This window comes from Saccostrea cucullata, unplaced genomic scaffold (genome assembly GCF_032062105.1).
Source record: "Saccostrea cucullata isolate Sc308-1 unplaced genomic scaffold, CSIRO_AGI_Scuc_v1 ctg2202, whole genome shotgun sequence".
NCBI classification, from domain to species: domain Eukaryota; kingdom Metazoa; phylum Mollusca; class Bivalvia; order Ostreida; family Ostreidae; genus Saccostrea; species Saccostrea cuccullata.
In genome coordinates, this window is record NW_026939795.1 from 17,514 (window position 1) to 89,602 (window position 72,089).

The 72,089-nt window shown below is 32.4% G+C and overlaps 1 protein-coding gene and 1 long non-coding RNA gene across 5 annotated transcripts; both read right to left on the minus strand.

The window, feature by feature from the left end:
- Positions 1-27,833: 27,833 nt before the first annotated feature.
- On the minus strand, positions 27,834-29,264 carry LOC134253994 (uncharacterized). The gene is made up of 2 exons (XM_062736568.1): positions 29,140-29,264; positions 27,834-28,934 (listed from the first exon to the last, which is right to left on the minus strand). The coding sequence occupies exons 1-2, from the start codon at positions 29,171-29,173 to the stop codon at positions 28,186-28,188; spliced, it is 783 nt and encodes a 260-aa protein (XP_062592552.1). The 5' UTR covers positions 29,174-29,264; the 3' UTR covers positions 27,834-28,185.
- A 3,112-nt stretch (positions 29,265-32,376) lies between these two features.
- LOC134253992 (uncharacterized) lies at positions 32,377-48,615 on the minus strand. Of its 4 annotated transcripts, none has more exons than XR_009989217.1 (7): positions 46,738-48,615; positions 44,470-45,045; positions 41,687-44,005; positions 39,249-39,390; positions 36,810-38,102; positions 34,367-34,508; positions 32,377-33,193 (listed from the first exon to the last, which is right to left on the minus strand). It is a non-coding gene; the product is annotated as an uncharacterized LOC134253992 (long non-coding RNA). The 4 variants fall into 4 exon arrangements; XR_009989216.1 differs by lacking the exon at positions 46,738-48,615 and having other exon boundaries at positions 36,810-37,731; positions 38,025-38,075; positions 44,470-45,799; XR_009989215.1 differs by lacking the exon at positions 46,738-48,615 and having other exon boundaries at positions 36,810-37,731; positions 44,470-45,799.
- Between the last annotated feature and the right edge of the window lie 23,474 nt (positions 48,616-72,089).

The following is a 72,089-nucleotide window of genomic DNA, read 5'->3' on the forward strand; positions in this document are numbered from 1 at the left end:
TGTAAAATATGAAAGTCATAGCTCAACTATGGGCAAGGTTAAAGTTTTTGCGGACAAACAGACAGACAGACAGACGGACGGACATGACAAAAACCAAAAACTATACCCCCGAACCTTCGATTACGGGGGCATAAAAAAATAGCAAACAACCAAAATCCGGGAAAGGTATATCCCAACATGCGGGGTGTATACTATGTTGTGCGCAGGGTGTAGGCTTTCGAAGCGTGAGAAAGGGGGTCGAGGTACGTTTTTTGTCCACTTTTCTCAACTTACGGATCTCAATCGCCAAAAAGAATGTGCCTACGGAAGGAAACATTATCTAAGGAGTATATGATACCTATAAATCCACTGGAAACTTTCTAGTTTTATCAAACACCTCAACACAATTCCGAGGATCAGAACAAGATTGACGCTATACTGTGTTTATGATCAAATATCAGAACAAAGCTTTGCTTTATCATCACTTTTACATTACTGTTAAAAACATTTTATCTACGAGGGGTGATCAAAAAGTTCGCGAACTATCTCTATATCTACAAAACCACAATTCAGATTTAGAATGAAATTCGGTACACACATAGCCGTACACAAGGTCTATAAATAGCATATGCTGAATCAAGTTTTGCTCCTTGTTTGTGACGTCACAATGTGAAAATGACGTCACTATGTTGGTCACTTGTGACGAAAAATGGTTGTCTCAGTCGAACTCGTTCAACAAACGACTGTACAATTTATTGTATATCTTAGAAATCCCTCTGCAGTATCATAATTCCCAATCTTTATCGTTATTATTGCATGACGTCACGGCGTCAGGCACTACTAAGGATCAATATTTCCTAGGTGCGAAGCTAAGAGGTCACAGTTAGCCAGCAAAATTTTGTGCATGCTGATTATCATCGGATTTTGTTACCTGCGTTTCAACAACAACAGTTAGCAGAAAAATAACCATATTACTGATACAATATATTGATGTATTTACTTCCTTTAGTTTTGTGCATGCAGCTATTTATTCCATACGAGTTCCTATAGAACATTTTCGGAATCTCAGACACCTGACAACGTACAGCGGACTGCGGACTTTTCACTTTAGGGAACGTGTCAAAAAACTTATTTTCATTTGCACGAGTAACAACAGTATATACATTGTATGGAATGAGAGGGCTACCCTTCCCCTTTCCTTTTTTTTTCTACGAATACCTTTATTGCTCCCCCTTCCGATAGCTTGTTCCATTTACATGTAATTAATTAATAACACCAAGTAATAGCTATAAAAAAAATCTGACTAAGGCCAAGAAAAATTAATCAATAGTTTCTCGGGCCCAAAAATCAAAATTCAATGCGGCTGGCAGGCTTTTTTTTCTAAGGTTGACAGGTTTTACGCCCTTTTAAAGCCATTTGTTCAATAAAATGATAATATCTGCTAATTCTTAATTTTTGTTCTCTGAAATTATAATTAGTTATAATATGTATTCAACTTTAAATAATGCTATTCCAAATTTTTATTTTAAAGTTAATTCATTAAATACTGAAAATTTTGAAGAAATAAATTGTTTTTCTAATAAAAACGTCCATCTTAGCATTTTTGAAAAGGGGAATAACTCGATTTTCTTTTTCAACTTGGAAAAATGGAAAATTGAATTATTTCCGTTTTCAATATATATCAATAAAATTGATCAATACAGCCTTTTTTGAACTGATGCGGCGGTGCCTGAGAAACTATTGATTAATTTGTTTTGGCCTAAGCAATCAATATTTACAGAACATGTTTTTACATTTATCAGTACGATAATGATATGATCTGTTCTTTTTTTTTTTTGGTGGGGGGGGGGGGTGATATTTCATAGCCTTACAAATTAAATAGTTTATGCAAAAGACCAGGAAAGAAACTTGGTTTTAAGATGGGGAGTACACTGTCAGTGTGATTAATTATTTTGATCTTAGCGACTCTATTTTATTTTGTCTTAATATATTTCCTTCTCATTAGAAAAAAGGAAATTTATTTAGGAACATTTAGGTAGATATTTATTGTACCTCAAACTAAAGAAATGCAAGTAGAATGAACGTGCCATTGGCGTATTCAGAGTGTGTGTGTGTGTGGCGGGGGGGGGGGGGGTCCGGCGGTGGGAACCCTCCTTTATTTTTGTACACACACACACACACACACACACACACACACACACACACACACACACACACTATCTCACACATGTACAGAGAGAGGGAGAGAGAGAGAGAGAGAGAATTTTTTTCCTGCAATATAGATATTTATACGTCTTGAAAGTATCTGTCCTTTCTGCTCGATAGATTTTCACGTATTTGCTTTCATTTATTCATACAAGTTGAGTTTGTAAACAAAAAAGACCTCTTTTTTTAAAAAAAAACACTATTTTGTTAAAGTTTATTACCTCTGTCTGAAAGTTAATGTGCTTAGTGAGGTCGAATTTCTCCGCATATAGATGGAAGTACTTGAGGACATATTTGTTGTGCATAAAGATCGGGTACTCCTTATGAAGAGGATTCGTCTCTAAATACTTATGGGGAAGGACAAAATTTTATCTCACCACACCTTTCTGAGAAACTATATGATATTTGCAGGTATGCAACTAATCAAAAGTTTACAAAGATGAAAAAACAATCGTTGCTTTAGTGTTACCTGTCCATATTGATACATCACTTCTTTTGTTTTTCAATATAAAGATTCTAGAGTTTGAGAATCAGGTTAAAAAACGAATAAGTTAACTGTTTTATCAAATTCATTGAAATCTAATTGTTTTCAGTCATTAAATTAAAATCGTTTAATATATCAATTTAACGAAGAAAGCTGAGTGAATCGACTCGTGACTTTGGCGCAAAATGATTGCGTCACCCCTTTCCTTGAAGACAAGTCTACTAGCAGTGTAAAATCGTACAAACGAGAATTCTCTGTACTGCACACATGCTTTAAAATGTATTTCTACACACTCCCCGAAAGTCGCCTATTGTTTGCAGTCCGCTGTCCGCAGTACGATGTCAGGTGTCAGAGATTCCGAAAATGTTCATTCGGACATGTCCGTTTGACCTTTTTTCTGCATTTCTATACTACTGGATTAGTCCATTTGTCTTCTCGATAAGGGGTGATACAATCATTTCGTGCCAAAATGTCACGTGTAAGTTTTTGCGCCCTTTTCCTGGACTATTCTATTGAATGGAAATGAAAACTGTGTATGAATTATATAAAGTCTGTTCTTTTTTGTCGGAATCTTGATCGAGCTTTGGAAAAAAAACAAATCGGTGATATTGTGAAGTGAGTTAGAAGTTACATCATTTAAAGTAATAAAAACGAAACGAAGAAAAACTTTTAAAGAGGATGAACTGGCCAAATACATCTGATCCCCTCTCTCCAGGGGCTTTCCTCCTACAAAAACAGAATATAGACCTAAGAAAGTGCCCCGTCACATTTCAAGATTGAGGAAGTTTATTACTTTTTTTGCTCATACAAATATTTTTTTATGTGGACCCCTCATCCCTGGGAAAAACTTCCTGTATCCGCGCCTATCGCCATTCATATATCACCGTCAAAATTGTTAGGTCATTCATGCATAACGGGCTTTATTTATCCCTCGTTTCTAACAATCGTTGATGCTCTGGCATGCCCAAGAAACTATTAAACATATTCTGCATGTCAGTCATAACCGGTATGATTCCCAATTTCTTGTAGTAATCATGATTTCAGATGTCTTCCTCAAAGCCTACGCTATATGCAGTTGAAGCTAATTTATGTAAGCTTTAATTAGCCACGACTTTCCAGCATAAATCAATTACATTAGTTTATTTCCCTTATTTACTTCATCCTCTAAAACCATTTTAGACTTGCGGAGTGAGGTGTTCATATTTACGTCGGGGGTCGAATCCAAAACGGGGACATATATTATTTGAGATACAAGCAATATATATATATTTATATAAATTTTGTTCTTTTTCTATTGCTCTGATGAATAGCATACACCTTAAAATTAATGTATGATGTTTTGTGCAACATCTTCATAATTTACTCTAGTGAAATAATTTAACCCCCCCCCCAATTGTAAACGTTTATAACTTATCAAGCTTATAGGTTCTATGGATATTGATGACATTAGTCAGGCAAGCTGTTTGAAAAGCTGTTACTTGTCATATCAAAAAGCGTGTGTTATGGCGAATTTATTTTAACAATTTATTTTGATTAATGTAAAAATGTCCAACAAAAATAATATCTAATATAGAACGAAAAGTTACTTTAGTACTCCTGATACGCTGAACACGTTTGAGAGAAGAACGAACGACAACTCTGTATGTCTAAAACATAAACAAATTGGGTTCAACATTTGATTAGCACAGGGTCCTGAAGCGATCTTTATAAGTTACGAGGGACAAGAACACTTCTAGTATGCCGGTCCCCAAAATATGGCGCTAAAATATATGCCGCCGAAGGCCGTGTAGTATATAGTAAACGATCGCGTGAGCGATCGGTTAAATCGCTAAAACGGCCAAAAAAAATGCAAAAATAAGCCAAAATTTGAGTTCTTCGTGAAAAATGAAGTTTAAAAAACTGTGTTTTTAAACACAAGTTTTTTAAATTAAAGCTGACATGAATTCTTAAAAACGCAACATTTTCATCTATGTACGACTTATTTCATACTAACTATAGCCGTATTCCGCCATATTTCTTTCAGATACATTGTCTCATTGTAACGATATATACCCCAATTCGCTCGTTACACTTGAATGATTTTTTGGTTTGGGTATCGACTTGTGCACATCTCCGATGGTAAAGCATATGAGAACACATGCATGAGGTGATCAAGACATTTCAAAACCACAATAAACAACATAATAATCATATTTTTGAATAATTATTGATTAGAATCGAAAGAAAAAAATGCAAGTTTGGAAGAGAAATTTAGATGCACGAGTACGTATTTTTACAGTGCGCCAATTTATGCAGAATAAACTTGAAATAAAAAGCAAGAAAATCTGCAAACACATTTTGAAATTATATCATTTGAATGGAACAAAACAACCAACGTCTTTGATTTGCAGCTCCTGTGCAATTGATGCATATCGAGAAAACGCACTGTAAACGAACACTGGTAAACGTACCAAGTGATATACATACCATTTATTGAAATATGGTAATAAGGTTACTTTGCATACATGGTCAAATTGAACATAAAATGTGCACAAGTCAAGTGATATACACCCTGAATTCCATTTATTGAAATATGCATCACATTTATCAAAATGTGAAATATTTTAACTCCGAAAAAAGCATTGAAAATACAACCCGATTAATTTGTCAATGCCTATCTCCCCCCCCCACACACACACACACTCTCTCACTCTCACATTTTTTTAAAAATAGAAGATGGCAAAGTTATGTTAAAAAACACACTGCTACATTCAACTCACCCATTACAGACTAGCACGTCAGCAAAGGTTTACAAGATTATTTAGCACATGTATGCTGATGATGCAGTGTGGTCAGTTAAAATCATTTGTGTTTTAATTGGATTATATGGATTATATTTCATGAATCACAAGTGGAAAGAGAAGTTGAAAATTTGATATTTGCGAGGACAAATTTCACATTGTCAAGTTATCTCCCGTTGCGGACATTCAGTATATACAGGGGTGGGGAAAGGGGGGGGGGGGGGGGAGAAGCAAATAAAAAATAATAATAAAAACAATGATGGTGGACTGTTTTCATAAGTCTATAATTGTGATTCCAGGGGGGGTGTTGTCTATCTATATGACAAGTTCTAATATAGAAAAATTTTTTTCATTTGACTATATATTCTATACAAAGTCATGTATATAGCTTCAATATTGCATAGGTAAAGTTGGTTTGCTTGATCTCTTGACCTTGGAGCAAAATTCATTTGTCAATTATATTGTGAACTGATTATTTTAGTACCCAATTTAATCTAAACCAAGTAATTTGTTGACCCTTTGACGGTAATTATTTACTTCAAATCTTAAAAGCAATTAACCAGAATACAAATTTTTATGTGTACATCTCTGCGGATGAATTAGATATACGATTCTTTAACACACAAACACACGGAGAAAGGCAAACTTTTCACATCCCCTGTTCAATTTACATTTAAATATGACATTTAGGCAAAAACATTTGATTTTTTTTCATTTGTTTGTCAATCTGCCCATCAGTCACAATAAATTTAACCTTGCAATTGGTCATCATGGTCGTATATTTTGAATGGAAGGGGACTTTTATATTAAACATGTGTATTAGTATTAAAAAATAACTGACATGACCCCTTAATTTCATAAACAAATTAATTGCTTTGAATTAATCATTTTGAAAGATAAATGAAAGGGCATTCATATTACCTGTGATAAGACCTTTCCAAATGTATCACATTTCTGACCTTGAAGAATTCAATTTTGAGATTTGACTTTTTTCAAGTAACAATGTCACCCTTGACCTTGATGTTTTAACAAAATTTTAAAAAGTATGTGCATTTTAAAACGAAAAAGGAGAGGAATGTAAAAAACTGTTTTATGGGCAAAATCAAAATTCCAAAACCTAACTGCACATCTACATGACCCCACAACCATCTCCCAAAAGATATAGGCTGCTGAATAAAATGTAAGAGGAGTTCAGTGAAGACGGGGCTTTTAGCATAAAAAACGTCATTTTACGACCTCCATTTGACCCCCTGGGGCAAAATCAAAATTCAGAAACCTTATCCCATGACCCCACCAACCATCTCCCAAAAGATGATTAGGCTCTAGCATTAAAAAAGTCATTTTTTTTATATAAAAATAATGACCCCACCAACCATCTCCCAAAAGCTGGTTAGGCTGCTGAGTAAAATGTAGAAGGAGTTCAGGGAAGACGGGGCTTCTTGCATAAAAAACGTCATTTTTCGACCCCCATTTGACCCTCCGGGGCAAAATCAAAATTTTCTCCCAAAAGATGATTAAGCTACTGTGTAAAATGTAGGAGGAGTTCAGGGAAGAAAAGTGTGACAGACGGACGGACGGACGGACGGACGGACGGACATGAGTAACAACAATATACCCGAACTTTCTTTAGAAAGTGCGGGTATAATAAACTCCGTAAAAGCTCAATAGTAAACACTCTGCCATAACTCCGTACAGACTAGCACGTCGATACAAGTCCGTGCTGACCAGATTTTGGTCAGGGAAAATATCACAAGTGGAAAGAGAAGTTATTTGATATTTGCGAGGCTGAAAGGGGTGGGGTTGGGGGGGGGGGGTATTATAACTACTGTTCATAATTTTGTGAATTGTCTACTAATATACATTCTATACTGGTTTGTATCATTGTCAATTATAACTGATTCTCTCTCTCTCTCTCTCTCTCTCTCTCTCTCTCTCTCTCTCTCTCTCTCTCTATGTGTACATCTATACGTTCTTTAACACACAAACACACGGAGAAAGGCCATTCCTGTCCATATTGACATTTAGGCATTTGATTTTTTTTTAGGGCAATAATGACAGACCCTTATTTAAATATAAGACAGACATTTCTCGAATTCAATTTTGAGATTTTTTTAAAAATGTACACACAAAGTATGTGCATTTTGAGGAATGTAACTGTTTTATAAAATTTATGTTGTTATATAGAGTCTTTCGAGATTTCAGTATCCCTGCCTGATAGTCTAGCCATTTTTTTTATATAAAAATAATTTCCTTAGAACACTGGTTGAATCGGATAATTTTTATTTACTCTTTTGTATATTGACTCTCTCTCTCTCTCTCTCTCTCTCTCTCTCTCTCTCTCTCTCTCTCTCTCTTTTTTTCGTTAGGGCAATAATAGGTATAAGGTCCTACACACTTTGTGCTGTACCATTTATTAAGGGATCAAGGATCAAAACTTCATAAATTGAATAATAATTTTAATTTGGACAAGAAGTTAACCCAAACGCCCAAATTGAAAGAGAAACTAGAGGTATTGTGAGCAATGAGCTCACTAAATGATACCCCGCCTCCCATATGGTTATAATGGCAAAGTCCATATTTTGCTGTTGTCGCTAAACCCAAAATACGATTCGGATCAAAAAGTAAAATAGGAGGTGCACAATGGTAATATGTAATAAACCTAAGATTCTGTGAAAGTTTCATTAAATTTCACTAAGTGGTATAAGAGGATTTGCGGATAAGAGATGGGTACCCCAAAGCGTAACAGACAGACGGACATACATAACGATTACTATATACCCTCCCACTTTTCAAGCGGCGGATATAATAAACGTAAAATATACATCACAGGAATAGGAACATTGGGAACTATCTTCTCAAACGCATTGGCGTCGGAAGCAGATCGAAAGTGGGGGGGGGGATAAGTGCAAAGAATTTTTTTCTTATACATTCGAAAAAATCTGACAAGCTAAAAAAAAAAACCAACAGAATGTCCTTTTCCAAAACATGAATGGAAGGGTGGGTGGGTGAACTTCAGTAACTGCGACTTGTCTGTGGAAAGTGGGGGGGGGGGGGGGCTAAACCTACGCAGCAATGTTCAATGTCTATACTAAGTATTTATTTGTAAAAAAAAAAAAAAAAAAAAAAAAAAAAGCCACACACCCCCGGTTCCGACGCCTATGCTCAAACGTACTTGTCGAACCTGGACCTTGACAACAGACAAGAGAATTTTTAAAAAGATAATTGTATGTAGAATGATGAATTCTCACGGGGGATTTGCTCTCTCTCTCTCTCTCTCTCTATATATATATATATATATATATGTTTTTTCTAATAATCATTAATTATTTATGTCTAGAAATTTAATTCACATTAAATTCTATTTTATTTATCATTGTACCACAGAATCAAACTTGCAACAAGTTGCGTGAGGTATAATGTTTTTCATCCGTCAGTCAATCCCTTATTTTTTTGGTCAGCGCAACTTCTCATAAACCACTGCACAGAGTTTTGTCGAACTTTGCAGATATTTATAGGAGACAATGTGTGTTTAGATTTGCACATCACTAGGAAATTCCGAATTCTTTACTTTTTCGGAAATTTCTGCAATTTTACATTTAGATTTTGGTCATATCTTGAATAGAGATGAGCAGTTTGTCAGCGCAATTCCTCATAAACCGCTGCACACAATTTCGTCAAACTTTGCAGATATTTAGGACACAATGTGTATACGAGATGTGCATATTACAAGGAAATTACGATTCCTTTATTTTTTCTGGGAATTTCAGCACTTCGACTTTTGGGGGAGCGTGGGGTATGTGAACTTGCTCACTTTTTCTTTCATTGTGCATAAAATTATAAATAACTTTTAATCAAATTATATTAGGTCTAATAAAGCCAAGAGAGTGTTAATATGCATGTTTTATTACACCCCCACCTCCTATCACAGGAAAATATCTTCAAAAAGTTAATGATTCGTAATAATGATGCCTTATTATAAATTTAATGAAGCTAAACCATGTAATCATAAATATTATTTACAACATTTACAGACAAGAGTAATGTTTATTTTTGAAAAAAAAAAATTACTTGCATTTTTTTTTCAATCAACCCCACTGAGCTTTCAAATTTTGATATTTTCCCTGACCAAATAAAATGATCGGCATGGGCCACGTGTGTCCAAGCATCTTTTACTGTTGAGTTAGCAATGGATTACATGACTTCTGAGATGCATTTTTCAATAAAAGTAAAATAGGATAATTCTTTCGACACGTGCACATCCCTGTAACGATAGCAGTATTCAGGTAAATGTTTTATTACTGCGTTTGACGCGTTTTCTCGACCTGCATGGATTTTTGCTGTACATGAATGTATTCTGTGTTAGTGTATTTTCTATATTGCAGCAAAATGCATTCAAAAACAATTTAATTCTCGGTATACTTCTATTTTTTTTTTTGTTGAATTCTCACTTTTCAAACGTGTATTTGGTCAGTTTATGGACTTCTACAAACAATGCTATCGGAGATGTGTACATGTCGACAGCCAGGCTAGAAAATCACTCGAGCGAAACAATTCTACAAGGCTATATATTGCAGGTACAGCTAGGTGGCCAAAAATCTTTGATTAAATATGGCGGAATTGAAGAAACACGGCGGACAAGGGCGTACAGGAATGTATTAAGTCGTACAAAGATGAAAACTGATGCCTTTTTAAGAGTTCATGTCAGCTTTAAAAATAAAACCAAAACAAAATCTGTAGCGTTTTAGTTGTTCATTTAGACTCGCGTTCGTTGTTCAGGAATTGTTTCACATGACTTCATGAATATTAATGAAATACGTCAGCTTTGCTGTGACGTCAAAAAATCAGCTGTGTTTGTAAACATGCCATTGAAATTGAAAGATATTTATATGAAATGTTTTGATCTGACAACTTTGATTCGCTGGTTGATTGAATTGTGTGTTCTAATTGATCTGGAAGGACTTATTTGTGGTAAGTGTGGATCGGGAAAATTTGGACTAAGGAAAGATTTAAGTTATTCGAGTGATCAACATGTGTGGAGATGTTCCAACAAACAGTGCCACAAAAAGGTATCTATAAGAATAGGAAGCTGGTTTGAAAATCACAAATTAACATTGGAAAAAGTAGTTCTAATTACATACTTTTGGGTATACAAGGCCAGCGAATCTTTCGTCCGTCATGAGTTAGACATAGCGTGTCAGACTGTCGTAGACTGGTTTAACTATTCACGGGAAGTGTGTACCTGCATATTAGAGAAGGATTCAGAGAAAATAGGAGGCCCAGGAAAAGTTGTAGAAATTGACGAATCAAAATTTGGGAAACGGAAGTTCCATAAGGGAAGAAGAGTTGACGGTGTCTGGGTTTTTGAGGGCATAGAAAGAGAAACTAAGCGTTGCTTTTTTACAACAGTTGCAGACAGGACAAGAGACACCCTTTTAGAAATTATTAAAAGTAACATTTTACCAGGAACAACTATAATAAGTGACTGTTGGAAAGCCTATGACATCTTGGATAAGGAGGGTTACGAACGTTTAAAAGTAAATCACTCCCTTAATTTTGTCGATCCGGTTACAGGGGCACATACCAATACTATAGAATCTACCTGGAGGGCACTCAAAAAATCTCTGCCAGTAAGTGGAACGACAAAATCTTAATATGATACGTACTTCAGCCAATATTGTATACGAAAGAAATATCTCAACGACTCTGCCGATCCATTTCTGAAGTTTTTTGACCTTGTAAGAACAGTCTACAATCCTAATCTGCTCGTCCTACAATTAACTACAGCCAACAATCAACCCAAATCCCCCAAAAGACAACGGATTACCCTCCAGACGATCGACTTAAACAACAGTCTAGATGATTTCGTTTTGTAAGGTAAGTGAAACAATTTATTTACTCTCATACTTAGAGAACTTTCCTATCTCAGCATCCGAAGCAAACATCAAAATGGCGGTTGTTTACACTCTGCTTAACATCAAAATGGCGGTTGTTTACACTCTGCTTAGCAAGGTCAAGGGAAATAACTGCTCATGCGCAATCGCGTGCTTCTGGGGACCGGCATACTAGAAACTTCCCCGTCTCTTTTTGAGTAGGTTTAACTTTTGCTCGAAACAAACAGACTTCAGCGTCTCCACATTTATTGAAAGTCAAACTCTCTACGAGTCCGTCTATAAATAACCTGTTATCTTCGCATAATTTAATTACAAGCCCATAACTTTTTTATCATTATGATAGTTTGATGTTTTGTGTAAAAGGTAAATAAAAATGTCAAATAAAGTAAAATTGGTTAATATCTTATTCTCTGTGAAATCGTACGTGAAGTTGTTGTCAAGACTCAACAAATGGATCTGAAATCGGAAGTTTTACCATTTTTTCCCTTAGATCAAGAGCTGTAGTTTTACATGTAAAATCAGGGTCAATAGGTAAATTGAGTGATTTGACAGGTTCACATAGTTCAACGAGGTTATTTCTCCGTAAATTTATCGCAGTAATACCACGCTCTGATAAATATTTCTGCAAATCATTTACCTTCAGCGAAGCAAAGCAACTACTCGCCATTTGTAAACAACGAAGGAATGTCTGGTGTCACGTGATCGCGGATAATGTTATAGAGGAAACCAACGCCGGAGTTGGGTATTGGAAAACGGACTATTTACAAATAATGAATAAATAAACATTGATGTAGCCATCAATTGTCGCCCGGGAAATATATAAAATAAACAATGGAAATGAGTCTTGATCATCAAACCGCTTTGATATGCGTGAAAAGGCATGGTCTAATTGATGGCAACGATAGTGAATATTTTGAAAAAACGGACTATTTACAAATAATGAATAAATAATAAACGTTTTCGGCGTAACATATATATTTGTACATAGTTTTATGTATAATTCTCTTTATACACCAACACTTAAACTTTTTGTCCTGTGCAATAAATAATAAACGTTTTCGGCGTAACATATATGAACTCTTTATACCTCTTTTGTCCTGTGAACCTATTGTGACGTCATGACTAAAAAAATGACATCATTGAAATTCTGACAATTAACGCTGAAATTATGGAAGATAGAAAAAAGAAACCGCGCTTTAGTGAAAAAGAACTTGAAATATTAGTTAAAGAAGGCTCAGATATCATCAACTCAAAATTCAGTGACATGATCAACAATACAAAGAAAAAGCAAGCGTGAGTGGAAATTTTTGAATCTGTAAATGCTGTCTCATTCTCAAAAAAGAACTGTCGAAGAAATTAAAAAGAAGTGGGGTGATGTGAAGAGGGGTACAAAGAAGAGAGCTTCTGCCGTCCAGAAAGAAAGTTGTAAGACGGGGAGTGGAAAATTGGAGATTATACCTTTAAGCCCAATAGAAGAAGATATTGTGTCTGTAATGGGAGAGGAGAGAATTTTTGGATTCAGCCCGTATGTAGACACCATGATTCCACCTGTAAGTGAGCCCAATTTCATTCCGTCATTTATTTGCTTTAATCTAAAACAATATGTTTGTTTCAAGACTTTCAACAATTTTCTGGTATCTACTGTTCAAAAGATAAGATAAAAGTAAAATCTTGGAATTTTTGTATAAAGTGGGTCAAATTTCAAGGTCAAGGTCAAAAGGTCAAATTTTGTGGTACACAAAATAAGGTCTTGTCACAAGAAATACACATGAGAAATATGAAAGGTATAGCTCCTCTAAATCAAAAGTTATGGACAAGGTTACAGTTTTTGTGGACAAACAGACAGATAGAAGGACGGACATGACAAAAATTATATACCCCTGAAACTTCGTTTACGGAGGCATAAAAACTGCACCAAAAACTCAACCTAGGACGCCAACACCAATGGTATCACATATTAAGCCCCCCCCCCCCCCACTTCATTGAGGTGAGTTAAAACAAGAGGCCCAAGGGCCTTGAATCGCTCTTCTGATAAATTGTACAATCTATCACTTCTATTGAAGCCTCTAACTCTTAGTATCCCAAGATGCACGAACTGACAAAGTTTGATGATTCTTAGCCAGTTAGGGCTAAATTAAGATATTTCAGTATGGCTATAAAATATCATAAGTATGTCACAGTGACCTACTTTTTTATTTAAATTTTCTGAGGCCAGTAAGTACCCGGGATACTTAAATATAGCCATAAAATTCAAAACTAGGTCACGTGACCTACTTTTAAGTCAACGTTCTCCATAAACCCAAATTGCATCAACTGACAAATTTTAATGATTCTAAGCCAATAAGTACCTAAGATACTTAAATATAGCCATAAAGCACCGTGACCTACTTTTTGGTTGACATATTCCGAAGATCCAAAATGCATCAACTGACAAAGTTTGTTGATCATAGGTCTGAAAGTATTCAAAATATGCCTTTTAAACAATTTGAAAACAGATGCCTGCAAAAAATTCAAAAGTAGGTCACAGTGACCTACTTTTTCATGAATGTGTTTCAAGGCCCTAAGATGCATCAACTTACAAGATTTGGTGATTCTAAACCTCTCAGTGTCTGAAATAAGGGGATTAGATATTTTAGAAAAGATTATCCATTCCCCTGCAAGGTGAAATTCATAATTTCAGTAACTTTTATGAATCGTTCATGAACATTCATGATGTATTCATGAATGGTTCATGACTGGTTCATAAAGATGGTTCATGAATTTTATTCATGAATATATTCATAAAATGTAGTTCATGAACAAATGATGAATATATATGAATATTGGTAATTTTCAGTCTCAAGACAGAAAAAACGTGGAGTTCAGGGTATAATTATGAATTTTCATGAAGACTAAAAAAAAAAATGACAGAAAACACTCATTACTCTCATAATACAACTGTTGAATGCAGATGCAATTGTTGACCAAGCCCCTGCTATTATTAAAAACATGCTTTCACCAACCATCTGAAAAAATAAATCATGAAATCTCTAAACAATTAGTTTCAAATTGATAACTTATGTTCTTTCATGATTTAGATTAATCACTTATATTGATCATACTGTGCTTGAAATATCTCGCTTTTCACGACACAACTTTGATCGACCGAATTTTCTCTATCATATAACTTTACACAAGTTGTTAGAAAATGAAACATTCTAGAAAAAACTTCTTGATCTTTGTAAAAAAAAAACATATATATTTATTAACAACTAAAAAATTACATCTCTTATCTGTACTGTACCGTATTATTCTTGGGTCGAAACGTTATATATTAATTTTGATGCCTTTAAAAATCATACTTTTTCCGTGCATCGTGTGTAAATGATACTGCACAGACTGCATGGTTGTAAAGTATCTATGACATAATCCACATTCGTATTTTGTAGTCTGAATTCTTTTATACGTCTTCACAGCACAGAATACTCAGTCTGAGGGCGATATAAGTACCGAGAGATCGTTGTTATCATGTCATGTCCTCCGGTTATGGCGGCCGCCATACTTGTCATGAAAATACGAAACTAAGATGCAATACATATATGTAATTGATGACGTAAAAAATTCGAATCTTCATTGATAAAACTTACATTGATATCAAAAATTTTATTTTCAGTGAAAATTTATTCAGATAGAGTTTGTTATTTTTTTTTAAACAAAAATCTTGGAAATTCGAAACTAACGTATTTCTCAGCTCTGCCTTACATTTTTGAATAGGTGCAAACTTGAAACGCACGAGACGTTGGAAGTGTGAATTTGTATAGTGGGAGGATCGATATTTAAGTGACCTATAATTTGCGTAGTCATTCTTTGTCAACCTTTTAAGAAAATAACAGAATACAAAGAAGGAAGAATATACATTTAGAGGATCAATCTACTTCATTACTGGTGAGTTACAAAAAATGGAAGCAATCACTGAATCAGAAATCTGATTGAAAAGGTTACTGTCTATTTGTAAAAATTATTATGTCTTTTTTTAAAATGAAAATCTTGTCAAATTTTGCTAGAGTTGGGATCCAACCATAGTAACATACATTAATTATAGATTGAGGCTCAAAACATAGGCCTGATTGATCTACAACATGGCGGCCAAGGAAGATAGGCTTAAATTCCACTCAGAATGCTTTAATTTGGAAGTGCCTATGATGCAAAACTAAATGAAACTAAAATGCAAAAAAATACAAAAAATCTTAAATTTGTACATTCATGATCATTTTCAAAAAAATCTTTCTTCTTGAGTGGAAAAGAGAAGCAGTTCACAAATGTTGATAAGCAGAGGACACGAAACTGGCTGCAAAAAAATCTGAGCTCTTGAAAAACAAGAGACCCAAGGGCCTTGAATCGCTCTTCTGATAAATTGTACAATCTATCAATTCTATTTAAGCCTCCTACTCTGAGTATCCTAAGACCCAAAATGCATCAACTGATCAAGTTTGATGATTCTTGGCTAGTAAGAACTGAAAATATTTCAATATAGCTAAAAAATACCATAAGTATGTCACAGTGACCTACTGTTTGATTGAAATTTTCTGCGGACTCATGATGCATTAATTGACAAAGATTGATGATTCCATGCCAATACATACTTGCGATATTCAGAAGTAGGTCACTGTGACCTACTTTTTGGTAGACATTCTCCAAAAACCAAAGGTGCATCAACTGACAAAATTTGATTCTAAGCCAATAAGAACCCGAGATACTTAATTTTAGCCATAAAATATCTGAAGTAGGTCACCGTGACCTACTTTTTAGTCATCATTATCAAAAAAACCAAGATGCATCAACTGACCAAGTTCGATGATCTCTAAGTCAATAAGTACCAGAGATACTTAAATATAGCCATAAAATGTCAAAAGTGGGTCACCGTGACCTACTTTTTAGTCCTCATTCTGGAAAAAACAAGATGCATTAGCTGACGAAGTATGATGATTCTAAGCCAATAAGTACCTAAGACACTAAAATATAGTCATAAAATGTCGAAAGTAGGTCAGCATGACCTACATTTTGGTCAACGTATCCCAAGATCCAAGAAGCATCAACTGACAAAGTTTGATGAATCTAGGCCGATAAGTACCTTAGATATTCAAAAGTAGGTCACCGTGACCTACTTTTTGGTTGAAATTCTCCAAAAACCCAAGATGAATCAACTGACAAAGTTTGACCATTCTAAGTCAATAAGTACCTGAGATACTTAAATATAGCCGTAAAATGTCAAAAGTAGGTCACCGTGGCTTACTTTTTGGTCGTCATTCTTCGGAAACCCAAAAAGCATCAACTGACAAAGCTTGATGATCCTTAGCCAATAAGTACCTAAGATACTAAAATACAGTCATAAAATATCGAAAGTAGGTAACCGTGACCTACATTTTTATTGACGTTTTCCGCAGACCCAAGATGCATCAACTGACAAAGTTTGATGATCATAGGCCTTAAGGTGTCCAAAATATGCCTTAAAATCAATTTGAAAACAAATGCCCGCAAAAATAATTACAAAAGTAGGTAAACATGACCTACTTTTTCAAAAATATGTTTTGAGGCTCCAAGATGCACCAACTTACAAGATTTGATGTTTTTAAATCTCTCAGTGTCTGAAATAATGGGATTAAATGTTTTTAAAAAGATAAGCCATAAAACTTAAAAGTAGGTCACGGTGACCTACTTTTAAGTTATCATTGTTGGAAGACCCAAGATGCATCAACTGACAAAGTTTGATGATCATAGGCCTTATAGTGTCCAAAATATGCCTTAAGATCAATTTGAAAACCAATGCCCGCAAAATTACAAAAGTAGGTCACCGCGACCTACTTTTTACGTGATGTGTAATCCTAAGATGCATTAACTTACAAGATTTGATGATCCTAGTCTGAATAATAAGCAAAATATAAACGTTTTTATTAAGTGTAAATTTAGGTCAACTTTGAAGTGACCTTGAGACCACGCCCTTTGCCCAAGGGTAATTCCCCGAGCAAATTTTAATTTTCAACGTATCCTGATGCTTGTATGAAAGTTTGGTGAAAATCTGCTTGGTGGTTATGGAGAAGAAGATTTTTCAAGAACCAGTACTTTTGAATATATTTTCCTGATTATCTCCCTTTGTTTAAGGGTCCCAACCCTAGTTTTATAATAAATAGTAGCCCTTGGGCCAAGAATACCCTGTGACAAATTTGACAATGATTGGCCAAGGGGTTCTTGAGTTATGGCCCATATTCTAAAAAGTTTACGCACAACGCACAAATGGCCATAGCATTAGCTCTTTGAGCCTTTGGCTCAGAAGAGCTAAAAAGAAAGAAATGAAAATATGAATGTTATTCAATCAAAGGATCCAAATGAGAAAATTCTGGAAATTCCACATGAAGAGCGAATAAGAATTTTTGAATTGACCATCTCTGCTCGAAATGCTTGAAAGCCCTTAAAGCTGTTGCCCTGTTGCTGAACACACTTCTCTCCTAGACTGGAATTAAAAACTGTTCATTTCTGGTATAAAAACACACTTTGAAATATGCTGAGGAAGGACCCCCCCCTCTCCCCTTGACCAAGTAAGGTTAAACATTCTGCAAAGACTCGCGTCTGAATTGAAATTTTTCATAATTTTACCAAGAATGAACTACATAATTCATTAATTATGATTTATCAGAATTGTCTATTTTAACAAAGATTTTTTTGCCATGGTTGGAAAACAAACAAAAATTCTGTGAAATCTTTAAAGATGTTGTGTCATAAAACATATTCTGTTACTGTTTTTTGCATGACTTCATGCATTTTCATGAATAAACGTGAATAATAATATTGCATTTTTTGTTTACAAATAAGAATATTCATGAATATTTCATGAATTTTATTCATTCATGAACATTCCTGAAAAATTTTTACAAATCATTCATGAACAGTTCATGAAGATCCAATGAACTTATTATTTGACAATTCTTGAAATGATGAATCTTCATGAATATGACTCTTCATGAATATTCATGAAAAAAAATATTCATGAATATTCATCAATTTTCTTTCATGAATAAAAATTCATGATTTGAAAATGTCCAATAATAAGTTCATAGGATCTTCATGAACATTTCATGAATAAAATTCATGAAAAATTCAAGGAAAATCATGAATTATTCAATTAGTCCATGATCATCTCCCAGGGGTAAAATTAAAAAAAATAGTTCACGGTGACCTACTTTTAAGTTAACGTTGTTCTAGGACCCAAGATGCATCAAATCAAAGGTCTTAAAGTGTCCAAAATATGCCTCCAAATCAATTTGAAAACGAAAGCCCGTAAAATTTAAAAAGAAGGTCACGGTGACCTACTTTTGTGTTAACATGATGTGAAGTCCTAAGATGCATCAACTTACAAGATTTGATGATCCTAGTCTTTATAGTAAGCAAAATAACAATGTTTTTATTAATTTTAAATTTTGGTCAGCTTTGAAGTGACCTTGAGACCATGCCCTTTGCCCCAGGGTCATGCCTTGAACAATTTTTAATCTTCAACATATCCTGACCCTTGTATGTAAGTTTGGTGAATATCTGCCTGGTGGTTCTGGAGAAGAGGATGTTTTAAGAACCGGTACTTTTGGATTTATTTTCCTGATTATATCCCCTTGTTTTAGGATCCCGCCCTTATTTTAGTATAAATGGTAGCCCTTGGGCCAAAGATACCCCAAGACAAATTTGATTGACCAAGGGGTTCTTGAGTTATGGCCCATATTCTAAAAAGTTTACGCACACCGTACACCGCACGACGCACACCGCACAAATTGCCATAGCATTAGCTCTTTGAGCCTTTGGCCTAGAAGAGCTAAAAAATTGGAAAGTGTGTTTGGTGATCACTAAATTTTTGCAACACCCTATTTTTTGAGGTAGACATTACATCTTTGTACAAAATATTGAAAAATCATGGTTACTTCTCTGAGTAATCTACTCAAGAATGATGCACTCATTTTCTTGTATACTAAAGCGAAAACTTTTAAGTTCTCCCAAATGAAAAGTGAATTATTGGAAACTTGTCAATGTCAGGTTTCTTGAAGGTGGATTTTGGTAAAAAAAAATTCCAAGTCTGACTTCAATACAAGTCTACAACAAGGGGCCCATGGGCCACATCGCTCACTTTAGCACATTGGCTAGGAAAAAAGAACAAATCAGTTTAGTATTGAAAGGTTAAAGGTGCGTGGACACAGATTTGAAGTTAATATTTTCTGTATAATATCACGAATTATATATTTGAATAGCATTTCACACAAAAATATATTTAAAACATTAATTCATCTTAAAGTTATTGAAACTTCAAATTTTTGGATGGGTTTGATTGACACATCCTTGCACTCTCACAAATTTTACTTTTATTCTTAATACTTAGGAAAAATGGCCATCTTGTAGTGTATGAATGAAAAATATTAAAACTTTAATCCAGAAAAATAATTATATTCAGAGTAGAAAAATTAGAAAGAAAAACCCCTTCACAAGTATTGTCACTCCGCGCTATTATAAGTATTGTGTGCAAAGTTTAGCAAATTGATCGCACCCGTGTTACAACGCACTTTGAAAAATTACGCACTTTGAAAAAAATTTTCAAAGGTGCGTTAAAATTTGGGACCAAGCTAACGCACTTTGAAAAAAATATTTTTTTTTCAAAGTGCGTTAATATCGACCATATTAACGCACTTTGAAAAAAAATGTAAAGATTGATCAATATTCCTTCAAATAATCGGTATGATAAAAAACAGATAATTTTTTCATGATAAAGTCACAGTAGGACCTGAGATTGACGTTTTAAATATTTAAGGTTTTGATAAAATTAAAGGGAAAATTAAAGGGTCTTGAAAAAAAGAGTGACGATTGTTTAAGTTCATTAATTCTTTTCTTCTTTGTTTTTAATTCTAGTCTTTGATAAGTAGATGTAAAGGTGTATAGGGGGCACTAACAGAGGACAGCTTCAAGCAACTTAGCATTTATCATAATAAAAAGGGGCCAATTTGATTGTTTAAAACTATGAAAATTCTTTCTCTCTCATACGTTTTACTGTACTTAAAATTTCTTGTTTTTATCTGTTTTAATTAACTCATTTATTATTGAAAGTTTTCAACGTCATACCTGTTAGGTAAATACATAATTATATGAATGCTTTGAGTATAGCATAGACATCGAGACTGGGCAAAGGGCCAGGGGAGGGGATGGGGGCTAAGCCCCCCACTTATTTTGGAAAGGTATATACATCGTATAATCATTGAAAATGCAGCGTACCCTTTTTAGGTTTATTGCTCCCCTCCCCCATTTGTTACCGACACCTATGTATTGGAAAGATAAAGATTTGGACTGAGGATTCTTATACCCGTCTCCTCCTCTTTTCGACAGGAGTAAATCAAATCATTTTTGAGGTTAGGGTTAGGCTTAGTTTTTTGAAAGATAAATAAGCAAAATAACAAATAAAATCTTTCCATGACTAAAATATGATTTTTTTTCAAAGTGCGTTAAGTGTCTCCATGGTAAATTATATTGATGTAGAATCTTAACGCACTTTGAAAAATTTTTTCAAAGTGCGTTGAGTTGGTCCCAAATTTAACGCATTTTGAAAAAATTTTTCAAAGTGCGTTGATATTGTCCCAATTTTAACGCACTTTGAAAAATTTTTTCAAAGTGCGTAATTTTTTCAAAGTGCGTTGCCACACACCCGTGAAACGTACACAGTTTTTGGGAGTTGATTATATCAACTCTCCTTAATCAGTGGGTCAGAAAATGAAAATGACAAACAGCCGCCAAGGAAAATGGGCATTGCGAATAAGAAAATAGTTCCGCATTAAACTTAGTTTAAAGAAATTATAATTCTTGACAATAGTCAACATGCAATTGTTCTGTGTTCTATTTTAGTCTGTCATTTTAATTTCTTCATATATAAGCATCTTTCACCTTAATAATCATACCGAATCCGATATGTATTCATACATCGTGCATGTAATCCCCTCCTAACAAAGCGTCTGCAGTATGATGAGAAAACATGATGGTATTCTGGTGAATATTTAACAAAACAAAAACAGTTTTGCTACAGTAATTTTAGACAATAAAGCAATTGGTTTAATAATCAGATGTACTGTAAAATTTAAAGGCAAATTGGAATGCAGAAAACAAACCTAAGATGTCTAGGCTAGCTGTTTTGTTTACGAATATGTGTGCACCTGTTTGTTACCGACACCTATATATTGGAAAGATAAAGATTTGGACTGAGGAATCTTATGCCCGTCTCCTCCTCTTTTCGACAGGAGTAAATCAAATCATTTTTGAGGTTAGGGTTAGGCTTAGTTTTTTGAAAGATAAGTAAGCAAAATAACAAATAAAATCTTTCCATGACTAAAATATGATTTTTTTTTCAAAGTGCGTTAAGTGTCTCCATGGTGAATTATATTGATGTAGAATCTTAACGCACTTTGAAAAATTTTTTCAAAGTGCGTTGAGTTGGTCCCAAATTTAACGCATTTTGAAAAATTTTTTCACAGTGCGTTGATATTGTCCCAATTTTAACGCACTTTGAAAATTTTTTTCAAAGTGCGTAATTTTTTCAAAGTGCGTTGCCACACACCCGTGAAACGTACACAGTTTTTGGGAGTTGATTATATCAACTCTCCTTAATCAGTGGGTCAGAAAATGAAAATGACAAACAGCCGCCAAGGAAAATGGGCATTGCGAATAAGAAAATAGTTCCGCATTAAACTTAGTTTAAAGAAATTATAATTCTTGACAATAGTCAACATGCAATTGTTCTGTGTTCTACTTTAGTCTGTCATTTTAATTTCTTCATATATAAGCATCTTTCACCTTAATAATCATACCGAATCCGATATGTATTCATACATCGTGCATGTAATCCCCTCCTAACAAAGCGTCTGCAGTATGATGAGAAAACATGATGGTATTCTGGTGAATATTTAACAAAACAAAAACAGTTTTGCTACAGTAATTTTAGACAATAAAGCAATTGGTTTAATAATCAGATGTACTGTAAAATTTAAAGGCAAATTGGAATGCAGAGAACAAACCTAAGATGTCTAGGCTAGCTGTTTTGTTTACGAATATGTGTGCACCTGACTCAGGCTAACTGATAACTCAGCGGGCATTGTGTGCTTGCGAATTTCTAATATGTGTATAAAGCCCTAGATAAGATCTCGATCCCCACTGCTGCAGATATGACCTACAGTACTGCATGGATAAATATAACTTCTCTCCTTTTACTTTTGTGTTCGGAATGATAGTAAATGAACATGATTGATTTTTTATATGCGTAATTTATGAAGCTTGCTAATTTTTTTAAGGAAAATTGTACAATCATACAGTACAGTGAATGAGTCAATAATTAACATGATAAGATGACTGTTTGACTGAGCAAGATTAAGAGTGGAACCAGATTTGCAAATTTGCAAATTGTCGGGACATTGAGTATTTTAATATCAATTCTCTGTAATTATCAAACAATATCAATAATGCTTGGCCACGCTACATTTTCAATTTCTATGAAACTTTTTGTGTGTACTCACATTGTCACATCATTAATGGTTTTAAATTTTTTTATTTTGAAAAATGTCTTGTTGCCATGGTAACAGCACCTATTGTTTCCCCTGTAAATTCTTCCTAAATTTGACCAAAAAACGTGATTTTGTAGGTTTTACTGAATAAAAATGAGCTTAAAAGAAACAAGAGAATGGGAAAATCTACGTTTGTTTCAAAACTACCATTATTCCTCTCTAGTATAACAACATAATTTTTTAAAAACTGTAATTCTACATAATGGCTTAACAACGCTTAGCTTTGGGGATTTTGGCATTTTGCCAAATTGAGAAAATTACCATTTTAGACCCTTTTTCAAAGCGATTTTTTAATACTTTGCACACTGATTTGAAATTCAGGAAACAGTGCATTGTATAGATGGTACATAAGTTAGTTTAAACACATTAAAATATTTATGGGACACTTAAATATTTTTTTTAAAAAGCTGATGAAAAATTACCCAAAAATCTGCAAAATTTCCGTATTTCAAGGAACATATGCACATTTCATTAAGTTCATATAGAAAAGAAACGTTCCTTTCTACCTGTTTTGATGTCATTTACAGTAAAATTAGTCCATATCTAGGAGAGGTGTCATGTAAGAATATTCAGATCTCATTTCCAAGAGCATTAATACATGTAAATCTGTTCTTAGATAGGAGAACTGTGAACACCTGCACAAAATGCCCTCCCCCCCTTTCCGTAAAATTGACAGTTTTGAAGTACATGTAGACTAACCAGGGCATGTTTCAAGTTTCCTGAAACTATCCCCCTAGATTGAAAATAATATGAAATAAAATTTTCCCTATCCATTCTCTATTACTATGGAAACAGGAATGCAAGATTTGTTACCATGGAGACAGGAATACCAGATTTTTAACCAAAATGGCTGCGTTTAACGTAACAATATTCCCAAAACTACACTTATTTACTCTTTTATAAAACCTGTGTAATGAGTTAAATGTGAATGTGAACTAAATTTTTTGGCATCTTAAATTTGCATCTTTATGATGTTGCAAAAATATAATGCATTTTGTAATGCTATGTCAAATAATTGCAAAACCTTGTGGCTTTTACCTTTTCAAGATTTGGCCAAACTTGAAAAATTCTGAAATGAAACTAAAACAAGCAGGACATTCATAATATTTTACTCATTTCAACTTGTTACTTTGTATAATTTTTTATTTAATTCATGGGCAACTGCAAACCACAGATACTTTGAATGAAGTAAAAAATTTACCCCCCCCCCCTTCTGATTTTTTCTTTTAAAACTTATGAAACACGGCTTTAAACTTGAGAAAAATTATATTGGTTTAAAAAAAATCACATCCTCTTCGGTAAGTTATCTTGGATTTAATCATAACTAGAACTGTCCAAACGGGACAAAATACCCCCGCTGGGTTTTTCAAAAGTAAGTTTTTCCATGATAAAAATGTGTATCACACATTATGAAATTTTTCTCCTGGTGATCTTAAACTTCCCCAAATGACCTTGGGTCAAGGTCATGACACACCCTAACGTCATAGGCAATCTCTGTGTGAAATGAGAACCTACCAACTTTATCCATAAGAAAGATAAGGACCGGACACAAATTATAAAATTTTTCTTCCAGTGACCTTGAAGTTCCCCAATTGACCTTGGGTCAAGGTCATGACACACCCTTAGATCATGGGCAATCTTTGTGTGGAGTAGTAGATTTTAATGTCCCTCCATAAGAAAGATATGGACCAGACATGTTTGCACAGACAGACGGACGGACGGACAGCTAGACAGCTAGACAGACAGACGGACAAGGTGATTCCTATATACCCCCCCAAACTTCATTTGCGGGGGGTATAAATATCCAACAATGGAAAACTTTAAACATAGTGTTTGGCATATAATCAACAATTAGGTGTGCAATGGATCTTTTGTATTCTGTAAAGTCAGTTGAAACAATGCCCCCCCCCCCCCCACCATGAGACACTGTCCCCCACAAGTATCATTTTAAGGAAGTTCTTCCTTTCATTTTACTAGGTTCCTGCCAACATCTCATCACACCAACTATATCAATCTCCTTTCTTTTTTTTCATGTACAAGTGTAAATATAAATTCTGAAAACAAGAGAACTTTTTGCTTTTTTTATTTTTTATATATGCAACATTTAGAGTACATGTATTCTCAACTACAGTACATATCATTAGAATTACGTGACAAATTCTACTGTTTCTGCTGCTCTGAAAATCTTGTCTCTGATTTTTCAATTTTAGAGTTTTTGTTGGTCAGGCATGTACCAGTAATGACCTACATTGACAACACTGATAATTAGTTAATGAGAATTATGCTGAGTTGAGTTTTTTGGCAAGGTACTGGATAAAGCTTGATAAGTTCTAAAACATATTGTTATACAGCATAAGATTTGAGGATGCCATCACATAATATGATAAACATGTTCCTATTACTGTATATTTGAACTTTGACATCTCAAACACCGATATCTTGAAGACAGTGGGTACAAGTATGTTGGAGTAGGTTGGAATTCAGCTTTCACTTGCCTGGTTTCAAACCTAAAATATGGCATCCCTTCTCAACCTGCAATGGTAAATAATTCCTGCACTTTCCAATATACACTGATTTCAAGCTAATTAAATGTGTATGTAATCCTTTAGAAAGTTGTTTTCTTTATTCTAGTACATGTATAATAATTCTTCTGTTACTGGATAGGTATTAAATTTTGTTTAAAAAAAAAAGAAATATGCAAGGTTTAAATTTAGATATAAAACTGAAATATATTTTTTAACAATCTAAGGAGAGATGATACAAACAAACTTTTGTCAAAGAATTTGAAAATAACAACTGGGGTCATGTTTAAATCAGTAAAATTAATAACTTTCTTCCAGTACTTTTTAATTTTTAATTCATATTTGCATAAAAATGGAATTTGAAGTGAAAAATATTTGTATAGATTAATAAGCATAGTTTCAAGAGGGCAGACTTTTGAACATCACAGAAGGTGTACAATTTCTTAATATTCTAGAATTTATTAATAGCATCATTAATTTGCAATTAAATTATGCCAAAAAATATATACCAATCCAGGCATCCATTTTTTGTTTGTATCATTTGTCCTTAATTTACTTTCATATTTGAATGGTTACCTTGAAAAGAACAAAATCTAGGCTGTCCACTTTCATGCAGAATGCACTTGAACTTCAGTCATGGCCTATTTGGTCCTGTTTTGGTTTACTGGTCTTACCTTTTCTTTATTCATCTTATATGGTAAATCCTTTGATGAAAAAATGATGAAAATAATTATTTTCCTAGGAACATGATCAAAAGGAAAATTCAGTTCATTCATACACAGACATGTTCATGTGTGTGATCATCTTACCAGTAGTGAATATTTGCCTGAGTATCAAATAAAAGGAAGCACACCTTAATTTTAGCCGCAGCCTCATCCACTTACTTTATGAATATTGGAATACGAGAATTAATACGATTAATACACAAATACTTGATTTAAAATCCCAGCTTAAAAACAAAGAAAATACTAACGAAATGGAACATATAAACAATCTATTAAGTGCAATCCCAAACTTTATGAAGAAGAAGGAAGCCGATAAGGAATCAACAAAAGCATTCAAGGACAATAAAAAATCCCAGTAATTGTTATCTACACCCCCCCCCCCCCTTATATAATGGACGAATTGTAGCGAGGACCTACATACCTTCACGTTTCGTCTGAACGAATTTCATCATAAAACTACAATGAACTTTTGAACATTCTATAGAAATTATCTTTGTTTATATTAATACATGTTAATTATTTTAATGTAATTTTATGAACAATTATTGTCCTCCATAAAATAGGACTATTCAGAAGTAGAAATTTATGAAACCTAACTATATTTTATATTATCCCAACATTTATAGGAAATGTAATCTAATGTCCACTTGTATAATTTTACGTACTCTATATACATGTACAAACCCTCCGTATTTTTTTCCATTGTGACGTCACAGTCTACCAAAACAGCTTGATGATGTAACAGAAGAATAACAATCCACACAATTTATGGACGATTTTATTAATCATAAAACAATAATGTTATCTACTGACTAAATCTTAAGTCAGAAAAACTTTAGAGGAAACGTAAATTGATTATATCTTGTATAAAGTACCATTGTTATGAAAGTCCGCATATGTAAGAAACACTCCGCATTTTATTTTGTATATAGCAACGTCATCCGCATTTTTTGTATATATAGCAACGTCATCCGCATTTTTTACTTCAGTAGATAAATTTACATGCTTACTTGTTCTGATGACGACCGTCACAGGTCGAAACCGGTCAACAAAATAAATTTACTGCTGCATTCTCACGAAGTGTTGGTGATCTGTTTTATACTTTTAAGTTTATAACTTTAGTTACAGACCCTATTGAATACCTTTCGGTATCCACACGTGAGAATCTTCCGCAATTTTAACCTCAAGGTGTTGGTCTCCAGCTTTTCTTTGTTTTGTATCAAATAATTTGTTTAGAATATTATAAAACATAGTCAGTGTGTATAAAACAAATATGCTATTTGAAAAGATTATTATTATTCACACAAAATTGAACTATAGATTATACAGTACCGGTACTTCACAGGCAAATAAAAGAGTCTATATAAACAAAAATAACTCAATATTTCCAGTGCATTCTTAACCTAGATCTATTTTGTCAATACATATAGTACAGTTTTGGATATATATATAATAAATTTAAAGTTGAAAATGTAGAAGCTATTAAATAAAATAATGACATCAAAACAAACATGCTGTTTTCCTATTTTCTGCTTATGAACATCACATGACCATATTTTGCTGATATATAGAATACTATTTTAAAAAACTTACTAGCTACTTTATGCTTGTGCTCACACATTATAAACCTTTGATGCACTTTTTTTTTATAGAAACAAACTTGCTCTAGTTAAATATTTTAACAACACAATTCTGTAAAATATATGCCTAATGCCAATAAAGAATTGAAATAATAGGATAACTGACTGAAAACTGACAGAGGTGGAAATTTATATTATAAAGATAAATAATGCTCACTTAAAAGTCTCTCTCAGCACATCATAAAAAGTAAACCTACTGAACATAATACTGAATGGCACAGATTTTATACAATCTCTATATAGACATTTATATTTCGGGGAAGGGGGGGGGGTTCAGCTGTATCAGCAAGTGATGTTTGTATGCTTCAAATTCATTTTTATCAATAAAAATAATTAATTCATTGGTCAGAAAGTCAAACTGTCAAAAGGTATAGCAGGGACCTATATACTAACGGGATTGGCAACTCTAGTACTGAACTGTGAAAATCTGCTGAAATCTCGCACGTCACGAGATCCTGCGAGATCGGTCTATTTTCAAAGTTTGTACTGCTGGTCTTACTGGTCAGCTTGTCAAGTAGATTCAGTCTCTCGGATCGATTTTCTTTCGACATTCGGTAACACTTCTTCCTCAGGTTGGCCACAATGAATCCCGATATGTAGAACAGAATTGTTTGGTCATTGGTAGAAATCTGATATGATAGTTCCTCGGACACTTTCTTGTTTTCCTTCAGAAGGCCTCCAAGAATTTCACTAGGTATCTCGAGAATGTAGTCCTGAAGGAAGTTTATAATGTCTTCTCTCTTTTCTTCACATCCTTTTTCACTGAATAGATTAACACATTCACTTTGAACACAGGAAGACAGTCTCAACTCATGGATCCTTGAGAAGAAGAGCTCCCTTTCACTGGAATCGCACAACGAGAGACTGAAGATGTCTTTGAGTTTGTTAAGGAAAAATGCATCCAGGAAGTCTGTGTCGCTGCAAAATCTAGCCAACACCTCCATGCGATTGTCCCCGAACAACTTGTACATTGGATTGTTGCACATCTTCTCAAGTGTTTTCTTACTAGCCTCGGAACAAATCTTCTCGAAGTCCACTAATGTTGCGGCAGCAGGTGATCTGTGGTCTTCTTTAGCCTTCTGGGTTACTCGATGATCACTTGCTGTAAGAAATATAAGAAATATAAGAATTAATTATATGTTACACATAAAATTGTTTTTTTTTTAAGCTTAGATACTAGATACTTAGATACACTAGAATACTGAATCAGTTAAGTCTTTTGAAACAACATGTTTTATAATAATTTGATTAATTTTTGTTAAAAGACAACAAAAATCATATTTTAAAAAAGTCAAATGTGTACATACCTTTTGTTCTGCTTTTTTTGTGCTGTTTGGTCATATGCCCCCGAAATCCTGAAATGGATTTCAAAATCTTCTTGCAGTCTGGGCACTGGTAACTTGGAACCTCAGGTGGGCATTAGTTCTCTGCTGAATCTTTATCCTCATGGTCTGTGTAGTCACCTAAAAGTTCATCTAAATCAATGTCATTGTCCCAAGACAGAAAATCTTCTTTACTACACATGGTGCTCGAATATTTCGTTCACATAAAATGATGAAATGGTTGCAGATCAACCACCCCCCTATAATGTTTGTACACCGTGTGCTCCTCATTATTTTTTTAACATGCTTAAAACAACAACAGGTACCACACGAGCGCTTGATAAACACACAGGCAAGCCCCTGATCACCTTGATCGTCCCCTAGTACTAGCGCTATCAAAACTACTTTGATTAATTCATTAATAATTAGTAACTGGGTACAATCAACATAATTAAATCGTTGTCTGTAACAACAAACCAGAATTTCTTCGCTTTTGGTCAAATTAGAGGTCAATTACCTATCTATCGAACCATTAAACCGCATTGTTGATAGAGGGCGGAGCCCTCTCACGGGCCCCTCCCTATAGGTAACACGTATGTATATGAAAAATAAAAGAAATCTATTGTAAACTATATGTCAATTACAATACCTATGGAACTGAGATTCTTGTCGCCAATATGGCGTCCTGTAAAATGGCGTCGTTCTGATTCACGCGCAAATTCTCGTTGTTGATGAGACTTTCATAAAAGTGAAAACCATTTAATCCAAGGATAATTAGTAGTAATGGTTTTTTACTTAAAATCAAATCCATCTTCCAACTTTCGATTTAGACGTTTAGATTTATTTATAGTTCGCGCTTCACAAGTATAACGGCATTTGATTGGTTAAATTTCCCTACAGGCGGCGCTGTCGTCTGCACTATTGAGGAGCGGATCTATATGTGGCGCCTTTCACTAGGCTGTAGAAGGAAAATAATCCTTATTTATTTGTTAATAAAATTTAATAATAACGAATGTCTTCAGGATTATTGTCAATACATACCAAGCTAGAAATATAGTATTTTTTTTTTTAGACATACTGTACAATTTTTTTGAACAGGTAAATATGTTTTAAAAGTTATATTTAAAATTTAATACCCTGTGAAAAGTCTAAATATAGGGACTCAATAAATGTGTGGAATATTTTTAAAAAAATTTTTTAGGTATCCAAATTGTTTATGAATATCTACTTGTACATAGATATATAAATATTTAGCAGATGGAAGTCTGAGTCTCATTTTTGTTGTGATTTTTAAAATTCAATATTTTAATTTTATGAAGTTTTTCAAATGACAAAATTTTAGTATCTTAAATATAATAATCAAAACAAAAATCTTAATGGATATATAAAATTATATATGAATTTTAAAAATATAGAAAAGATTTTTTTTAGACAATTGGAATTACATATATACTGTAAAGTCTAAAATTAGGAAAAACTAAGTTAGACAATGTATGATGTACAGTCTGGAGAGGTAGTTGTTCAGTCTGCATGTATCAGTAAATGCATGTAAATAGTTATATGACTTCAATGTTGCAGTGCATGCTGTTAATGTAATACACATCAAGCATATCAATATAGTTTTCTATCCTAATAAATGTGCTTTAAAACTTTTAAAAACATGAAGCAAATATTCAGAATTTTTGTTTGACATCAATAAAGATAAATATTCAATTCAAACTTCTCAGAAGTGTACCCTACTATTCACAAGTTTTGGTTTTGAAACTATATGATTAACCAAGTTTTTTTTCTTCAGATAATTAAAAAGTATAACTGTTTTCAAAACGATTGTGTTAATGTTAGATTTAGAAAATTCGAAAGACTATTTAAATCAGATTTGTTTTAACAAAATCAGCCAAAAAAAAAAAAAAAAAAAAAACCTGAAAAGTGAAATATACCTAATAAATGTCCCTAATCATGAATCCGTTGCAAATTTTTTTTCTCATAAAAGTTGTGATGCTGTTATATTTTCAACCTTGACTTCGTGATAGTAACACAGTCAAATTTGGTCTGATGATGAGATTCATCCAGGAAGTAGACCATCTGTCTGTATTTTAGGTCATCTGAGTTCGTCTTCTGATCTGGTCTTGACAATAGATATATTGTTCTTACTTAAGATGACGTAATAACGATGATAATGTAATGGGAGTAACAACAGTTGAGAAATGACTTGAGGTTTCCAGATCAGTGTTGTTAAATAAGCATATGAATTAAAAGTAGTGAAAGACAAAGAAATGATGCTCAGAAAAGTTTATGAGTTGATTATTGTAGGATATATTTGGGAACAAGTTTACTGTTACATGCATTAAAGTTTGAGGTGTCGTTGGGCCGAGGTGTATCACATTTTTTGGACCTTGGTACGTTGAATCCCTTACTGGTCCAGTGCATGCCCCTCCCTTTCCACAATACATTCTTCGACGTTTAGTACTCTGGCTTAAGACAACCCTTTGTCTCATGATGAAATATCTCAGTTAGTTCTTAGATTTATTACATGTATTTGAATGAAAAGTTTTTTTGTAAGAACTGAATTCTTTGTTATGATTCTCTGACACTGACATACAATTTCAGAATTTAACTGATTTGTCATTAAACAATAAAAGGTAGCAATTTTCTCTTCATGGCTCCGCCCTCACTAACGGTCACACCGTCTAACATATTAGCACATGAAGTTAAATCAAATACCTACTATACCAATTTTATATAATCATAACAATAATTATTCCATACCTGCAAATACTGGATGGAAAAAAAATTCGTCGATCTTCTTGTTTACATCCAAAATACGCCATCTTAGATCTCGCGAGGCTCATTTACATATGAATAGGGTTGCGCGAGATAACGGGTACAAGTCAAAACGGCACCTGGTGAAAACGGCACTTAGGAAATATGCAAAACGGCACTTGAGAGTAGTCAAAACGGCACTTTAGAAAAGTCAAAACGGCACTTTTTTTATTTTGAGAATTTGATATTATATATACAGAAAATGGATCTTAATATTACATATATAATAATAAAAGTGTATATTATTATTGATAAAAATTTTATTGGAAAAAAATTAAACTGATTCATTTGAAAATTATTGTACTTTTGTACAGTGGTTAGATTTTTTAAATGTATTTCTATTTTAAATTATATATCTATTATTTTCTACTAAAGAGATCAAATCCCAATTATAATCCCCTTATTTCTGAAGATATGAAGCATTTATCTCCCTTACTCCAGAGCAGTCAAGAACAACACACACAGCACTCTGGAAGCAGTTTTTTGTGCATCTTTTGAAGCAGAATTTCATCATTAAAAGAATAAGCTTGGCAACCAATTTTTTATCTGTGGAGAGTATATGCTTTGTTCTTCACCACAAACAGAAAAGAGTTTACAAGTCTAAGACCATTATGTAATTATTACATAACAAAGTTGCATTTTCCCCTTCAAAGAATGAACAAAAATACAGAAATTGTTAAATACTGGGTTGATAATGAACACTGTATCTGGTCAATTTATGTTCCAAATAAAGCCTAGGTATGTGTCTACAAGCTGCTGTGCAGAAGTTTATCTAAATGCTGTGTTGTAACTCAGGGCAGTCAAAATGATATCAGCATCTAGGGAGGTTCTTCACAGCTCCCACACTCCATTAAACTGGCTTTGATGATAAGAACCTGGAGACAACAATTCAGATGTAATTTATTGTTGTGATTTATGCAACTGGCTTTCTCTTAAGACACAAATTAGCCATGAAATTTCAATTTAACATGCATAATTATTCTCTTTTCATGGATTTATTCAGGAATTCCAAAGGTGTTTAATGAATTTCCATGATTTATGCAAGATTATATCTTTTTGTTTCAACAAATTTACATAAAAAAATGAACATTTAGATTTTAAAATATAAATATTAAACATTTTAATGAGTTTGAACACTTTTCTATGAGACAAAATGCATCACAGAGACCAGATTCAGGACATCCTCCATGATTCTTTGAGGTGGGTGGGTGTACCAAAACTGTTGATAAAATTTATAGGAAGTGATCTGAGAAGAAATGTGCACCTTATTAGCTGAATTATAGTTATTCTGATATTTCAATTATGTAAATATGCCAAATTTCTTCATCAGTTAAATTTGGAATTTATTAATATTTCAGTACAATGATATACTTAGTAGATCATGCTCATATAAGCATCACTGACTGAGACTTAATTCAAAAGTGACAGTCAACACCTACATATAAATGAAAAAATAACAAAAAACAGTCTCCGACAAACTGAAAAAACATGAATGTCAGCTGCGAAAGCATAAATAAAGTCCTTAGAACCACAAAAGGCATGCCATGCTGCTAAGTGACATTCTGCACTACATGTATGATGCATGGTTAGAACTCAGAATAAGTATTATCATGCAGACCTTGACAGTATTTCAGGATTTTTTGGTCATAACCTTCCTTACTTTGATAAATTCTTAATGAATTTTACTAATGTAGCTTATGTATTAAGTTTATTAGACAGATCTGACTCATTTCATTATTTCTGTTCTTCCAATGCAGTAATGTATGTATCACTGGAGGTCTGAATAAATTAAAATAAATCATGTTTCTGTAGAAATTATCATTCTGTGAAAACATTTTTACTTGTTTACATTTTATCGCAGTTGTCGCTTATGCTAAAAATTCATTCGCAAACCTAGAATTAGTCTATTCTTGAAAAATCAGCTTTAACACCCTTTACCGCAAAGTCTGTAGACACTATAATTGACTGCGGTCAGCTGGTGCAAATAATGTTAAGTCATATAAAATGAAAAAACAATATTCTCTGACTTCTTTCCACATTTTAGATGCATAATGCTACCTTTTTAGTCATATTTTAAAGTATTGAGTGTAAAATATAACCTATTGTTAATTTTTAAACAGAAATCTGTGAAAAATAATGTAAATTCTAATTCTAATTTTAAAATTGTGTGTTTTCAAACAAAAAGTTAATAAAATCACATATTTTGTTGAAATATGCCTTTTAAAAATGAAAAATGTCTTTAATAAGGATTAAAATGATTTTTCACAATCACCTTCAAGGTATCACACCGGTAATTGTTTTCACTATATAATTCTATATAGAATATAAAATCGTTAAAAATCAGGTATTTGTTTACATGAAAAAATACTTAGCAGAAGGTGTTAAACATTACCTGTCACATTAGCTGACACCAAAAAACAGGGTACCCACACGGCATTTTCGGACTTTTTCCATCTGCAAACAGGGCTACCCTCAAATCCACGTGTTTTCACTGTGTTTATAAACACCTCGAGTGCACTACAGGAAGTAGCCTCCTATGCCATGAAAAAAATAGTTCCTGTCCAAAACCTTTATTTATTCACAAAGTACATAAAATTTACTAGGCACAGGTACCAAAGTTGTAAAAGTGGCATGGAAGAAAATAGAAAAACGCCTCAAAAGAAAAGAAAATTAATTCTATATATATGGACCTACATTTGACTAAGTTCATTTTGATTGGTCAATTACCGGTGTGATACCTTGAGGACCTTTGACCTTTGAAGGTGTTCGATTTTTTCCATTTTTGCACCTGAGATTCATGAAATAATTGTCCCCAACATCCCTAAGTCTGGTGATCTAAATCCCCTTATTTCTGAAGATATGAAGCATTTATCTCCCTTACTCCAGAGCAGTCAAGAACAACACACACAGCACTCTGGAAGCAGTTTTTTGTGCATCTTTTGAAGCAGAATTTCACCATTAAAAGAATAAGCTTGGCAACCAATTTTTTATCCGTGGAGAGTATATGCTTTGTTCTTCACCACAAACAGAAAAGAGTTTACAAGTCTAAGACCATTATGTAATTATTACATAACAAAGTTGCATTTTCCCCTTCAAAGAATGAACAAAAATACAGAAATTGTTAAATACTGGGTTGATAATGAACACTGTATCTGGTCAATTTATGTTCCAAATAAAGCCTAGGTATGTGTCTACAAGCTGCTGTGCAGAAGTTTATCTAAATGCTGTGTTGTAACTCAGGGCAGTCAAAATGATATCAGCATCTAGGGAGGTTCTTCACAGCTCCCACACTCCATTAAACTGGCTTTGATGATAAGAACCTGGAGACAACAATTCAGATGTAATTTATTGTTGTGATTTATGCAACTGGCTTTCTCTTAAGACACAAATTAGCCATGAAATTTCAATTTAACATGCATAATTATTCTCTTTTCATGGATTTATTCAGGAATTCCAAAGGTGTTTAATGAATTTCCATGATTTATGCAAGATTATATCTTTTTGTTTCAACAAATTTACATAAAAAAATGAACATTTAGATTTTAAAATATAAATATTAAACATTTTAATGAGTTTGAACACTTTTCTATGAGACAAAATGCATCACAGAGACCAGATTCAGGACATCCTCCATGATTCTTTGAGGTGGGTGGGTGTACCAAAACTGTTGATAAAATTTATAGGAAGTGATCTGAGAAGAAATGTGCACCTTATTAGCTGAATTATAGTTATTCTGATATTTCAATTATGTAAATATGCCAAATTTCTTCATCAGTTAAATTTGGAATTTATTAATATTTCAGTACAATGATATACTTAGTAGATCATGCTCATATAAGCATCACTGACTGAGACTTAATTCAAAAGTGACAGTCAACACCTACATATAAATGAAAAAATAACAAAAAACAGTCTCCGACAAACTGAAAAAACATGAATGTCAGCTGCGAAAGCATAAATAAAGTCCTTAGAACCACAAAAGGCATGCCATGCTGCTAAGTGACATTCTGCACTACATGTATGATGCATGGTTAGAACTCAGAATAAGTATTATCATGCAGACCTTGACAGTATTTCAGGATTTTTTGGTCATAACCTTCCTTACTTTGTAAATTCTTAATGAATTTTACTAATGTAGCTTATGTATTAAGTTTATTAGACAGATCTGACTCATTTCATTATTTCTGTTCTTCCAATGCAGTAATGTATGTATCACTGGAGGTCTGAATAAATTAAAATAAATCATGTTCTGTAGAAATTATCATTCTGTGAAAACATTTTTACTTGTTTACATTTTATCGCAGTTGTCGCTTATGCTAAAAATTCATTCGCAAACCTAGAATTAGTCTATTCTTGAAAAATCAGCTTTAACACCCTTTACCGCAAAGTCTGTAGACACTATAATTGACTGCGGTCAGCTGGTGCAAATAATGTTAAGTCATATAAAATGAAAAAACAATATTCTCTGACTTCTTTCCACATTTTAGATGCATAATGCTACCTTTTTAGTCATATTTTAAAGTATTGAGTGTAAAATATAACCTATTGTTAATTTTTAAACAGAAATCTGTGAAAAATAATGTAAATTCTAATTCTAATTTTAAAATTGTGTGTTTTCAAACAAAAAGTTAATAAAATCACATATTTTGTTGAAATATGCCTTTTAAAAATGAAAAATGTCTTTAATAAGGATTAAAATGATTTTTCACAATCACCTTCAAGGTATCACACCGGTAATTGTTTTCACTATATAATTCTATATAGAATATAAAATCGTTAAAAATCAGGTATTTGTTTACATGAAAAAATACTTAGCAGAAGGTGTTAAACATTACCTGTCACATTAGCTGACACCAAAAAACAGGGTACCCACACGGCATTTTCGGACTTTTTCCATCTGCAAACAGGGCTACCCTCAAATCCACGTGTTTTCACTGTGTTTATAAACACCTCGAGTGCACTACAGGAAGTAGCCTCCTATGCCATGAAAAAAATAGTTCCTGTCCAAAACCTTTATTTATTCACAAAGTACATAAAATTTACTAGGCACAGGTACCAAAGTTGTAAAAGTGGCATGGAAGAAAATAGAAAAACGCCTCAAAAGAAAAGAAAATTAATTCTATATATATGGACCTACATTTGACTAAGTTCATTTTGATTGGTCAATTACCGGTGTGATACCTTGAAGGACCTTTGAAGGTGTTCGATTTTTTCCATTTTTGCACCTGAGATTCATGAAATAATTGTCCCCAACATCCCTAAGTCTGGTGATCTAAATCCCCTTATTTCTGAAGATATGAAGCATTTATCTCCCTTACTCCAGAGCAGTCAAGAACAACACACACAGCACTCTGGAAGCAGTTTTTTGTGCATCTTTTGAAGCAGAATTTCACCATTAAAAGAATAAGCTTGGCAACCAATTTTTTATCCGTGGAGAGTATATGCTTTGTTCTTCACCACAAACAGAAAAGAGTTTACAAGTCTAAGACCATTATGTAATTATTACATAACAAAGTTGCATTTTCCCCTTCAAAGAATGAACAAAAATACAGAAATTGTTAAATACTGGGTTGATAATGAACACTGTATCTGGTCAATTTATGTTCCAAATAAAGCCTAGGTATGTGTCTACAAGCTGCTGTGCAGAAGTTTATCTAAATGCTGTGTTGTAACTCAGGGCAGTCAAAATGATATCAGCATCTAGGGAGGTTCTTCACAGCTCCCACACTCCATTAAACTGGCTTTGATGATAAGAACCTGGAGACAACAATTCAGATGTAATTTATTGTTGTGATTTATGCAACTGGCTTTCTCTTAAGACACAAATTAGCCATGAAATTTCAATTTAACATGCATAATTATTCTCTTTTCATGGATTTATTCAGGAATTCCAAAGGTGTTTAATGAATTTCCATGATTTATGCAAGATTATATCTTTTTGTTTCAACAAATTTACATAAAAAAATGAACATTTAGATTTTAAAATATAAATATTAAACATTTTAATGAGTTTGAACACTTTTCTATGAGACAAAATGCATCACAGAGACCAGATTCAGGACATCCTCCATGATTCTTTGAGGTGGGTGGGTGTACCAAAACTGTTGATAAAATTTATAGGAAGTGATCTGAGAAGAAATGTGCACCTTATTAGCTGAATTATAGTTATTCTGATATTTCAATTATGTAAATATGCCAAATTTCTTCATCAGTTAAATTTGGAATTTATTAATATTTCAGTACAATTATATACTTAGTAGATCATGCTCATATAAGCATCACTGACTGAGACTTAATTCAAAAGTGACAGTCAACACCTACATATAAATGAAAAAATAACAAAAAACAGTCTCCGACAAACTGAAAAAACATGAATGTCAGCTGCGAAAGCATAAATAAAGTCCTTAGAACCACAAAAGGCATGCCATGCTGCTAAGTGACATTCTGCACTACATGTATGATGCATGGTTAGAACTCAGAATAAGTATTATCATGCAGACCTTGACAGTATTTCAGGATTTTTTGGTCATAACCTTCCTTACTTTGGTAAATTCTTAATGAATTTTACTAATGTAGCTTATGTATTAAGTTTATTAGACAGATCTGACTCATTTCATTATTTCTGTTCTTCCAATGCAGTAATGTATGTATCACTGGAGGTCTGAATAAATTAAAATAAATCATGTTTCTGTAGAAATTATCATTCTGTGAAAACATTTTTACTTGTTTACATTTTATCGCAGTTGTCGCTTATGCTAAAAATTCATTCGCAAACCTAGAATTAGTCTATTCTTGAAAAATCAGCTTTAACACCCTTTACCGCAAAGTCTGTAGACACTATAATTGACTGCGGTCAGCTGGTGCAAATAATGTTAAGTCATATAAAATGAAAAAACAATATTCTCTGACTTCTTTCCACATTTTAGATGCATAATGCTACCTTTTTAGTCATATTTTAAAGTATTGAGTGTAAAATATAACCTATTGTTAATTTTTAAACAGAAATCTGTGAAAAATAATGTAAATTCTAATTCTAATTTTAAAATTGTGTGTTTTCAAACAAAAAGTTAATAAAATCACATATTTTGTTGAAATATGCCTTTTAAAAATGAAAAATGTCTTTAATAAGGATTAAAATGATTTTTCACAATCACCTTCAAGGTATCACACCGGTAATTGTTTTCACTATATAATTCTATATAGAATATAAAATCGTTAAAAATCAGGTATTTGTTTACATGAAAAAATACTTAGCAGAAGGTGTTAAACATTACCTGTCACATTAGCTGACACCAAAAAACAGGGTACCCACACGGCATTTTCGGACTTTTTCCATCTGCAAACAGGGCTACCCTCAAATCCACGTGTTTTCACTGTGTTTATAAACACCTCGAGTGCACTACAGGAAGTAGCCTCCTATGCCATGAAAAAAATAGTTCCTGTCCAAAACCTTTATTTATTCACAAAGTACATAAAATTTACTAGGCACAGGTACCAAAGTTGTAAAAGTGGCATGGAAGAAAATAGAAAAACGCCTCAAAAGAAAAGAAAATTAATTCTATATATATGGACCTACATTTGACTAAGTTCATTTTGATTGGTCAATTACCGGTGTGATACCTTGAAGGACCTTTGAAGGTGTTCGATTTTTTCCATTTTTGCACCTGAGATTCATGAAATAATTGTCCCCAACATCCCTAAGTCTGGTGATCTAAATCCCCTTATTTCTGAAGATATGAAGCATTTATCTTCCCTTACTCCAGAGCAGTCAAGAACAACACACACAGCACTCTGGAAGCAGTTTTTTGTGCATCTTTTGAAGCAGAATTTCACCATTAAAAGAATAAGCTTGGCAACCAATTTTTTATCCGTGGAGAGTATATGCTTTGTTCTTCACCACAAACAGAAAAGAGTTTACAAGTCTAAGACCATTATGTAATTATTACATAACAAAGTTGCATTTTCCCCTTCAAAGAATGAACAAAAATACAGAAATTGTTAAATACTGGGTTGATAATGAACACTGTATCTGGTCAATTTATGTTCCAAATAAAGCCTAGGTATGTGTCTACAAGCTGCTGTGCAGAAGTTTATCTAAATGCTGTGTTGTACCTCAGGGCAGTCAAAATGATATCAGCATCTAGGGAGGTTCTTCACAGCTCCCACACTCCATTAAACTGGCTTTGATGGTAAGAACCTGGAGACAACAATTCAGATGTAATTTATTGTTGTGATTTATGCAACTGGCTTTCTCTTAAGACACAAATTAGCCATGAAATTTCAATTTAACATGCATAATTATTCTCTTTTCATGGATTTATTCAGGAATTCCAAAGGTGTTTAATGAATTTCCATGATTTATGCAAGATTATATCTTTTTGTTTCAACAAATTTACATAAAAAAATGAACATTTAGATTTTAAAATATAAATATTAAACATTTTAATGAGTTTGAACACTTTTCTATGAGACAAAATGCATCACAGAGACCAGATTCAGGACATCCTTCATGATTCTTTGAGGTGGGTGGGTGTACCAAAACTGTTGATAAAATTTATAGGAAGTGATCTGAGAAGAAATGTGCACCTTATTAGCTGAATTATAGTTATTCTGATATTTCAATTATGTAAATATGCCAAATTTCTTCATCAGTTAAATTTGGAATTTATTAATATTTCAGTACAATGATATACTTAGTAGATCATGCTCATATAAGCATCACTGACTGAGACTTAATTCAAAAGTGACAGTCAACACCTACATATAAATGAAAAAATAACAAAAAACAGTCTCCGACAAACTGAAAAAACATGAATGTCAGCTGCGAAAGCATAAATAAAGTCCTTAGAACCACAAAAGGCATGCCATGCTGCTAAGTGACATTCTGCACTACATGTATGATGCATGGTTAGAACTCAGAATAAGTATTATCATGCAGACCTTGACAGTATTTCAGGATTTTTTGGTCATAACCTTCCTTACTTTGGTAAATTCTTAATGAATTTTACTAATGTAGCTTATGTATTAAGTTTATTAGACAGATCTGACTCATTTCATTATTTCTGTTCTTCCAATGCAGTAATGTATGTATCACTGGAGGTCTGAATAAATTAAAATAAATCATGTTTCTGTAGAAATTATCATTCTGTGAAAACATTTTTACTTGTTTACATTTTATCGCAGTTGTCGCTTATGCTAAAAATTCATTCGCAAACCTAGAATTAGTCTATTCTTGAAAAATCAGCTTTAACACCCTTTACCGCAAAGTCTGTAGACACTATAATTGACTGCGGTCAGCTGGTGCAAATAATGTTAAGTCATATAAAATGAAAAAACAATATTCTCTGACTTCTTTCCACATTTTAGATGCATAATGCTACCTTTTTAGTCATATTTTAAAGTATTGAGTGTAAAATATAACCTATTGTTAATTTTTAAACAGAAATCTGTGAAAAATAATGTAAATTCTAATTCTAATTTTAAAATTGTGTGTTTTCAAACAAAAAGTTAATAAAATCACATATTTTGTTGAAATATGCCTTTTAAAAATGAAAAATGTCTTTAATAAGGATTAAAATGATTTTTCACAATCACCTTCAAGGTATCACACCGGTAATTGTTTTCACTATATAATTCTATATAGAATATAAAATCGTTAAAAATCAGGTATTTGTTTACATGAAAAAATTTAGCAGAAGGTGTTAAACATTACCTGTCACATTAGCTGACACCAAAAAACAGGGTACCCACACGGCATTTTCGGACTTTTTCCATCTGCAAACAGGGCTACCCTCAAATCCACGTGTTTTCACTGTGTTTATAAACACCTCGAGTGCACTACAGGAAGTAGCCTCCTATGCCATGAAAAAAATAGTTCCTGTCCAAAACCTTTATTTATTCACAAAGTACATAAAATTTACTAGGCACAGGTACCAAAGTTGTAAAAGTGGCATGGAAGAAAATAGAAAAACGCCTCAAAAGAAAAGAAAATTAATTCTATATATATGGACCTACATTTGACTAAGTTCATTTTGATTGGTCAATTACCGGTGTGATACCTTGAAGGACCTTTGAAGGTGTTCGATTTTTTCCATTTTTGCACCTGAGATTCATGAAATAATTGTCCCCAACATCCCTAAGTCTGGTGATCTAAATCCCCTTATTTCTGAAGATATGAAGCATTTATCTCCCTTACTCCAGAGCAGTCAAGAACAACACACACAGCACTCTGGAAGCAGTTTTTTGTGCATCTTTTGAAGCAGAATTTCACCATTAAAAGAATAAGCTTGGCAACCAATTTTTTATCCGTGGAGAGTATATGCTTTGTTCTTCACCACAAACAGAAAAGAGTTTACAAGTCTAAGACCATTATGTAATTATTACATAACAAAGTTGCATTTTCCCCTTCAAAGAATGAACAAAAATACAGAAATTGTTAAATACTGGGTTGATAATGAACACTGTATCTGGTCAATTTATGTTCCAAATAAAGCCTAGGTATGTGTCTACAAGCTGCTGTGCAGAAGTTTATCTAAATGCTGTGTTGTAACTCAGGGCAGTCAAAATGATATCAGCATCTAGGGAGGTTCTTCACAGCTCCCACACTCCATTAAACTGGCTTTGATGATAAGAACCTGGAGACAACAATTCAGATGTAATTTATTGTTGTGATTTATGCAACTGGCTTTCTCTTAAGACACAAATTAGCCATGAAATTTCAATTTAACATGCATAATTATTCTCTTTTCATGGATTTATTCAGGAATTCCAAAGGTGTTTAATGAATTTCCATGATTTATGCAAGATTATATCTTTTTGTTTCAACAAATTTACATAAAAAAATGAACATTTAGATTTTAAAATATAAATATTAAACATTTTAATGAGTTTGAACACTTTTCTATGAGACAAAATGCATCACAGAGACCAGATTCAGGACATCCTTCATGATTCTTTGAGGTGGGTGGGTGTACCAAAACTGTTGATAAAATTTATAGGAAGTGATCTGAGAAGAAATGTGCACCTTATTAGCTGAATTATAGTTATTCTGATATTTCAATTATGTAAATATGCCAAATTTCTTCATCAGTTAAATTTGGAATTTATTAATATTTCAGTACAATGATATACTTAGTAGATCATGCTCATATAAGCATCACTGACTGAGACTTAATTCAAAAGTGACAGTCAACACCTACATATAAATGAAAAAATAACAAAAAACAGTCTCCGACAAACTGAAAAAACATGAATGTCAGCTGCGAAAGCATAAATAAAGTCCTTAGAACCACAAAAGGCATGCCATGCTGCTAAGTGACATTCTGCACTACATGTATGATGCATGGTTAGAACTCAGAATAAGTATTATCATGCAGACCTTGACAGTATTTCAGGATTTTTTGGTCATAACCTTCCTTACTTTGATAAATTCTTAATGAATTTTACTAATGTAGCTTATGTATTAAGTTTATTAGACAGATCTGACTCATTTCATTATTTCTGTTCTTCCAATGCAGTAATGTATGTATCACTGGAGGTCTGAATAAATTAAAATAAATCATGTGTCTGTAGAAATTATCATTCTGTGAAAACATTTTTACTTGTTTACATTTTATCGCAGTTGTCGCTTATGCTAAAAATTCATTCGCAAACCTAGAATTAGTCTATTCTTGAAAAATCAGCTTTAACACCCTTTACCGCAAAGTCTGTAGACACTATAATTGACTGCGGTCAGCTGGTGCAAATAATGTTAAGTCATATAAAATGAAAAAACAATATTCTCTGACTTCTTTCCACATTTTAGATGCATAATGCTACCTTTTTAGTCATATTTTAAAGTATTGAGTGTAAAATATAACCTATTGTTAATTTTTAAACAGAAATCTGTGAAAAATAATGTAAATTCTAATTCTAATTTTAAAATTGTGTGTTTTCAAACAAAAAGTTAATAAAATCACATATTTTGTTGAAATATGCCTTTTAAAAATGAAAAATGTCTTTAATAAGGATTAAAATGATTTTTCACAATCACCTTCAAGGTATCACACCGGTAATTGTTTTCACTATATAATTCTATATAGAATATAAAATCGTTAAAAATCAGGTATTTGTTTACATGAAAAAATTTAGCAGAAGGTGTTAAACATTACCTGTCACATTAGCTGACACCAAAAAACAGGGTACCCACACGGCATTTTCGGACTTTTTCCATCTGCAAACAGGGCTACCCTCAAATCCACGTGTTTTCACTGTGTTTATAAACACCTCGAGTGCACTACAGGAAGTAGCCTCCTATGCTGTAAAAAAAATAGTTCCTGTCCAAAACCTTTATTTATTCACAAAGTACATAAAATTTACTAGGCACAGGTACCAAAGTTGTAAAAGTGGCATGGAAGAAAATAGAAAAACGCCTCAAAAGAAAAGAAAATTAATTCTATATATATGGACCTACATTTGACTAAGTTCATTTTGATTGGTCAATTACCGGTGTGATACCTTGAAGGACCTTTGAAGGTGTTCGATTTTTTCCATTTTTGCACCTGAGATTCATGAAATAATTGTCCCCAACATCCCTAAGTCTGGTGATCTAAATCCCCTTATTTCTGAAGATATGAAGCATTTATCTCCCTTACTCCAGAGCAGTCAAGAACAACACACACAGCACTCTGGAAGCAGTTTTTTGTGCATCTTTTGAAGCAGAATTTCACCATTAAAAGAATAAGCTTGGCAACCAATTTTTTATCCGTGGAGAGTATATGCTTTGTTCTTCACCACAAACAGAAAAGAGTTTACAAGTCTAAGACCATTATGTAATTATTACATAACAAAGTTGCATTTTCCCCTTCAAAGAATGAACAAAAATACAGAAATTGTTAAATACTGGGTTGATAATGAACACTGTATCTGGTCAATTTATGTTCCAAATAAAGCCTAGGTATGTGTCTACAAGCTGCTGTGCAGAAGTTTATCTAAATGCTGTGTTGTAACTCAGGGCAGTCAAAATGATATCAGCATCTAGGGAGGTTCTTCACAGCTCCCACACTCCATTAAACTGGCTTTGATGATAAGAACCTGGAGACAACAATTCAGATGTAATTTATTGTTGTGATTTATGCAACTGGCTTTCTCTTAAGACACAAATTAGCCATGAAATTTCAATTTAACATGCATAATTATTCTCTTTTCATGGATTTATTCAGGAATTCCAAAGGTGTTTAATGAATTTCCATGATTTATGCAAGATTATATCTTTTTGTTTCAACAAATTTACATAAAAAAATGAACATTTAGATTTTAAAATATAAATATTAAACATTTTAATGAGTTTGAACACTTTTCTATGAGACAAAATGCATCACAGAGACCAGATTCAGGACATCCTCCATGATTCTTTGAGGTGGGTGGGTGTACCAAAACTGTTGATAAAATTTATAGGAAGTGATCTGAGAAGAAATGTGCACCTTATTAGCTGAATTATAGTTATTCTGATATTTCAATTATGTAAATATGCCAAATTTCTTCATCAGTTAAATTTGGAATTTATTAATATTTCAGTACAATGATATACTTAATAGATCATGCTCATATAAGCATCACTGACTGAGACTTAATTCAAAAGTGACAGTCAACACCTACATATAAATGAAAAAATAACAAAAAACAGTCTCCGACAAACTGAAAAAACATGAATGTCAGCTGCGAAAGCATAAATAAAGTCCTTAGAACCACAAAAGGCATGCCATGCTGCTAAGTGACATTCTGCACTACATGTATGATGCATGGTTAGAACTCAGAATAAGTATTATCATGCAGACCTTGACAGTATTTCAGGAATTTTTGGTCATAACCTTCCTTACTTTGAAAAATTCTTAATGAATTTTACTAATGTAGCTTATGTATTAAGTTTATTAGACAGATCTGACTCATTTCATTATTTCTGTTCTTCCAATGCAGTAATGTATGTATCACTGGAGGTCTGAATAAATTAAAATAAATCATGTGTCTGTAGAAATTATCATTCTGTGAAAACATTTTTACTTGTTTACATTTTATCGCAGTTGTCGCTTATGCTAAAAATTCATTCGCAAACCTAGAATTAGTCTATTCTTGAAAAATCAGCTTTAACACCCTTTACCGCAAAGTCTGTAGACACTATAATTGACTGCGGTCAGCTGGTGCAAATAATGTTAAGTCATATAAAATGAAAAAACAATATTCTCTGACTTCTTTCCACATTTTAGATGCATAATGCTACCTTTTTAGTCATATTTTAAAGTATTGAGTGTAAAATATAACCTATTGTTAATTTTTAAACAGAAATCTGTGAAAAATAATGTAAATTCTAATTCTAATTTTAAAATTGTGTGTTTTCAAACAAAAAGTTAATAAAATCACATATTTTGTTGAAATATGCCTTTTTAAAAATAAGGAAAAATGATTTTTCACAATCACCTTTTCACACCGGTAATTGTTTTCACTATATAATTCTATATAGAATAAAAAATAAAAAGGCAGAAGGTGTTAAACATTACCTGTCACATTTGACACCAAAAAAAATGACGTGTTTTCACTGTGTTTATTTGCACTACAGGAAGTAGCCTCCTATGCCATGAAAAAAATAGTTCCTGTCCAAAACCTTTATTTATTCACAAAGTACATAAAATTTTAGGCAAGGACCTTTCAAAAGAAAAGAAAATTAATTCTATATATATGGACCTACATTTGACTAAGTTCATTTTGATTGGTCAATTACCGGTGTGATACCTTGAAGGACCTTTGAAGGTGTTCGATTTTTTCCATTTTTGCACCTGAGATTCATTAAATAATTGTCCCCAACATCCCTAAGTCTGGTGATCTAAATCCCCTTATTTCTGAAGATATGAAGCATTTATCTCCCTTACTCCAGAGCAGTCAAGAACAACACACACAGCACTCTGGAAGCAGTTTTTTGTGCATCTTTTGAAGCAGAATTTCACCATTAAAAGAATAAGCTTGGCAACCAATTTTTTATCCGTGGAGAGTATATGCTTTGTTCTTCACCACAAACAGAAAAGAGTTTACAAGTCTAAGACCATTATGTAATTATTACATAACAAAGTTGCATTTTCCCCTTCAAAGAATGAACAAAAATACAGAAATTGTTAAATACTGGGTTGATAATGAACACTGTATCTGGTCAATTTATGTTCCAAATAAAGCCTAGGTATGTGTCTACAAGCTGCTGTGCAGAAGTTTATCTAAATGCTGTGTTGTAACTCAGGGCAGTCAAAATGATATCAGCATCTAGGGAGGTTCTTCACAGCTCCCACACTCCATTAAACTGGCTTTGATGATAAGAACCTGGAGACAACAATTCAGATGTAATTTATTGTTGTGATTTATGCAACTGGCTTTCTCTTAAGACACAAATTAGCCATGAAATTTCAATTTAACATGCATAATTATTCTCTTTTCATGGATTTATTCAGGAATTCCAAAGGTGTTTAATGAATTTCCATGATTTATGCAAGATTATATCTTTTTGTTTCAACAAATTTACATAAAAAAATAAACATTTAAATTTTAAAATATAAATATTAAACATTTTAATGAGTTTGAACACTTTTCTATGAGACAAAATGCATCACAGAGACCAGATTCAGGACATCCTCCATGATTCTTTGAGGTGGGTGGGTGTACAAAAACTGCTGATAAAATTTATAGGAAGTGATCTGAGAAGAAATGTGCACCTTATTAGCTGAATTATAGTTATTCTGATATTTCAATTATGTAAATATGCCAAATTTCTTCATCAGTTAAATTTGGAATTTATTAATATTTCAGTACAATGATATACTTAATAGATCATGCTCATATAAGCATCACTGACTGAGACTTAATTCAAAAGTGACAGTCAACACCTACATATAAATGAAAAAATAACAAAAAACAGTCTCCGACAAACTGAAAAAACATGAATGTCAGCTGCGAAAGCATAAATAAAGTCCTTAGAACCACAAAAGGCATGCCATGCTGCTAAGTGACATTCTGCACTACATGTATGATGCATGGTTAGAACTCAGAATAAGTATTATCATGCAGACCTTGACAGTATTTCAGGATTTTTTGGTCATAACCTTCCTTACTTCGATAAATTCTTAATGAATTTTACTAATGTAGCTTATGTATTAAGTTTATTAGACAGATCTGACTCATTTCATTATTTCTGTTCTTCCAATGCAGTAATGTATGTATCACTGGAGGTCTGAATAAATTAAAATAAATCATGTGTCTGTAGAAATTATCATTCTGTGAAAACATTTTTACTTGTTTACATTTTATCGCAGTTGTCGCTTGTGCTAAAAATTCATTCGCAAACCTAGAATTAGTCTATTCTTGAAAAATCAGCTTTAACACCCTTTACCGCAAAGTCTGTAGACACTATAATTGACTGCGGTCAGCTGGTGCAAATAATGTTAAGTCATATAAAATGAAAAAACAATATTCTCTGACTTCTTTCCACATTTTAGATGCATAATGCTACCTTTTTAGTCATATTTTAAAGTATTGAGTGTAAAAAATAACCTATTGTTAATTTTTAAACAGAAATCTGTGAAAAATAATGTAAATTCTAATTCTAATTTTAAAATTGTGTGTTTTCAAACAAAAAGTTAATAAAAAATATTTTGTTGAAATATGCCTTTTAAAAATGAAAAATGTCTTTAATGATTAAAATGATTTTTCACAATCAAATATGTAATTGTTTTCACTATATAATTCTATATAGAATAAAAATGTTAAAAAATTTGTTTACTTTAGCAAGGTGTTAAACATTACCTGTCACATTAGCTTACCCAACGGCATGATTTTTCATCTGCAAACATCACCTCAAATCCACGTGTTTTCACTGTGTTTATAAACACCTCGAGTGCACTACAGGAAGTAGCCTCCTATGCCATGAAAAAAATAGTTCCTGTCAAAACCTTTATTTATTCACAAAGTACATAAAATTTTGCACAGGTACCAAAGTTGTAAAAGTGGCTGGAAGAAAATAGAAAAACGCCTCAAAGGAAAAGAAAATTAATTCTATATATATGGACCTACATTTGACTACGTTCATTTTGATTGGTCAATTACCTTGTGATACCTTGAAGGACCTTTGAACATTTTTTCCATTTTTGCACCTGAGATTAAATAATTGTCCCCAACATCCCTAAGTCTGGTGATCTAAATCCCCTTATTTCTGAAGATATGAAGCATTTATCTCCCTTACTCCAGAGCAGTCAAGAACAACACACACAGCACTCTGGAAGCAGTTTTTTGTGCATCTTTTGAAGCAGAATTTCACCATTAAAAGAATAAGCTTGGCAACCAATTTTTTATCCGTGGAGAGTATATGCTTTGTTCTTCACCACAAACAGAAAAGAGTTTACAAGTCTAAGACCATTATGTAATTATTACATAACAAAGTTGCATTTTCCCCTTCAAAGAATGAACAAAAATACAGAAATTGTTAAATACTGGGTTGATAATGAAAACTGTATCTGGTCAATTTATGTTCCAAATAAAGCCTAGGTATGTGTCTACAAGCTGCTGTGCAGAAGTTTATCTAAATGCTGTGTTGTAACTCAGGGCAGTCAAAATGATATCAGCATCTAGGGAGGTTCTTCACAGCTCCCACACTCCATTAAACTGGCTTTGATGATAAGAACCTGGAGACAACAATTCAGATGTAATTTATTGTTGTGATTTATGCAACTGGCTTTCTCTTAAGACACAAATTAGCCATGAAATTTCAATTTAACATGCATAATTATTCTCTTTTCATGGATTTATTCAGGAATTCCAAAGGTGTTTAATGAATTTCCATGATTTATGCAAGATTATATCTTTTTGTTTCAACAAATTTACATAAAAAAATAAACATTTAAATTTTAAAATATAAATATTAAACATTTTAATGAGTTTGAACACTTTTCTATGAGACAAAATGCATCACAGAGACCATATTCAGGACATCCTCCATGATTCTTTGAGGTGGGTGGGGGTACAAAAACTGCTGATAAAATTTATAGGAAGTGATCTGAGAAGAAATGTGCACCTTATTAGCTGAATTATAGTTATTCTGATATTTCAATTATGTAAATATGCCAAATTTCTTCATCAGTTAAATTTGGAATTTATTAATATTTCAGTACAATGATATACTTAATAGATCATGCTCATATAAGCATCACTGACTGAGACTTAATTCAAAAGTGACAGTCAACACCTACATATAAATGAAAAAATAACAAAAAACAGTCTCCGACAAACTGAAAAAACATGAATGTCAGCTGCGAAAGCATAAATAAAGTCCTTAGAACCACAAAAGGCATGCCATGCTGCTAAGTGACATTCTGCACTACATGTATGATGCATGGTTAGAACTCAGAATAAGTATTATCATGCAGACCTTGACAGTATTTCAGGATTTTTTGGTCATAACCTTCCTCACTTTGATAAATTCTTAATGAATTTTACTAATGTAGCTTATGTATTAAGTTTATTAGACAGATCTGACTCATTTCATTATTTCTGTTCTTCCAATGCAGTAATGTATGTATCACTGGAGGTCTGAATAAATTAAAATAAATCATGTGTCTGTAGAAATTATCATTCTGTGAAAACATTTTTACTTGTTTACATTTTATCGCAGTTGTCGCTTGTGCTAAAAATTCATTCGCAAACCTAGAATTAGTCTATTCTTGAAAAATCAGCTTTAACACCCTTTACCGCAAAGTCTGTAGACACTATAATTGACTGCGGTCAGCTGGTGCAAATAATGTTAAGTCATATAAAATGAAAAAACAATATTCTCTGACTTCTTTCCACATTTTAGATGCATAATGCTACCTTTTTAGTCATATTTTAAAGTATTGAGTGTAAAAAATAACCTATTGTTAATTTTTAAACAGAAATCTGTGAAAAATAATGTAAATTCTAATTCTAATTTTAAAATTGTGTGTTTTCAAACAAAAAGTTAATAAAATCACATATTTTGTTGAAATATGCCTTTTTGAAAAAAATAAGGAAAAATGATTTTTCAATTTCAAGGTATCAAGGTTTTCACTATATAATTCTATATAGAATAAAAAATCGTTAAAAATCAGGTATTGTTTACATGAAAAAATATTTAGCAAGGTGTTAAACATTACCTGTCACTTACCCACAGGCACCTTTGCAAACAGGTGTTTTCACTGTGTTTATAAACACCTCGAGTGCACTACAGGAAGTAGCCTCCTATTTTCCTGTCCAAAACCTTTATTTTTGTACATAAAATTTACTAGGCACAGGTACCAAAGTTGTTGGCATGGAAGAAAATAGAAAAACGCCTCAAAAGAAAAGAAAATTAATTTTATATATATGGACCTACATTTGACTAAGTTCATTTTGATTGGTCAATTACCGGTGTGATACCTTGAAGGACCTTTGAAAAAATTCTTTAGTTCGATTTTTTCCATTTTTGCACCTGAGATTCTTTAAATAATTGTCCCCAACATCCTTAAGTATGGTGATCTAAATCCCCTTATTTCTGAAGATATGAAGCATTTATCTCCCTTACTCCAGAGCAGTCAAGAACAACACACACAGCACTCTGGAAGCAGTTTTTTGTGCATCTTTTGAAGCAGAATTTCATCATTAAAAGAATAAGCTTGGCAACCAATTTTTTATCTGTGGAGAGTATATGCTTTGTTCTTCACCACAAACAGAAAAGAGTTTACAAGTCTAAGACCATTATGTAATTATTACATAACAAAGTTGCATTTTCCCCTTCAAAGAATGAACAAAAATACAGAAATTGTTAAATACTGGGTTGATAATGAAAACTGTATCTGGTCAATTTATGTTCCAAATAAAGCCTAGGTATGTGTCTACAAGCTGCTGTGCAGAAGTTTATCTAAATGCTGTGTTGTAACTCAGGGCAGTCAAAATGATATCAGCATCTAGGGAGGTTCTTCACAGCTCCCACACTCCATTAAACTGGCTTTGATGATAAGAAACTGGAGACAACAATTCAGATGTAATTTATTGTTGTGATTTATGCAACTGGCTTTCTCTTAAGACACAAATTAGCCATGAAATTTCAATTTAACATGCATAATTATTCTCTTTTCATGGATTTATTCAGGAATTCCAAAGGTGTTTAATGAATTTCCATGATTTATGCAAGATTATATCTTTTTGTTTCAACAAATTTACATAAAAAAATAAACATTTAAATTTTAAAATATAAATATTAAACATTTTAATGAGTTTGAACACTTTTCTATGAGACAAAATGCATCACAGAGACCAGATTCAGGACATCCTCCATGATTCTTTGAGGTGGGTGGGTGTACAAAAACTGCTGATAAAATTTATAGGAAGTGATCTGAGAAGAAATGTGCACCTTATTAGCTGAATTATAGTTATTCTGATATTTCAATTATGTAAATATGCCAAATTTCTTCATCAGTTAAATTTGGAATTTATTAATATTTCAGTACAATGATATACTTAATAGATCATGCTCATATAAGCATCACTGACTGAGACTTAATTCAAAAGTGACAGTCAACACCTACATATAAATGAAAAAATAACAAAAAACAGTCTCCGACAAACTGAAAAAACATGAATGTCAGCTGCGAAAGCATAAATAAAGTCCTTAGAACCACAAAAGGCATGCCATGCTGCTAAGTGACATTCTGCACTACATGTATGATGCATGGTTAGAACTCAGAATAAGTATTATCATGCAGACCTTGACAGTATTTCAGGATTTTTTGGTCATAACCTTCCTTACTGTGAAAAATTCTTAATGAATTTTACTTATGTAGCTTATGTATTAAGTTTATTAGACAGATCTGACTCATTTCATTATTTCTGTTCTTCCAATGCAGTAATGTATGTATCACTGGAGGTCTGAATAAATTAAAATAAATCATGTGTCTGTAGAAATTATCATTCTGTAAAAACATTTTTACTTGTTTACATTTTATCGCAGTTGTCGCTTGTGCTAAAAATTCATTCGCAAACCTAGAATTAGTCTATTCTTGAAAAATCAGCTTTAACACCCTTTACCGCAAAGTCTGTAGACACTATAATTGACTGCGGTCAGCTGGTGCAAATAATGTTAAGTCATATAAAATGAAAAAACAATATTCTCTGACTTCTTTCCACATTTTAGATGCATAATGCTACCTTTTTAGTCATATTTTAAAGTATTGAGTGTAAAAAATAACCTATTGTTAATTTTTAAACAGAAATCTGTGAAAAATAATGTAAATTCTAATTCTAATTTTAAAATTGTGTGTTTTCAAACAAAAAGTTAATAAAATCACATATTTTGTTGAAATATGCCTTTTAAAAATGAAAAATGTCTTTAATAAGGATTAAAATGATTTTTCATAATCACCTTCAAGGTATCACACCGGTAATTGTTTTCACTATATAATTCTATATAGAATAAAAAATCGTTAAAAATCAGGTATTGTTTACATGAAAAAATATTTAGCAGAAGGTGTTAAACATTACCTGTCACATTAGCTGACACCAAAAAAAGGCACGGACTTTTTTTGCAAACAGGGCTACCCTCAAATCCACGTGTTCGTATCAAAAAACCTTTATTTGTTCACAAAGTACATAAAATTTACTAGGCACAGGTACCAAAGTTGTATAAATGGCTGAAGAAAATTCAAAAGAAAAGAAAATTAATTTTATATATATGGACCTACATTTGACTAAGTTCATTTTGATTGGTCAATTACGGTGTGATACCTTGAAGGACCTTTAAGATTTTTTCCATTTTTGCACCTGAGATTCATTAAATAATTGTCCCCAACATCCTTAAGTCTGGTGATCTAAATCCCCTTATTTCTGAAGATATGAAGCATTTATCTCCCTTACTCCAGAGCAGTCAAGAACAACACACACAGCACTCTGGAAGCAGTTTTTTGTGCATCTTTTGAAGCAGAATTTCATCATTAAAAGAATAAGCTTGGCAACCAATTTTTTATCTGTGGAGAGTATATGCTTTGTTCTTCACCACAAACAGAAAAGAGTTTACAAGTCTAAGACCATTATGTAATTATTACATAACAAAGTTGCATTTTCCCCTTCAAAGAATGAACAAAAATACAGAAATTGTTAAATACTGGGTTGATAATGAAAACTGTATCTGGTCAATTTATGTTCCAAATAAAGCCTAGGTATGTGTCTACAAGCTGCTGTGCAGAAGTTTATCTAAATGCTGTGTTGTAACTCAGGGCAGTCAAAATGATATCAGCATCTAGGGAGGTTCTTCACAGCTCCCACACTCCATTAAACTGGCTTTGATGATAAGAAACTGGAGACAACAATTCAGATGTAATTTATTGTTGTGATTTATGCAACTGGCTTTCTCTTAAGACACAAATTAGCCATGAAATTTCAATTTAACATGCATAATTATTCTCTTTTCATGGATTTATTCAGGAATTCCAAAGGTGTTTAATGAATTTCCATGATTTATGCAAGATTATATCTTTTTGTTTCAACAAATTTACATAAAAAAATAAACATTTAAATTTTAAAATATAAATATTAAACATTTTAATGAGTTTGAACACTTTTCTATGAGACAAAATGCATCACAGAGACCAGATTCAGGACATCCTCCATGATTCTTTGAGGTGGGTGGGTGTACAAAAACTGCTGATAAAATTTATAGGAAGTGATCTGAGAAGAAATGTGCACCTTATTAGCTGAATTATAGTTATTCTGATATTTCAATTATGTAAATATGCCAAATTTCTTCATCAGTTAAATTTGGAATTTATTAATATTTCAGTACAATGATATACTTAATAGATCATGCTCATATAAGCATCACTGACTGAGACTTAATTCAAAAGTGACAGTCAACACCTACATATAAATGAAAAAATAACAAAAAACAGTCTCCGACAAACTGAAAAAACATGAATGTCAGCTGCGAAAGCATAAATAAAGTCCAAAGAACCACAAAAGGCATGCCATGGTGCTAAGTGACATTTTGCTCTACATGTATGATGCATGGTTAGAACTCAGAATAAGTATTATTATGCAGACCTTGACAGTATTTCAGGATTTTTTGGTCATAACCTTCCTTACTGTGAAAAATTCTTAATGAATTTTACTTATGTAGCTTATGTATTAAGTTTATTAGACAGATCTGACTCATTTCATTATTTCTGTTCTTCCAATGCAGTAATGTATGTATCACTGGAGGTCTGAATAAATTAAAATAAATCATGTGTCTGTAGAAATTATCATTCTGTGAAAACATTTTTACTTGTTTACATTTTATCGCAGTTGTCGCTTGTGCTAAAAATTCATTCGCAAACCTAGAATTAGTCTATTCTTGAAAAATCAGCTTTAACACCCTTTACCGCAAAGTCTGTAGACACTATAATTGACTGCGGTCAGCTGGTGCAAATAATGTTAAGTCATATAAAATGAAAAAACAATATTCTCTGACTTCTTTCCACATTTTAGATGCATAATGCTACCTTTTTAGTCATATTTTAAAGTATTGAGTGTAAAAAATAACCTATTGTTAATTTTTAAACAGAAATCTGTGAAAAATAATGTAAATTCTAATTCTAATTTTAAAATTGTGTGTTTTCAAACAAAAAGTTAATAAAATCACATATTTTGTTGAAATATGCCTTTTAAAAATGAAAAATGTCTTTAATAAGGATTAAAATGATTTTTCATAATCACCTTCAAGGTATCACACCGGTAATTGTTTTCACTATATAATTCTATATAGAATAAAAAATCGTTAAAAATCAGGTATTTGTTTACATGAAAAAATATTTAGCAGGAGGTGTTAAACATTACCTGTCACATTAGCTGACACCAAAAAACAGGGTACCCACACGGCATTTTCGGACTTTTTCCATCTGCAAACAGGGCTACCCTCAAATCCACGTGTTTTCACTGTGTTTATAAACACCTCGAGTGCACTACAGGAAGTAGCCTCCTATGCCATGAAAAAAATAGTTCCTGTCAAAAACCTTTATTTATTCACAAAGTAAATAAAATTTACTAGGCACAGGTACCAAAGTTGTAAATGTGGCATGGAAGAAAATAGAAAAACGCCTCAAAAGAAAAGAAAATTAATTCTAATAATATAGTTATGAGAAAAAGAAAAGAAAATTGGAAATTTTATATATATGGACCTACATTTGACTAAGTTCATTTTGATTGGTCAATTACCGGTGTGATACTGTGAAAAAACTTTAACCTTGGCCATAACTTTTGAACGGTAAAGGATAGGGCTTTCATACTTCATATATGTAATCCTTGTGAGAAGACCCTTTATTGGATACCAAGAACTTTGACCCTTTGACCTTGACCTTTGAGATTGACCTACTTTAAAAAAAGCAAACCTTGACTATAACTTTTAAAGAGTTAGAGCTAGTGCTTTCATACTTTACATGCTTGATCCTTATGACAATACCTAACATTTGATAACAAGAACTTTGACCCTTTGACCTTGGAGTTTGACCTACTTTTTAAAAAATGATCGTTGGCCATAACTTCTGAACGGTTAGAGCTAGGGCTTTCATGCTCTGCATAAGTATTCTATGTGGCAAGATCTTTCATTTGATACTAATTACATTGACCTTTTGACCTTGACTTTGGAGATTTTTGTACTTATTAAAAAAACTTTAACATTGGCTTACTTTCAAATTTCACAATGTTTTCCAGTGAGAATACCCTACTTTTGGTACTTTAATTAAATTTGCATTTAAGAAGAGCTTAATCTTTGCTATGTTGCCATACTACGGGGGCATCAGTGTTTCACAAACACATCTTGTTCTTTTGGCCTCTGTTTGAATTTTTAAATCATTTACAAATTAATGAAATGGATAGACCAGTGATGAACCGCTTTCATACAGGATGTTATTGGATCTGAATAGTATAGTGCCTTTGCGTCCAAACTCACCTTGGATGGCATGGATGAGATCCGCTTGTCACATCTTACATTGTTGTGTCATGCAGATCACATCTTAGACATAACAACATTCTACGTAACTTACAATCAGAGCTTGTGAGTCTGATACACTTCATGTGCGTTAAATTGGTTTCATTTATACCCTCATTTAAATAAAATTTATATTTCATCTCTGTGTAAGTGTTTTATACGAAAGCCCAGAAGGCTCATTCGAGATTCAAGTTTCGAAATACGAGATTCAAAATTCGAGATTCGAAATTCGAGTTTCGAGATTCAAGATCCAGATTAACCAATCAAAAGGCTCATTCGAGATTCGAGGTTCGAGATTTGAGGTTCGAAATTCGAGATTCGAAATTCGAGTTTCGAGATTCAAAGTCCAGATTAACCAATCAAATGCGGGTTCAACATTGATTACTCCCCTTTATTATGTTTAATCTATCAATAAATCGTTTAATATATTTATAACAAATGAGTCATTTAAATAAATTACAATGCAAGAAAGAGTGTTATATATATTAGAAAGAAAGTTAAATCATCATTTGGTTTTTGATCAGCAAGATATACTTCAATTTATATTATGACTTCTTAAATATTAAATAGAATACATAATCAGGAATATATATATTTTTGCATTGTCTACTATATATAAAGGATTGTTGACATAATAATAAAGTTATAAATAGTGACTAAAGATTAACAAAATCCTTGTAGCCTTGATAAATAAAAACCGAGTATATTTTAGTCTTTGACCATAACGCTATGGTCAGAGACTAAAATATAAAACCATAACGCTATAGTTCTGCAGCTAATTTAGACTAATCTACTGTTTGATATCAGATAAAATGAATGCTGCATTTATTCTAATTCATATTTGCAATCTGTATTGTTACTATTGTATATATAATTGTTAATTAGTTCAAGAAATCAAAGCCTTAGATGAACATAAGTAATTGAAAACTTTATTTTAATGTATTCCCTCTATTAGGAAAACGAGCACGGTTTTTATTTATCAAGGCTACATTGCCTTTTAAAGTTTTAAAGTAACATTTTCAGTGTCGGGAAAAATTGGCAGGTGTTGCCGGTAGGAGTGGGGATTTTGTTAATCTTTAGACTCTATTTATAACTGTATTATTATGTCAGCAACCCTTTATATACAGTAGACAATGCAAAAATATATATATTTCTGATATATGTATTCTATTTAATATTTAAGAAGTCATAATATAAATTGAAGTATATCTTGCTGATCAAAAATCAAATGATTATTTAACTTTCCTTCTAATATATATAACACTCTTTCTTGTATTGTAATTTAATCAAATGACTCATTTGTTATAAATATATTAAACGATTTATTGATAGATAAAACATAATAAAGGGAAGTAATCAAATGTTGAACCCGTATTGATTAGTTAATCTGGATTTTGAATCTCGAAACTCGAATTTCGAATCTCGTATTTCGAAACTCGAATCTGGAATGAGCCTTTTGATTGGTTAATCTGGATCTTGAATCTCGAAACTCGAATTTCGAATCTCGAATTTTGAATCTCGTATTTCGAAACTTGAATCTCGAATGAGCCTTCTGGGCTTTCGTAGTTTTATGTGGTTTATACATACTTAGCAAAAACTAGCTGCGGTGAGCCTGCATAGCATTAGAAGACATATTTTTTTTCTATACGCTTGAAGATATGAAGCTGATTTTTGATATGTGACTTTACTTTGATGAGTTATACATGTAGATCAAGTTTGCTTTTCCACTTCATTGATGTTTGATGGAATTATGACATTTTTAATTTTTTATTATTCGATTTACGATCTAGTTTGTGCTGGACTAAAACAATTTTCCAAAGAGATTGACTTGTTAAAAGTTATAGATTATTTGGAACTTGCTGGGTAGCTTTATAATGACAAATCATAGACCAAAGACCGTTTTAAACCATGTAAATGTAAAATGAGCTGTTTTGATATAAGCCTGCATATATATGTCTAATGGCATTCTAACACAGCTCTATTTGTAAGGCAGATCGACTTAATTAAAATGCTTTTCATTCATAGATAAATAATTTATTACCGCAAAGTACATATTTTTTTTTTTTGGGGGGGGGGAGCAGTTTTTAATAAGCAGGGTCTCATAAAATCACATCCCAAAGAGAAAAGGGATACCCGGTAGCGGACATGTATTGTTTATGCAAAACTCTCAGAATGCTTTTATAAGGCAGCTTAATGTAAATAAAGAAACAAACAAATCAAAATTTCTGTGCATATCGAGAAAAGGAATCAGCATATACAGTTCATGACATGTTTTTTTTTTTTTTTTTTTTTAAATTTAATCTTATAAACAAATATTTTTATGCTGATTTTCAGAAAATTTCCCTTTCAATATATTTTTTTAAATTTCAAACTCATCATTTTGAAATGTAGTATAATACATGCATTTAATTCAGGCTATGATGAGAAGGACAAAATTTAATATATTTAGCAAAAAAGTATATCAGAATTTGCTTATCTTAATAATTAGCATTTCTATTTTATCAAAATAAGAAGCATAAAAAAAAACGATTGCAATCATCTGCTATTTGTTGTGAATGTTATTGACTGTATGAAAGAACACGTATCTTGGCATATTAAATTATCATTTAAATATTTCTTCGAATGAAAGTTCATTATTATCTCATAAGAGGATGATTTAACGGACTAAAACTTGATCTAGTCTACAGAAAATAATGGAATTCCAAATCGCAAAAAGGCATAATGATAGATAGCGATGGTTTTAATCTAGCAGTTCGAAGTGTTGAAATGTTTCCTTTCATTATTTTGTTCTAAAGATTCAAGTTAAAAAAACATTTGAATATGACCATTAAACCAAGTAATATTTACTTAATATATTCTAAGGCTACTGTTTTTCTTCAATATTAATGGTTCTAAAGATAATCTTTCTATGTATCCCCTAGTTAAAAGAAAGGAACAAACATATTGGAAGTTTCCTGCCCCATTGATAAACACAATAAGTCATACACGTTTTTATTCCCTTTTCTGGACTGAAAAAGAGTTTTTTGTTCATAATTTTTTTTTACAGAATATCTGTGCTAAGAATTCAACCTTTCAATAAAATATTTTTTTAATTCCATTGCTAGTCACTTTGAACTGTAATAGTAATATATAATTCAGGTTATGATAAGGAAGGCAAATGTTGATAAAATTAACACAAAAAGTAGATCAAATTTACCTTACTTTCCCTGATCGTTATACCGATATACAGCAAAGATTTATTTTATCAAAATATTTGTGAAAATGAAACACCAACAGTTATCTTTTAGATATTCAGATGTCCTCCAAGTGGTTTTCTCGAAAGAGAATCAAAATATAGGAAAAAAGAAAACGCTAAATAATATAATGTTTTTGAAAAAAAAAGATACGTTGTCTTTATTTGATATTTTGCTTGTTGTTGGCATACAAATGGCTTACACATTAAATATAATTCATGGTATTCTTCATTGATTCACAACATTCAAAAAGATAAAAACACATCTGTTGTTTTGATTGAAAAATAACAAATTGAAGTATATAAAAATTGAAAGGACGATATGATATTGTGGTAATGATCAACTAATCGGGAATTAGCATGTTTAATAGTCTTATCATTGCCTAAATATTTGTTATCAATATTGGTCTCTTTGCCCCAAGAACACTTGTATATATCACATAACCTCAACAGATACTACACTGATGATAGATTTTATTGCGTAACGTTACACTGTACAGGGGCACTAGAAAGATTAAGGATAGGTATATCAAGAGGTCAATGAGAAATAAGGACAACTGACAATAGTGTTTATTCAAATATAGAGAGAGACATTAGATATAATGTATATATAGAACAATGAGGCGTCAAAAGAAGTGTTATAAACAACAGATCTACAATTAATTATAACAAGGACTGTTTCAAACAGAACATGCATGTAACACACCTACAAACACAATCTCATTTGTGTTAATATATATCCCATCCAATCTCATTGCAAGGGAAAATTAACTACTTAATACTTTAACAATCGTATATAGTTGTACAAGGTCATATGCATTCAAAATCAAAATCTGGTTTGCCTCTGCAGACAATAACGATAGGCTAAGACGTCATCCAACGACCGCAGCAAGTTTATAAATTTACATTGATATAGTTTGAACTATAAGTAATAATTATCTTTCTTATTGTACATATGTTGTATATATGAAAAAGTTGATACATGTAGTCATTTTGCTAATAAATGACCAATTTCGATTCTAATATGTATTTGAGTTTAAGTAATTGAAAATCAAGCGATGCAGAATCATTCTGAGGAAAAGAGTTGACAAAAACAATAATACAGAATGTTGATAAATATGACACAAACCAACGAGGCGATCCCATGCTGCTGATTAAATGTGCCGTCTGCCATAGTTTGCAATCATTTGTTGTTCACTGTTGCTGATATCTGTTGTTCAGGATAGAACGCAATGTTTAGTGCATCATTAAAACCTCTTGCAAATTTAAACTGTACATTTAAACTGCCGATTCCAGGCACCAACTTACCTTTTTGTGTTGTGCATTATTCAAATGGCAGCATTTTGAAATAGCTTGGAAATTGAAAATACCAAAAAAAGTTAAAAATTTAAAAAAAATATTTTGCAAAGTCGTTGTTGATTTCCCGCTGAGGTTGCGGATTTTGTCCAAAATGACCTTGTAACAGTTGTAACTGCTGTTACTCCTGTGATCCATCCAACTATTCCTTTCCAGCCAACGATTTTGCTCGATCCCTCCCGTTTTCCCTTTGTTACAGTTCATTCCTTGTCAAGAAGAAAATGGAGTAACAGTCAGTAACTTAAAGTACCTGACAGGTACCACATCAAGTTGGTATTAAAAGGTATAGAAGCAACAACCACAAGAAGAGAGGAAACACTACTATTTCTCTATGTGTCATAAAAAGAAGTCTGACTAATTAGAAAAAATGGAAGGATAAATAAAAATCGAAAACTGTAGATTATTTCAATTTATTTATTTAAAGGCTCATCATCATCAATTATAAAACTGGGGTTCAAACACTCATGCATACTTATTAAACTTTTCAGCACTTGTAAACTAGTTCACAAAATTTTTAAGCAGTTAGCGTGTTCGCTAGCCGCTTTATAGCATGTGTCCAACGAGATTACGCAATTTCAACAGCAAGCGGAAACCTCCATAAGGCGCTACCTATGAGCAAAAGATTGCAGCTTTTCAGATCTTTGACGGAAATACCCGAAAGCCTGCGCTGAATTATCTGGGGTTACATGCAATATTGCAGGGGAAAATTTGGCAGTGAAGACGAGAACAAAATAGTTCTACATAATAATAGATTATTTAGGTACATTTAGCGTAGTGTTTGGGTCCTTAGCTTTTAGTTACGTAATCCAACTGCAAGTAGACATAAGTAATATCGTAGGACTGAACGTATATAATTGAACAAATTCTTATCAAATCAGCGATTGCAGTGTTATATTTTGTTTATTATTTATTTTTGCATTAATTGTCGTAAAGACGGGCTGTGTTTTATTGGTTCCTTCTCTCTGAAAAGTTTGCATTTAATTCCCGACCCCGCAAAAACTGTCTTGCCTTTTGCTAATTATTTATCATTTTATCGAATAATTTAGCTAGGCCTATTATTTAAGGAATTTTAAGAGACTTTAATAGTGACAAAGAACAAGGTAAGCCCCCCCCCGGTTCCAACGCCTATGCCCGATTTTGTTATTTATGAGGGTAATTGTTTTACATTCAGAAAAATGAAACCAAGTTTGGATGCATGCTAATTGAAGGTGGCATAGATGGACTACGAATCCCACTGGAATCCATTTTTGCAATATTTAGGCTATCATCATTTTCGATTCTTTCTTTTTGATTCACATAGTAGAGGAGAAGCTGGACTTTGTACTCCTGATAGAACAACAATAGTCTCAGTCTTTCAATCACAATCACTGCAGAATATTTGTTCATTTTTTAGGCGTCGTCGTGCGAACAGAGAATTAATTTCAAAGAATTTATCAAATTCGTATTGCTGTAAAATTTGACACCAAGTAATCTTCATCAGTGAAATTTATCCACACCTGCTCATTTTGTGCCTTTTATTTCCCCATGCCAATTTCAAAGCAACCGCTTCCCAGTACTTTCAGTACTTTGATTTCTTGTAAGTCGTAGCGTGATTGGGATAGTCTCTGTAGAAATGTACATTTTCAGTGGTATACACAGAGCCATTCGGTTCAAAATTGTAGACTGGTTGAACACATTATATTTTTTGCAAGCCTCAGAAGTAGATCTAGACTGCAATATTGTCTAAAATAAAAGAATCCAGAAATACAGTATATCATGAAAAAAATACATTGATGACTATTTCAACATTGCTTTATGACTTAAAAAATACTAGTACTTCAAAGACCCCCCTTTAATTTTGATCTAATATTTTTATGTGCACTGTGATATGTTTGAAGCATCCGTTTTTAGAGCCATTAAAGTTATCTATAATGCCTAAAACTTCTATATATAGGAGCTGTGGCACGCCAAGTCTCCGAGTTTCTCCAAATTCTCTTTGATAAAAGTCTTCGATACCGTTAACTCAATCCAGGCGAACAATTAGTTAGTAATGTCTTGGTTACCAAGGTATGATTCCCTAAAATAAAATAAAAACAAAAGATGAAGACTTCATGTCTTAAATGCATGACAAATAAAGTAAGGCATCCATTTTTATAAAATTATGCACTAAAAACAATTAAAGGTTTAAATTCTACGAAAAATGGAGAAAGATCTTTGTAACATACACCAAGATAAAATGTGATATATCCTCTTGGTTGGCATTGATTGATTTGATTTTAATGACACAAAAGGCATTTCTGTTCGGAAGTGGGATCAGGTGCCATGGAGGAGTGAGCATCTCCTGTCAAGTACTTGTATACAATCAAAACAAAATGATTTTGTTAGCGATCAATGACACAGTATGCATGTTTATGATTTCAAGTTCATTGAAAAAGTAGCTGTCAAAAAGCCTGGACTAAAAATTTATCGTTTGGTATAGTTGTATAAAGTGTTGAAAAGTCGTATGCGATCGGTTTTGATAAAGTTTTGTGACTCGAATTTTCTAAAAGTTCCTGGGAATGTATAAGTATTCATATCTGCATTGCACCATTCCTCTTATGTACTGTTGTGCAGTACTCCTGAAATTTCTACTTCACTACTGTAAATATTTTAGGATGGGTCAAAAAAGAGGCTTGGTTAAACATTTAAATGGACCCGCTATGCAGAAATAAATACTCAGTAATGAAAAATATGTGTTGATGACTGTATTGATGACTATTTCAAAATTGCTTTATGTTTCACTGGTACTTCAATGAAACCATCTTTTTTTTCATTTCGATCTTATACAAAAAAATTCGCATTGAATTCTTTTGAGATAGATTTAGTGTTACTGAGAAAATAAATGCTTTCATGCACACTCTCTGATATGTAGGAAACTTCAGTTTTTAGAATTGAATTTCTCTAATGAATCACACTTCTATATAAAGGAGCTGTGGCATGTGAAGTCTCCAAGATTCTCCAACTCTCTTTGATACCGTTAACTCAATTCAGGCGGCGAAAAGAAGTTGCTAATGTCTTGGTTACTATGGTATCATTCCTTAAAATAAAAAAAATTCAACATGTTTCCCATGATTAACGTTTTCAAAAATGCTGAGGATGACAATGACTGTCTTCATAAGATAAAGAATTCATGTCTTAGATGCATGACAAATAAATTTAGGAAATCAACTACTTAATGGATATTTTTGAAAACAAGAAAACTATTTATATTCATTCATTTTTATAAAATCATGCACTGAAACATAAAAGCAATTTAAGGTTGAAATACAATTAAATAATAGAGAAAGATCTTTGTAACACACACAAAGCTCAAAATGAGATACCGGTGTATCCATTTAGTTGGCATTTATTATTACTACAGTTCTAATGTCACAAAGGCATTTCTGTACGGAGGTGGGATCAGGCGCCAAGGAGGAGTAAACACCTCCTGTCAATTACTTGTGTGTACAATCAGACTTTTTAAAAACAAAATGATTTTGCAAACGATCAATGACACGGTAAGTATTTTTTATGACTTCCATTTTTATTGGAAAAGCAGCGGTCTATAATAGTGAGGATTAAATAAAGAGGCTTTATAAAATATTTCAAGGAACCCGCTGTGTATTTGTGTTTTGATTGTTTGATTTTTATGGAGTTTTGGAATAGTACGTGTATAGATATGGGAATTCAAATTCATTTTTATTGCTGGGAATATAAAAATAAATGGCATATGGTTTTAAAGAGTTTCTTGCTGTGTGTACATTCCAAATATTTTATGATTGATATTTATGAACAATTAACTCAACTTTTAGTTTTGACAGCCACACTATCTCCAAGTGGATTCAAGAAGGTATCAAGTACGTATTGCTTTAATGTTCACAAAATTGAACATTTTGCATTCTTCGTAACCATAACAACATTTTAAAAAATAAAGGGTGATCAATATCTAATAATTAATTTTATTTCAATCAGGTAAACATGATACAAATTGAGACAAAATATATTTCTTGATTAAAAAATAACTAAATTCTTAAAGCAGAAGAGCATGATGTTGATCATGTAACACCTTTCATTCGTGAATACAGAGCGTTTTAAGCATTTAGAGTCCATTCAAAAATTGCCCATGGTTACCATTTAATTTGAGTTATATGCTAAGTAGTTTATACAATAAAAAGAATCGAAGTATTCTGTCTTTCAAATATTCATGTTTCTGACGTCATTTTGATTTATAAATATTTGTGTATGATTTATCAATTTTGGTCTCTCTTTGATGAATACACTTCATAATGGAGATAAGACATTCACAATTGGGAAATCAACAATGAAATAAATTTCACCCTTTATGTATACAACATATCTCATCCTATTTGATTGGACACCCCCCACGGTGAGCCTCATAGTGTCCTACTTAGTCCATTTGGATATATAGGTTATAATGAAGAAGCTTGTTTTTATTTTGATCATCTTTGCAGGTATTACAAAATTTTGCATACTTCTTTGAAGTTCCATTTTATGATTCATTATATAATAAATTTTGCCATCACTCAACATTTTCATCAATTAATTGATATTTTCCGTTGTCAATCTTCGTAGCAATGACAAATAATGATTCTAAAGATGAGATTGCCATCATATGGTGGCATATTTATGCCCCCTACATGCAAGATAAAATGCAAATTCATTATGTTGACATGCAAGTTTTCAATCTTATAAGAAAATGTAATTTAAATATTGGTACATTTACTTGATGACGCCTTTATCTGACATCATACATGCAAGGTAAGTTGACGTACATCTTATTTATGTCAGCATGCAAGATAATTATGTAAACATGCGATTTATCTTTGTCAACATGCAAGATAAATATGTTGGTATGCGAGTTATTTATGTGAACATGCAAGATAATTCTCTTAACATGCAAATTTATTATGTCAAAATGCACGATATGTATGTTGAAATACAACTTAGAATCTTGCATGTTGACAAAATTAATTGGCATGGTAAAATATATAACTTGCATGTTGACATAAATATACTGAAAGGAAAAAGAAACGCATAAAAAAATTTTAAATAAAATTAAAACTTTTATTTCCAATATATTTTCCGGTATTGTTATCAAACATTTTAATTCAACTTTAAAGAACAAGTAACCGAAATCTTGTGTGACTCTGATAATTCCTGAAATTGATATGTCGATACCCCCCAAAATTAAAATAAAAATTCTCATCATCTCCCTTGCGCATCAGTAACAGCCTTGATTTTCTTGGGCATCGAGTTCACCAGAGCATTTATCTTTCTCAAATATTATCATTCAAACCTTCCGACGGTAGTATTAATGGTTGAGAGTAGCTGTATTATTCCAAAGCCAACAAATCCCCCCGCCCAATGAATCCAAAAACTAAAAACAATACGCATACGGCGCATACGTGCGCGTATGAGAGTAAAATCGACGTAAAGTTGCCAAGCTTGCGTACCAAATTAGAGCAGAGAGTTTCTGTCAGTATTAGGGTGAAAATATGAGTAGGATTGCCTGCCGTAAAAATATCGGTTTTAGTGATAATGACTTGACAATAACCGAGGTAGCATGATTAAAAGCCCTATCTTGATGTGACGTTGTTACGCGCCAACGTCACCCTCATGGGTGGTTGGAAACCTTTTAAGTTACTCTCTGACAACCGAAAAAAAACTTTTTGGTTGAAAAGTTAAAAACAAATTGCAAAGCAACATGTTGTTGCCTTTTTATTTACTTATGCAACTCAATTACTAGACCCAATGTAATTTCCGTCAGCCATACCATGATTGCAAGAAATTTATACTCACTGCAAATATCGGAAAACGATGTCTATAACTCTAATGCATCTCTTGGCACTACAAAATATGATCATAAAATTGTCATCAGCAACATTCACGTGTTTTTCGTTTTTTATTATTTCCCCTACGTGACGCCATACATTTCATGGTTGAGTAATTTTGACCAGCGATTTTAGTGCACAGTAAACCAAAATACACATCTGACCAATTTTCATAATTTTCGGCCACATAGTTTTATATTTTTCGCTATTATGCTATTATGCGTTTCTTTTTCCTTTCAGTATAAGTTGCATGTTGACATAAGTATGTTGCATGTTAACATAGCTATCTTGCATGTTGACATAAACAAGTCGCATCTCTACATAATTATGTTGCATGTTAACATAAATAGGCTACATGTTGACATAATTATATAGCATGTTCACACAATTCTCTTGCATGTTCACATAAATAAGTCGCATGTCAACATAATTATGTCGCATCTTGCATGTCAGATAATGGCTTTAATAAGTAAATTTACCTATACTAAAATTATATTCTCTGATAAGATTGGTAACTTGCATGCTTACATAGTTATCTTGCATGTAGACACAATTATCTTGCATGTTGACATATTTTTCATGCATGTTAACATTCTTGCACATAGGGGCAGAAATATGCCGCCATACCATCATTACGTCATAGTAGATATTTCTGACATAAGTGTAATGAACTTTTATATCGACAGTGGCATACAAGAAATAATAACATTATTTTAATTATATGATACATACTTTATATAATACAAGTAATAGTAGTATTTATCAAATACAGGTATTCAAATAATAATCTTAATTTACAACATTCCACCCATGATAATTGGCTTAACAAAATGAATTTGTTAATTTTATTCACATGTTTTTTTATGATTGTGTAAAGTAACATTATTTTATTTAGATCAAAATAAATGACAATTTTCAATTCAAACTCTCTTCATTTTGTTTTTGCAATATCAAACTAAGCAAAACTATTGTCAGTGTATTTGCATAAATACAGTTACATTTATCGAAGTTCACGTTAACTAAAATGTGCATTGTATTATTACCAATAATTTTATAAAAGATAATGCCCACTTCTATCCTATAAAGTATCACTCTCTTTCTCACTCTCCCATAAGATCACAGTAATAATAAATCTGAAAATATTCATTTATCTGGAATATTTTGTTTCATGCGAAAGGATTATGTCTTACTGCAATGGCGGATGATGACGATGATGATGATGATGATGATGATGATGATGATGACCACGGTTAGTTAACAAAAGAATCAGACCCTATTCCTTTTTTTTTTTAAAAATGTTTCATTTGATTTTGCTCATTTATCAAATTCTACCTTTAATATGTAATTTTACAGCTGACATACTTAAATGATAACCAGGCATTTTGGAGCTCCCATCTGATATATATTTGTTTTAATACCCTCAGATGGTGGAGATAGTGGAGGAGATTCAGTGTTAGCATGAAAGTAGTCCCTGATCGATTTCAAATTCTGTTAACCATTATCTTTTTAAAGTTACACAATTGTGATGAGGCAAGAAAAGATATGATGTTTTAAATCTCTTACATCTAAATATATAAGACATAAGCAAATTTACTTTGAATATTTCATCTAGGCAAAAACCAGACAAAAATACCTCCTTATTAACCATTTTAAATATCATTGTTTGTTTTGAACAAATTGTATTGATAACATGTCAATACATCATTCATGCCACACTAGTTTCAGGCCGTTCTGTGATCGACATCACGGTCATAAATGCCATTGTACAGGTATATATGTATATGTCTTAAAGCAAAATGTCAGTGTAAAGGATCTAAAAGCAAGATCTCGGTGTAAAGGTATACACAATTACGTCTAAAAGCGACATGTCAGTGTAAAGCTATACACATGATTGTATAGATCTAAAAGTGACACGTCAGTGTAAAGGTGTTTGTCTGAAAGCGAAATATCAGTGTCAATTTATAAATATGTCTGATAGAAAAATATCAGTGTTAGGGTATAGGTCTGACAGCGAAAGATAATTGTAAAGGTATAAGTGTGAAATGAAATGTCATTGTTAAGGTTTAAGTCTAATACTGAAATTTCAGTGTAAGTATAAGTCCGACAGTGAAATAACAATGCTTAATTATACGGATATATTTGATAGCACAATGTCAGTGTAAATTAATGCTAAATGCCTGATAGAGAAATTCTACTATAATTGTCTTTTCCTGTCACTGAAAAAGGTGTCTGAATGGGATCTATCAATGATTTATCTATCTGGGATCTATTATGATAGTAAAATACAAGTTATAAAGGTGGTAGTGAAATGATGTTGTAACAGTGTAATTATGTCCAACAAGTGCAATCCTAATTAAACTAGCATTACAAGATGTAAATTCCGTGTTTCCGGAGTGTTCACTTGTACATGTATGTACAATTTACTGCATACTAGTCGTATCAATCCTCATTTGATCGTTCGAAATTTTAATGATTTTAATGTTTTATATTTACATTTGCAAGTATCTTTCTTAAATGAACCTATTGAAAAGAAAATATGTTCAATTCTGTGTGAATGTTATTTGGGGGTCAGAGGTCATAGCGCGACGGAATCACAGAGCGAGGTGATATTTTGTTCTTGTAATAATTTACAAATTTAACTCGAAATGCATGTATTTGTCTCAAATGTAAATATAAGTAATAAACAACAATGTTTAAAAGTTCACTGGAAAATAAACTTTTAGTTGGCCATGTGATCAAATCCTGTGAAGCCCGAAGGGTATGTGATCAAATCTACTGAGAAGCCCTTCGGGCTTCACAGGATTTGATCAAATGGCCAACTAAAAGTTAATTTCCAAGAGAACTTTTCAACATTGTTGTTTATTTCTTAAATAAACCATGTAGGATATTTTCAGTTAGGGCAAATAAAAAGAGTAGGAACAGGTGGTTTATGATAGAGTTAACTTAGTTTTAGCTGATATGTAGAATCGAAGTTTAAGGCAACACATGACGCAGACACGGGAAAATGACTAAAATAGAATTTTTCCATGATCCATTCTGTTCAATTCCTGATTGTGTTATGTAGGTCCAGTCCAGAGACTATTTCTACCAACGTAGCTGTTAATAGCTATAATTACCTACTTTTTGTTTTATCTTTATTTTGTGGCCAAATGACTGAACGGCGCAACACGGTGAGTACCATATTTTTGGATATAGTCACACTAATGATGGATATGATAAAAAATTGGCCAAAAAATGATTACTTCCTGAATCAGGAATTTTACATTAAATTTAGTTTCTATGCAAAATTGATAATATACGAAGTAATCATTTTTGGCCATTTTTTTGTTATACTAATCATCAATGTGACTGTATCAAGAAATTCTTTGGCCACAAAATGCAAGTAAAGCAGAAAGAAGGTAAAAATAGCTACTTTTAGGTATGTTTGAATACCTACATAGGTAGAGATAGTCTTTGGACTGGACCTGTTATGTAAAAAAACCCACTCTTTTCTTAAGTTGCTTCACAGTACAGTTAAAATTTTCATATATTTGCTACACTAATAATTTTAATAAATCTTTCGCTTATGATTAAAATATCCTTAAATAATGAAACATGTGATTTTGACTCAATATGTAATTTCAAGAAAAGGTGTGGAATGAACAAAGTTTTAATACGATTTTAAAGCAATTCAAAGAAAAAAATATACATGTAGTAGTTTTTTAAAATCGTATATGAATTTACTACATATATTTTCACTACAACCCATAAGCCAACTACCATCCAGCCCTGTTCCAGAAGTACTGAATGTCATGGCTGCCCGAATCAGAAAGTTGGACGATGTTATAACCACAGATGCACCTGTATAGGTTTGTTTGTATAGCGTCCATTCGAGAAGTTTTTAATAATATTGATCTGTACTCTGTATTTTTCACTTCTTTAGGGGAAAAAACAATTTGAACATAAAATCTACCAATAATGGCCCTTCCTTTGGGTGTTGTCTGTCAACATTTTTTTGATAATTAAAATATTGATATTTTATTACCCTTTGACCTCTCAAAGAAAAGGAAAATTATCAATAGCAAAACTATGTGTGCTATAGTCAAAATGTTGACAGGATTAATATATATAAAGTATCACTTGATAACAAATATTTAAAAAAAGATATTTTTTGAGAAAAATTCTCGGAAAATTTGCAACAATAAAACACCAATTTCCTCTTTGATTTAATATTTCATTATTGATCTGGTTCCTGCTGTTATTGAAAGCATGACATGTATAAAGACACGACCCCTGTAGAACCCGCCCGCTTTCAAGTCTTAACATTTGGACAAAATGAAAACAACTTTCCAGAGGCTATCCAAGTCCAACTTGCATTATAAACATATTTTGTTTCTGCAGTGATGGTTTTTTGATACTGAAAAAAATATTTTTAAAAAGATATTTTAATAAATATTTTTCCCTATTTTTTACATTTTTTATAATGTGTTTCTATATGTTAATCAATGAAAAATTTATAAACTGTTAAAGTTTTAACTGAAACATAAGTGTAAAAATAAAGATGTACTCATTTGACAGAAATATTCTTTAAATTCATTTCCCTTTACAGAACTTAATTAGCTATTGTGATATAAAGGATGTTAAGAAATTTCATTCCACATTTTTCTTTTATTTTTGAAAAGAA

Bases quoted from the DNA above. Each gene is read 5' to 3' on its own strand.
- LOC134253994 (XM_062736568.1), bottom strand. From the start codon at position 29,173: ATGACCAAACAGCACAAAAAAAGCAGAACAAAAG. The intron at 28,935-29,139 runs GTATGTACACAT...TATTTCTTACAG, and splicing joins CAAAAAAAGCAGAACAAAAG to CAAGTGATCATCGAGTAACC.